The following is a 72,089-nucleotide window of genomic DNA, read 5'->3' on the forward strand; positions in this document are numbered from 1 at the left end:
TTTTCTTCCCTAAGAATATTGATATTCTAAAATTAATGATTCTAAAGGGGATGTTGGCATCCCAGGCTGCAAACAGATCGATGATCATGAATGTGAAATCTAAGCTATAGTATTTTGAACTGAACTGTGAAATAAGTGAAGTTTCAAAGATAATGAAAAGAAAAAATATATTTGGAACCACATTTTTCCTATGCTTCCTCCTTACAAAATACTTACTGGCTCTTTTGCATTATGTACTTGCTTTAGGAAAAAACTGAGATTTTGCTATCTAAAGAAATGGCCAAGATTTTTAATCAAGCTAAAATTTTGTGTAGCTCAGCATTACAGAAAGAAACTTATTTGTCAGTTGATTTTGTTAAAACACATTTTTTTTTATAGACAATAACCCTAGCTGTCAGCAGCCTTCCATCTCTGAGTTTAATTATGTATATTTTATGTAATTCTAGGAAATAATAATTTTTAAAAATAGATGCAATATTATGATTTATGTTAATAGAGTTTTAAAAGGCAAAAATACAGTAGATATTTTATTATAGTAAAAAAAAGTCCAAATATTATGGAATAAACTTAGTCCTTCCTAAAAGGACTCATTTATAAGGACTCATTTATACTTCTTTCAGTTTAGTTCACTTCAGTTGCTCAGTCGTGTCAGACTCTTTGCAACCCCATGAATCGCAGCACCCCAGGCCTCCCTGTCCATCACCAACTCCCAGAGTCTAGGCAAACCCATGTCCATTGAGTCGGTGATGCCACCCAACCATCTCATCCTCTGTAGTCCCTTTCTCCTCCTGCCCCCAATCCCTCCAAGCATCAGGGTCTTTTCCAATGAGTCAACTCTTTGCATGAGGTGGCCAAAGTACTGGAGCTTCAGCTTCAGCGTCAGTCCTTCCAATGAACATCCAGGACTGATTTCCTTTAGGATGGACTGGTTTGATCTCCTTGCAATTCAAGGGACTCTCAAGAGTCTTCTCCAACACCATAGTTCAAAAGCATCAATTTTTTGGCACTCAGCTTTCTTCACAGTCCAACTCTCACATCCATACATGACCACTGGAAAAACCACAGCCTTGACCAGATGGACCTTTGTGGCAAAGTAATGTCTCTGCTTTTTAATATGCTATCTAGGTTGATCATAACTTTCCTTCCAAGGAGTAAGCGTCTTTTAATTTCATGGCTGCAATCACCATCTGCAGTGATTTTGGAGCCCAAAAAATAAAGTCTGACAGTATTTCCACTGTCTTCCCATCTATTTCCCATGAAGTGATGAGACCAGATGCCATGATCTTAGTTTTCTGAATGTTGAGCTTTAAGCCAACTTTTTCACTCTCCTCTTTCACTTTCATCAAGAGGTTTTCTAGTTCCTCTTCACTTTCTGCCATAAGGGTGGTGTCATCTGCATATCTGAGGTTATTGATATTTCTCCCGGCAATCTTGATTCCAGCTTGTACTTCTTCCAGACCAGCGTTTCTCATGATGTACTCTGCATATAAGTTAAAATAAGCAGGGTGACAATATTCAGCCTTGATGTACTCCTTTTCCTATTTGGAACCAGTGTGTTGTTCCATGTCCAGTTCTAACTGTTGCTTCCTGACCTGCATACAGGTTTCTCAAGAGGCAGGTCAGGTGGTCTGGCATTCCCTACACTTTCAGAATTTTCCACAGTTTATTGTGATCCACACAGTCAAAGGATTTGGCTTAGTCAATAAAGCAGAAAGAGATGTTTTTCTCAAACTCTCTTGCTTTTTTGATGATCCAGCAGATGTTGGCAATTTGATCTCTAGTTCCTCTGCCTTTTACAAAACCAGCTTGAACATTTGGAAGTTCATTGCTCACGTATTGCTGAAGCCTGGCTTGGAGAATTTTGAGTATTACTTTACTAGCATGTGAGAACAGGGCATTGGGCAGTAGTTTGAGCATTCTTTGGGATTGCCTTTCTTAGGGATTGGAATGAAAACTGACCTTTTCCAGTCCTGTGACCATTGCTGGGTTTTCCAGATTTGCTGGCATACTGAGCGCAGCACTTTCACAGCATCATCTTTCAGGATTTGAAATAGCTCAACTGGAATTCCATCACCTCCAGTAGCTTTGTTTGTAGTGATGCTTTCCAAGGCCCACTTGACTTCACATTCCAGGATGTCTGGCTCTAGGTGAGTGATCACACCATTGTGATTATCTGCGTCATGAGATCTTTTTTGTACAGTTCTTCTGTATATTCTTGCCACCTCTTTTTAATATCTTCTGCTTCTGTTAGGTCCATACCGTTTCTGTCCTTTATCAAACCCATCTTTGCGTGAAATACTTCTTTATGCAGTAGGAAATGGCAACCCACTCCAGTATTCTTGCCTGGAGAACTCCTTGGACAGAGGAGCCTGGTGGGCTACAGTCCGTGGGGTGGCAAGGAGCCAGACACAACTGAGAGACTAACACACACATACACATTAGAACTGAAGTCCTTATAAAAATGAGAAATTTGGATCAATAAACACAGAGTGAAGATAATGAGAAGAGACAAATGGGAAAAGAGCATGTGAATTTGGAGACAAAAGGGAGTTGTGCTAACACAAACCAAGAGACATCAGGGCCTATCAGAAGATGGAAGACATAAAGAGAAATTCCTGATCTATAGATTTCAGAGAGAGTTGGGCCTGCCAACCCCTTAATTCCTGGTTTATAATCTCCAGAAAGTGTTGGTTGCTCAGTCATGTCCAACTCTTTGCAACTCCATGGACTGTCACCTTCTAGGCCCCTCTGTCCATGAAATTCTCCAGACAAGAATACTGGAGTGGGTAGCCATTCCCTTCCCCAGCATATCTTCCTGACTCAGAGATTGAACATGGGTCTCCTGCATTGCACACCAATTTTTTACTATCTGAACCACCAGGGATGCCCATAACCTCCAGATTTGTGAGACAAATTTCTACTGTTACACACCACTCAGTTCATGGTGCTTCTAAATGGCTGCTGCTGCTGCTGCTAAGTCACTTCAGTCATGTCTGACTCTGTGAGACCCTGTGGACAGCAGCCCACCAGGCTCCTCTGTTCACGGGATTCTCTAGGCAAGGATACTGGAGTGGGTTGCCATTTCCTTCTCTGGCTTATAAACTGAGAGTAGGATTATAATTCTGATAATTAAATTATGATTTTATGGTACAATCCAGGAAAATAATAGACACACACACAAGTCAATTCATATTTTGTCTCAGTTAAAACTCTGAATAAGTTAGTTGAGAAATATGTGTATTTTCAAAGGAACAAATACCTGGGTAATTGTCTAGGATATTTCAACCAATCTCACCCATATTTGTAAAAATTAATATAAAAATATTATTTGAAATGTTAACATTGTTAATTTTCACTTGTGTTTATATATTAAACCATTGGAAAAACTCACTAAGATTCCTAAGCATTGAACCTGAAAGACTTGGCTAGGATTGTAGTACAATCTCCCACTTAGGAAGTTTGTGGCTTAACTAATGTGTATTATTCCTACATGCAAAATTAGCACTCTGGTGAAGAAAGTATCCCTTAGTATAATTTTTTCCCCTTATTTCATATTCTAGTACTAGACCAAGAAACCTAAACTACAATTCACAATTAGTCAGAGGCTCGGCGGGGAAAAGTCTGAGTGTTAAAACAATTCAGAGAGACCCAGTCATGTGAGGAGGCTGTATGTTAGTGAGTTTTACTTACCGGAGCCCTGCCAACTTCAAGCACTGAATATTAGAGGGAAACCCTCCAATGCTTCTGGCGGTGGGAGGGGAAAAGTAACCATTTGAAGATGTCAGATTATTATGTTTTGCCTAATAAGACCAGACCACAGAAAAAAACTATTTTATGAAAGACTAACCTGTACATGCCTGGGTGCTAAATCTCTTCAGTTGCGTCCCACTCTTTTTGACCTGGGCTTCCCTGGTCACATGGTAAATAATCTGCCTGAAATTAGGGAGACCTGGGTTCAATCCCTGGGTTGGGAAGATCCTCCGGAGGAGGGCATGGTAACCCATTCCAGTATTCTTGCCTGGGAGAATCGCCATGGACAGAGACTGGTGGGCTACAATCCATGGGGTTGCAAAGAGTCAGACACGACTGGGTAACTAGAGCAGTTTTCAACCCTGTGGATTGTAGCCCGCCAGGCTCCTCTGTTCATGAGATTCTCCAGGCAAGAACACTGCAGTAGGTTGCCATGCCCTCCTCCAGGGGATCTTTCCAACTCAGGAATTGAATCTTCGTCTCTTAAGTCTCTTGCATTGACAGGTGGGTTCTTTACCATTAGCACCACCAAAGGCTAACCTGTTGGGATTTTAATATAGCTCAACTGACCCAGGGGAAGCTGCTGCTTCTGCTGCTGCTGCTAAGTCGCTTCAGTCGTGTCCAACTCTGTGCGACCCCGTGGATGGCAGCCCACCAGGCTTCCCCGTCTCTGGGATTCTCCAGGCAAGAACAGTGGAGTGGGTTGCCATTTCCTTCTCCAATGCATGAAAGTGAAAAGTGAAAGTGAGGTCGCTCAGTATTGTCGGACTCTTCGCAAGTCCATGGACTGCAGCCCACCAGGCTCCTCTGTCCATGGGATTTTCCAGACAAGAATACTGGAGTGGGTTGCCATTCTCTTCTCTGGACCCAGGGGAAGGGAAGTATCCAATTCCAGGCTCCTAGGCCACCACTTGAGGAAGAGGGAATTCTGAATTCCCACCCCTTCTATCCTTCCCACAGAGGAGCACTTACCTGTAGGAGCAGAGTCAATAGAAGATAAATTTAATCATTGAACTGTAAAACACTTTCCCCTGCCCTATACTTTGCCTCCACATTACTAAAGATCTATTTACTGAAGCTCTTTTATCATTTCAGGCTTTCACAAAAAATTAACAAGGTGTAATAAAAGATAAAAATCACAGTTTGAAAGAACAATCATCAGAACCAGATTGGGACATGACAGGAATGTTGGAACTGTCCAGTCAGTAAATTAAAACAACTATGATTAATAAATTAAGAGTGCTAATGAAGAAAAAATACGATGTGTAAAAATAGATGGGCAATTGCAAGCAGAGAGGTGGACAGGAGTGAGTGAATAGGGGGAGAGAAAGGGAAAAGTTTCAAATGATGTACATTCTATTTGGCTAGATTTTATAAGCAATTTTCTGTTTGTTGCTATTTTTTGTTTTTATATACATTATTTCATATTATTATTTTATATTCATGAGTGCTTAGTCACTCAGTCATGTATGACTCTGCCACCCATGGACTGAAGCCCACCAGGCTCCTCTGTCCTTGGAGATTCTCCTGGCAAGAATACTGTAGTGGGTTGCCATTTCCTCCTCCGGGGGATCTTCCTAACCCAGGAATCAAACTGGCATCTCCTGCATTTTCTGCATTTGCTGGCAGATCCTTTACCACTGAGCCACCTGGGAAGCACCATTGTTTTATATATAAGTATTCATAAACATTCATTAATTTGTTACTTATTCATATTATTTTATTTCTATATAGTATTTATATAGTTTATATATTATCAATATTTATTTTATATTGTACATATTTCATATTTTACATTAGCTCTGTATTTAATAACCCTTAACGTATTTTAGAAATGTGTGTGTGTTCTTAGTCACTCAGTCGTGTCCAACTCTTTGTGACCACGTGGACTGTAGCCCATGAGGCTCCTCTGTCCATGAAGATTCTCCAGGCAAGAATACTGGAGTGGGTTGCCATGCCCTCTTCCAGAGGATCTTCCCAACCCAAGGACCTGAACCCAGGTCTCCTGAATTACAGGCAGATACTTCACCATCTGAGCCACCAGGGAAGCCCTGGTGAAATAACATATTAAAAAAAAAAAAAAAGCTTTTTTGAAGTAATTCAGTATTTAATTTGGCATAAAATGTCATTTAAAGAAGGCTATTTAACTAAGAGTCTTCTGTGTGTAAAAAAGTGTTAGATATAATGATCACTGTGAGCATTTTCAGTTTTAAAATGACTTTAGCTGTGCTTTGCTTTGTATTCTTTCAACTTTTAAGAATTGTGACACAATTCTACAAAGTGTCTTCCAGTGTGGAATTTATATTCTCATTTTAGTGATGAAGAAACTGAGAACTTTCTAAGTTCATGACAGTGAATGTTTGTAGTGGGGCTCAAACCTTGCAACTTGAATATCAATAATCTGCTGTGTGATGTATAATACAATGACAAGGAACACAGAAATTTAGGTCATATAGATGTGACTCCAAACACTGCTTTTTTTTTCCCCCTAATTAGATGTGTCCTTAATCAATTTTTTTAATCTCCCTAAGTCTCAATTCCCTCATTCTTATAAGCAGACATTTGCAGAACAAACCATTGTTTTTTGCTTCCTCCCTAAATAAGTTAAAACTCAGAGTTTACTATTTGCCTAGGAATCTAGGAGGATTTATTCAGCCGCAAAATAAATAACCAGTTCTCTTTATTTTGTACCATGTGATTGGATTTTATTGGCTTCAAATCATTATGATTTCAAATGCATGAGGTTTTTTTTGCATTTAATTATTTTTAAATTGCTAGAATATGGATTTTTTTTTTCCAGTTTATGCTCAGGTTAATAATGCCATGCCCAATGTTTGTCATTTTAATGGCTTTTAATTGTCCTTTGGTCAATGTAAGCATATGTTAAATGTGACTTTCTTGTAGCTTGCCCACATGTAGCTATCGTAATTGGAACTTTCAAATATGCAGAGAAAGTTGGATAGCAAAATTATAATTAACTACTTTCTACTTGTGCTTTACTCTTGGTTAATTGTCACAGGTAACATAAGATATAGATTTCTAGAAATAAATAGTCTCATAGAGACCACTAACTCTTCATTGTGCAGAAAATGCATTAAACATTAAATTTAAGGTGTATTTATAGATTGGAGAGAAAAATATAGAATAATTCATTTGTGGGTCTGTACCAACTTCCAGCACTTCATTTATTACACATCTTGTATTTCACCAATTATATCACAGTCTACCACAAAAGGTTTTGTGAATTTAACACGTTACTTTGGTATTTTCCTACCAATGAAAAATATAGTGAATAAAAGCATAAAGTATTTTATATGTAAGACTGAGTTCTCCCAGTACTCTAAGTTTATACTTCATATTTCCTTGGAAGATACAACTGCTCTTCAGTTTTAACCCAAATTTTGTTAAAATCAACCATGTCAATCAATGCAAGATCAGAAGATTTGTCATGTTTATAAAAATTCTTTCAAAGGATTGTTGTTTTTTTATTCACTCAGTTGTGTCAGATCCTTTGTGACCCCAAGGACTCTAGCCTGCAGGATCCTCTGTCTATGGGATTTTCCCAGGCAAGAATACTGGAGTGGGTTGCCATTCCCTTCTCTAAGAGATCTTCCTAACCCAGGGATTGCATCTGAGTATTTAGTTCTAATTCCACCACTAGTGGAGTACCAGTGGTAAGCCCCCTGCATATGCAGCTAACTCTTCTTTCTTTTTCTTCTGACTGTGTGTGCTTACTTGCTCAATTGTGTCTGACTCTTTGCAACTCTCTGGACTGTAACCCACCAGGCTCCTCTTTCCCTGAGATTTTTCAGGCAAGGCTACTAGAGTGAGTTGCTGTTTCCTCCTTCAGGGGATCTTCCTGACCAGGGGACCTTCGTGATACAGGGATCGAACCAATATCTCCTGGTCTCCTGTTTTGCAGAGATTCTTTACCCGCTGAGCCATCAGAAAGCCATATGGCTAAACATAAAGATTTGACATTTAAAATTGAATTAATTATTCTACAACTTCTTCTCATAATAAGACAGTATTATAGCATATGAGGATTTACCTGAAAATCATATGCAATTAAACTTTTAATCTCCATTATAATAACATTAATGGTAAATGCTTTTATGAAATGGATAATTGGAATTGATAAGCAGTTCTTGCAGACCATCATATTTGATTTTTTTATCCCAAAACCTCACTGGGGTGAAATTTTATACAGATAGCCTCTTGCAATCTTGAAAATGCTAGCTCTTATGAAAGGTTCGCTTCACTGCCCTTGTTTTACAGTCATTTATCTCTTGTGCTGTACCTTCCTTAATTTTTAAAAAATATGATAATCAAATGAATGAATTTCCTAAAGACCTACAAAATCTGGCATTTAAAATAAGTGAGTATAGAGACATTTTGAGCTTTAAAATTACCATAATAGCTCACATTTGTATAGCGCTTTACAATTTTAAAAGTCCTTTAACATTTTATATAATTTGATTCTTAACTCAAAGCTGAAAAATGAATAAAGAACCTCTCAGTCATCTCAATTTTAAATATAAAAAAATTGGAGCACATCTTAGTAATGTTTTAAGCCCTAGTTCACAAAATATTTACATTAAATTTGTTTGACTAAATTTTTTCCCAAACCTCTCTTTCCCTCACATTGTCGAACTGCTTTAGGTCTAATATCACTTCTTAACTTTATGATTAAAATTAAATTATTTCATCTATTTTTAATATGTGAGATGAGACTTTTATGAAGGCACAAGTTAATAATAATAACTCTTGCCATGTAAGTTTTCAGCAAGAACTTTTAAGTGCTTTTTTCACATTGTCTCATTTAATATACACAACATTCCATTGAGGCTAGTATTTTTAGTGAGAAAAGTGAGTTTTGGAGAAATTAAGCATGTTACCCAAAGTCACATAAACAGAAAATTGTGTTGGAAATTGAACATGGTCAAGTGGTCTCTATATTTCTAGGTATATGTATCAACAACTGCAATAAGCTGCAAATACCATTTAACTTCATTAAAAGATCAAAATTATAAAATTCCTGACTAAAATAAATGAGGCATGGCCATTTCTCTCCCATCTGATCAAAGTTCATCATTTTTTTCCTCTAGGAAAATTTATAGGATATGAAGAGTTCTTTACCTAATAAGTATTTTAAAATAGTAACAAAAAGAAACAGTAACTTAGAGAGCTAACCATTAATCTAGAAAGAATCTTAAAATAAATTTAAGATACATTAGTAGGGAGGAGACTCCAAAACTTGAGCTGATGTCAGGAGTTAAACATTTTGATACTAGCATATGGAGCTCTTGGGTTCACCAGGTGATGCTAGTGGCAATGACCCTGACTCCCAGTGCAGGCGAGGAAAGAGAGGTGGGTTTGATCCCTGGGTTGCGAAGTTCCCTGGAGTAGGAAATGGCACTTCAATTATATTCTTGCTGGAAAATTCCATAGAGAGAGGAGACTGGTAGGTTACAGTCTATGGAATCACAAAGTCAGATCTACAAATGGAGCTCAGTCGTAAATTTCAGTGCACAGAATCAGGAATCCAAGGCACTTGACTTCCAGAGTTACATATGAACTGACATCGGAATTTTCTTTCTGTAACCTTTTTTTTTCTTTTTTCCTAGAAAGTCCATGGAAATGATCTGTTCCATTCACCTATCAATTAGATACTTCATTATCTCCAACCTGGACTGGAAACAATTGAGTTTCATTATCCTTGATTGAACACTTGGACAGTTATCATCATAGCCCTCCACCTTTGATGGTGTCATATCTTCTCATTTGATTGTGTTTTATTTTATTGTTGCAAAATTTTAGTCATATACCCATTACATTGGGCCTCAGGTCACTTTTCTACTTTGTTTTATCTCTCAAGATTTCTCAGGATGCCTTATGACTATATATATATCTATACACATTTCTTTATAATCATTGTTTCTTTCACAGTTTTTCAGGATCTTCCTTCCTAACTAACCACAAAAAACAAATTGTTAGTGAAAGACTCCCCTTTATACCCCTGACACAAATATAATCAACTGATACAGTTCTAAATAATTTTAATTGTTACATAATATTCAAAGTGTATATATATTTAGTATATATAATTTAAAATCTATGGGTGTCCCCGGATAGCTCAGTTGGTAAAGAATCTGCCTGCAATGCAGGAGACGCTGGTTCGATTCTTGGGCCTGGAAGATCCAGGGGAGAAAAATAGGCTACCCACTCAAGTTTTCTTGGGCTTCCCTTGTGACTCAGCAGGTAAAGGATTTGCCTATAATGCGGGAGACCTGGGTTTGATCCCTTGGTTGGGAAGATCCCCTGGAGAAGGAAAAGGCTACCCATTCCAGAATTCTGGCCTGGAGAATTCCATGGTCTATAAAGCCCATTACCTAAATATGAATAATTTAATATCTGTATTTTATATTATATATAAATGAAACATAACAACAACTATTTCCATATTGATAAGAATTTGTTTTGTTTCTAACATTTCACTAATTTAAAAAATGACAGTTGCTTATATGTGTATATTTATATATTACTGTCTCTATTTTTCAGTCTATACATATTTCTATCCCTATCTATCTATCCACATATACACACACATATATCTACATAAATGTGTGTATGTATTATCCTGAGGGCTGATTTTAAAAAAGGTGACTTGCTTAAACACTATATTTCTGCATTGTAAAAGGTGTACTTGTGAAAAAGCCAAATAATTCTACAAACAATTTTCTTCATAATCCTTTTCCCCAACTCTCTCTCAGCTAAATGGATTTATGGAGTACTTGTGATAGTCTACCCTCTTATTTTGGATTTTACAGGGCAAATTCTTAAATAAATTATTGAGCATTTGTTTGATTCTGAAGCTCTGCATTAGCTGAGCTGTGAAAGTAACACGCACCGAAAATGTCCTTATAATAACAGAGAATTTCAGGTTGCAAATAATTTCCTTCTGCATTATTCATTTGATTTTCACCAGAAACCTGTGCCATAAGCAAAGCAACATAATGATGTCCATTTTATAGTGGAGGACACTGAGGAGTGAAGAAATAAATTCCCTGCACAAGGTCAGAGGAATTGAGACTAGGAGTCAAACATTTTTTCTTTCTTTCTCTCTTTCTTTTTAAAATAACTTACAGCTACATATTCTACAAACACAAGGAGAACAACTTTACTAATTGTTAAAAATAGAAAATGTCTCAAGTAAAAGTTATTTTATTCACAATGAATTAGGTGCTTTATTTTTCAGCCTATAGAATATATGATTAGAAAAATATGTCTTTTGAACTATCCACAGAATATTAATTCCAACAGGGACATAAGAGATCTAGTCTCCTCCTTTAATTCTGCATATGGCAGCACAGAGACAAGTTGATTTTTTTTTCCTGTTTTTTTTTTTTTTTTAAGCCAGTCAGTATCCAACTAGCATTAGAAAAAAATCTCCTCAAATCCAATGTTTTTAAATCTACCCCCCCCCCACTGAGTTTTAGTTCTTTAAAAAGTAAGTTACTTCCATTCAGACAGGACTTACTGATTAACCTCTTCAGAAAGAGCTGTTTTCATGTCTAAAGCATAATGATGAGTTTTGATTGGTAATGTAAGGAAGAATGGACCACAATTTATTATTAATCTAATGAATTATCCTTCACTATACTAGCCAAATTTTATCATCTTTTAATGCAAATAAGTCACTGTTCAGTACTTCCGTTAAGTGTGTGTCTCATAGCATTACCCAGTTGAGTGAACCATTACATAAAAATGAATATTTCATTTTCATGATATGAAAAATATAAGCTTTTCTTTGAATGTTGGCTTCCCCTCTTCATGAAAATTGTCAATATTCTGTAAGCTATAGCTTTGATTTTTTATTTCTCTCTGTAAGAAAGATTTACAAAGAAAGACATATAGTTCTACATTATTTCTCTAAAAGGAATTGTTAAGATTACCAACCTCTTTAACCACTTATGAGAAATAGCTATCTGGCCTTCTACATAACTGATGTGCAGGCAAGCGATTCTTGGTTTTTGCCTGTCAGATGCTCTCATGGGAAGAATAAGTCTTTCCAATGCTTTTCTGACAAAAGAGACAGGAAGGGTCTATTTTTTTAGAAGCAGCAGTGACCAAGGTCTAGTGGTAACTTTTGTGATGCTGTGATTCTAGGTGTCTGTAAGAGACAATAGCATTTCACTGGGCCCCACAGGAGTCATCTAATGGTATGATTTGGTCATTATTTCTGGCTGCATGACCCCAAAGCCTATTTCTCTGTCTTTTGGGAGATTCTGTGAGCTATCAAACATTCTATATTATATTCACATTCTCAAAGAACCAGCTGTAGGGGATTTCTACTTTTTTATTTATTTATTTTTTCAACTAAGACCCCAGCTGATATGAGTAACAAGTCAATATTCAGTGGCCCTCAAAGCTGTCATCATCTACTAGATTTTCAAGCAAGTTGTGGCAACTAGGTTTGTTAATCTCATAAGCAACAATATTTTTTGGCTATGTTCTGTGTTTGATGTTAAAAAAAAAAATGAGAATTTTGAAAGACCTTAGCTTTGAAGTTGTTAATATAGAAAAGTAGACAAATATATGTTTCATTGCTATATAGCATGGTATGTTCTTTGTTAATGCAAACTTCAGTGCATTCTGGAAGCATAGAAAACACCCAAAACTCAGTCTGGATTTTGGAAAAAAAAAAAAAAGGTGTAGTATTTCTCTAGATGTAAAACCCTTAGAAAAAGCATTTTAAGAAGACAAAAGAGCATGAAGAAACTCACATAGATTGAAAGTGAATAATGCATTGACAATTCAATATATAGTTATATAATGTAAAAATCGAGGATATAACTAGTATATCAGGATATGACAGGGAAGCAGTGAAAGGCAGTTTGAGAACAGATAAAGATGATGAAGGTCCTTAAAAATTTTGATAAGCATTTTGAATATATACTATGGTAGACGTCAATGACCCCTCTCAAGATACCCACACCCTAATCCTTAGATTCTATGAATATGCTACCTAACATGGTAAAGAGAATTTTACAGATGTAATTAAATTAAGGTTCTGGAGATGAGGAGATTTCTTTTGTTAACCAGGGTATAAAATATTAATATATTAAACTACAATACTAAATATATTAAAATATATTAAATATATTAATAAAGGGATCTCTTTAAGGGGACAGCAGTATTCAGTAGCAGACATGTGATTATAGTAACAAGAGGTCAGAGTGATGCTAGGAAGAGTCCAAGAGTCAAGGAATGAGAGAAGTCTCTAGAATCTGAGAAAAATAAGGAAATGATTTTCTCTTAATGTCTCTGAAATACAGCCCTGTCATCACCTTGATTTTAGATTTCTGACTTCCAGAATTATAAAAAGAATAAATTTGGGTTGTATTAAGCTGCTAAATTTGTGAAATTTTGTTACAACAGCTGTAGGAAATTAACACATGGACCGTACAAGATAAAGGTACATTATTAACATTTGTAATTCAAGTGAGAAATATGCCAGATACTCATTTTATAAAGTTGAGTTGAATCAAGTATGAATGCTTAATTAGAGGGACATCTAGAGTTAGGAAAGATAGGTGACATTTGCCATAATTAGTTGAAATTCTCTGTAGATGATAAAAGATAGGAAGAGACAATTGCGAAAAATATTATAGTCGTAGAATTTACTGACATAAAAAATATAACAGTCCAGATAAGAAGGAGATATCCAGGATAAAAAAATAAATGTTATGTAAACTATAATGCATATTTACAGTATGGGGGGTACTTTGCTAAGAACTTTGCAAGCATTGCCATATTTGCTTCTTGTTTTGGCTCTATGAGTTTGATATTATTATCATCATTCCATTTTATAAAAAGAAAATTCTAGTGTAGCTAGACAGAGTAACTTGTCACAAATCATAGAGCACCTGAGCTGTCATGTTAATAGGAATATAGGAATTCTGATAGAAATGAAAACAGGGTGACGGGGACAATGGTGCTACTGAGGACATAAACACAGACTTGTTTACTTCAGGAAAGAAATGGAACCTCCGAATACTCGAAGGAGCAGGCTTTGCATACTGCTTCCCTTGCTAATACAGGTACCTACAAATGTATAACTTTGGGGGAAATATCAGTCTCCCGAAACAGGGCCCCAAGGGACTGCCAAGCATTTGTGAAGCCAACATTCATTCCTTATGCCTAGACAAGTTGTACAGAAAGTGTCTAGAAAGTGACATAAATACCAAAAAGTTTCCTCAGGTCCCATTATGTTACGTACTTGCTAATCCATACTTAAATTTGTCTTCAGTTACAAAATCATGCTAGGCAAGGGGCCATAAACAATGCCACATATAATTTTGCATTCAGCTTATATATTTTCTGGTGATGAAAGATATTAGAGAACAACCAAGTATTGAGGAAATCTATTCATCTCTGGAAAATCAAGGTGGTGTCAAGGTTAAAGATTTAATAGAGGAAAGGATATATATATATATATATATATTTATAAAACTTTTATTTGATAAAAATTTGTTTACTTTGATTTGATAGAAATTTGTCTAGAAATCTTCTATAGGTGTATTCTCTGAGCATAGAAAGAGACTGAAATTTTAAGTAATAAAAAACTTTGAAAGCATTTTTGAAAACTGTACAGATGTTTTTAGTAGATTTAATGTTTCAAGTGTAAGATGGTTATATTTTAAATATATTGCATTAAAACATTATGGAGAAAACCATCTTATAATTTGTGACTTAATGGAGAGTACTTATGAATAAATGTACAGAATGTTTGACCTAGAGATTTTCTTTCTGACTTCCAATCAATTCTCAAGACAAATTTGGGCCAATAAGTCTATGTGGTCACTTTCTGTTTTCACTGAAGGTTTGTTTGTGATAAAACCAGGGCATATTCTTTGGTCGTTGTATGGACATAAGTTTTAAGTGGCACAAAATATTGAAAGAAGATATTACTTTGATGAATCACCCAATAAAATCCTTAGATAATGTAATGGAAGTGTTTTCACTAAATATGTGAGTGACTTGGGAAAAAATAGTATTCTGACCAAAATGACGTGAACATTGTGGCGATTACATGTGACTATAAATTCTCCCATTGAGGGATGGAATTTTTTTCTATCTCCTTAAAAGTGGTAAAGTGATACTTTTCACCCATTGAGTTATGACTCCTTTGACCAATAGAGCAGAGTGGAAATGAAAATCTAGTTCCAGCCCATTGACCGTTTCTTTCTTGCTCATGATACCAAATGAAGCTGTGTGTGCCAAACTTTGTGAAGTCAATGAAGCAAACAATCCAAAACACTGAAGTCTGTAGTAGAGAAAGGTTTATTTCAGGGCAAAGCAAGAAGAATGGGTTACTCATGCTCATAAAACCTCAAACTTCCTGATGGTTTTTGGGAAGAAGGTTTTATAGGAAAAATTGGGGGTGAGGGCTTCCTAGTGTGTGACTTTCTTCTGATTGGTTGACCATGAAGCAAGAGGGCAGTGTTCCAGGAAGCTTGTGCTCACTCTGCATTCAGCATCCTCCACCTGGGTGGGAGCCTTACTTCCTCCAGAGAAACTCAAAGACAGATACCTATATCCCTTGTGGAAGAAGCAGGATCCTGCTTGAATCTCTGCACTACAGTTTCTTTACTTAACAACAACAACAAAAAAATTGGAGTATAGTTGATCTACAATGCTGTGTTAGGTTCTACTGTACATCAAAGTGAATCAGTTATACATACATACATATCCACTCTTTTTTTAGATTCTTTTCCCATATAGGACATTACAGAATATTGAGTAGAATTCCCTGTGCTAATACAGTAGTTCCTTATACTTATCTATTTTATATATAGTAGTGTGTATATGTCAACCCCAATCTCCCAATTTGTTCTTCCCCTCTTTCACCCCTGGAAACTGTAAGTTTGTTTATTACATCAATGACTTTATTTATGTTTTGTAAATGAATTCATTTGCATCTTTTTTTTCTTTACATTCCACAAATAAATAATATCATGTGTCTTTCTCTGACTTACTTCACTCAGTATGACAATCTCTAGATCCCAAATAGGAAAAGGAGTACGTCAAGGCTGTATATTGTCACCCTGCTTATTTAACTTACAAGCAGAGTACATCATGAGAAATGCTGGGCTGGAGGAAGCACAAACTGGAATCAAGATTGCCGGGAGAAATATCAGTGACCTCAGATATGCAGATGATACCACCTTATGGCAGAAAGTGAAGAAGAACTAAAGAGCCTCTTCATGAAAGTGAAAGGGGAGAGTGAAAAGATTGGCTTAACATTCAACATTCAGAAAACTAAGATCATGGCATTTGGTCCCATCACTTCATGGCAAATAGATGGGGAAACAGTGGAAACAGTGGCTGACTTTATTTTTCTGGGCTCCAAAATCACTGCAGATGATGATTGCAGCCATGAAATTAAAAGACGCTTACTCCTTGGAAGGAAAGTTATGACCAACCTAGACAGCATATTAAAAAGCACAGACATTACTTTGTCAACAAAGGTCCTTCTAGTCAAGGCTATGGTTTTTCCAATAGTCATGTATGGATGTGAGATTGGACTATAAAGAAAGCTGAGCACTGAAGAACTGATGCTTTTGAACTGTGGTGTTGAGAAGACTCTTGAGGGTCCCTTGGACTGCAAGGAGTTCCAACTAGTCCATCCTAAAGGAAATCAGTCCTGGGTGTTCATTGGAACTGAAGCTGAAACTCCAACTTTGGCCCCCTGATATGAAGAGCTGACTCATTTGAAAAGACCCTGATGCTGGGAAAGATTGAAAGCAGGAGGAGAAGGGGATGACAGAGGATGAGTTGGTTGGATGGCATCACTGACTCAATGGACATGAGTTTAGTTAAACTCTGGGAGTTGGTAATGGACAGGGAGGTCTGGTGTGCTGCGGTCCATGGGGTTGCAAAGAGTCAGACACAACTGAGCGACTGAACCGAACTGAGGTCCATCCATTTTGCTGCAAATAGCATTATTTCATTTTTTATTATGGTCAAAAAAATAAAAAAGAAGAACAAAGGTACGCCCTGTAGTTTCTTCATTTTTCCTCCTTTGCTTCTGAATTCCCTTACTTCGCTGACTGACAACATTTAGAATCTACTCTTTGGTATTCAGGAAGGCCTAGAAACCTTTTCTCTTCATGCACAAATGGGGACACAGAAAGGCTTTGTTGCCCAGGAGGACTCCATAAGGTGCGGCAGTTACACACTTGAAGCTCTGACCCATTGCATATGGAGCTCGAATTCCCTGATGGTGAGGCCATGAAAAAAAGATATGAGACTACAGGAAGAGAAGAGTTGCTTCTTTGACTCCAATCTTTTAGTAGTTCACTTTAGGCCCTAGACCTATTGAATGAAGGCGTCTTAAATACCCAGGCCAGAGTAGCTACCATCTAAATGCTACCTAATGCCCCTGATGATGCCACATGGAACACAAGAAATACCGTCTGATCCCTGCTGACTTTCATGATCTAAAACACTGTGAGATATAATAAAATGATAGTTGTTTTATGTCAATAATTTTTGAGATGCTTATGTACAATTTGCATAGCTTCACTGTTTCTCCCTCTCCGCTATAAAATAGACAAGAATCCTGAAAGTTTCTCATGAGGCTTGATTGAATTAGTGCAATGTAAAAGTTTAGATCATCATCTATCAATTTTTACCATAGTAACTGGCACTTAGCGATAATAACTGGCTTTGGAGCAATTCCTAGTTGCTAGGCACTGTGTGGAGCCTCTGTAGATAGCTGTCCCTCATGCAGAAAAATTACACTGCTAAATCTCTGAGGTTGAATAAGCACTTTAATTTTTCTCCACTTGTAGGAGTAAATTTACATCGACTCTTCTCAGTTCAATCATCTTGTTTTGTTAAAATGCAACCCACTTTTCAAAGCAGTTAATCATTATAGGAAAGCTCACCATCTACTTTTATGAGTGAATGTACCACTTTGACTACATAAACAAAAATACTTTAAATTTGGAAGACAGAATTTATAAATACTTTCTAAGCATGTCATATATTTTTCAACTAATAAATAAATCTTATGCAGCATACGTGAAGAATTATTCCATTTTGCAGATGAAAATCATGAGCCAGGGATAGATGTGATATGTGAAGATCAATATTAAATGTATGAGCTGAGAAAAGTTAAGACCTGTTTCAACATATTTTGCAGTATCCCCTCTTTGCTCTAGCATAACAATTTGAGCTAAACAAATTGTGTTGTGCCTTTTCAAATTATTTTCCTCATTTTTTCGACATTTGGATTATTTTCTTCTGAAAGATTCATTGTTATTGCTGGTTGGTCACTAAGTCAAGTGTGACTCTTTGCAATACCACGGACTCTAGGCTGCCAGGCTCCTTTATCCATGGGATTTTCTAGGCAAGAATACTGGAGTGAGTTACTGTTTCCTTCTCTGGGGGATCTTCCTGACCCAGGGATCAAACCCATGTTTCCTGCATTGGCAGGCAGATTCTTTACCACTGAGCCACAAGGAAAGTCCATAAAGATGCATATCAATATAAAATATGAATTTCAGAAATGCAATCTTGCATTTGTTTTAGAAATCTCTAAACAAATATTGCATTGGATACATGAATTCAAATGTGAAATTTCAAAAACAATACCCAGAGAAAAACCTGAGTAAACAATACCAACGATTTTTGGACAAGTGTGGTTCAAAATTCTTTGTTCTAAGAGGAAAAAACAATCCCACTTAAAGTGCCTTAACACGGATGCTTCATGTGAAACAAGTGTCGTTTCCAGGCAACCTCTGAGCAGGTGTTTAAAATTGTTCTGGCCCCAGAATAAGTGTTCCTGCTGTGGTATCACAGTCTCGAAAGGCTCCAGTGGAGTTTGTGGCTAGAATTATATCAGAAACATGTAGAAATGTGATTCTCAGTAATGCATGAAACTAAACAAAGTAGCCAATTTTTGAAAATAATGGTGTAAAATTTTAAATTAAAGTAACTTTCATTTTATCAAATCCTTTCTTAAGATGCACTGTGTAAATGTAAATTAATGGGGTCAAAAAGAAATATGAAATAACTAAATGACTAGAAAGAAAATTCTCAGTCTAAAAGTATTTCTTTAACACCTACAAGTTTTTATTTTTAATTGTAAAATTTATAGTAGGGGAGAATGAGGCCATGTCTATGAGCGAAAGTGAAAGTAAAGTTGCTCAGTCCTGTCCGACTCTTTGAGTGCCCACTGCCAAAATAAATTTCTTAATCTGATGACTGCATGATTCAAAAAGTATGCCAAAACTAATCAACATGTCTAAGGATTCTGTGCCCACAAAACATGATACATATTATTTAGTCCTTTGCAATTTATGAGGCATCCCTGATAGTTCAGCTGGTAAAGAATCCCCCTGCAACGCAGGAGACTCCAGTTCGATTCCTAGGTTGGGAAGATCCCCTGGAGAAGGGGTAGGCTACCTACTCATGTAATCGTGGGCTTTCCTTGGGGTTGAGCTGGTAAAGAATCCACCTGCAATGTGGGAGATCTGGGTTCAATCCCTGGCTTGGGACGATCGCCTGGAGATGAGAAAGGCTACCCACAACAGTATTCTGGCCTAGAGAATTCCACGGACTGTATAGTCCATGAGGTCGCAAAGAGTCAGACACAACTAAATGACTCACTTACAATATATTTGCAGCTCTACAAATAATAACTACCATATTTGAGCAGTTAGTTTTCTATAAAAATGAGACTCAAAATAGAGTCTACTTCAGAAGTCAATAGTAAGTATTAGGTAAAATATCCTTATAAATTTGCATCATACTGTTCAACACAAAACACAAAGTGAGCTAGTCACAAGTAGAAAGGCTGTGTAGACAAGATTGAAGAACATGGAGTTAAACAGACTGGACCAAAATCCAGGTTCAACACCTTAAGAATTTTAAGTGAAAGTGAGAAAGTGTTAGTTGGTCAGTTGTGTTCAACTCGTTTGAGACCCCATGGACCATAACCCTCCAGGCTGGTCACTGCATGGAATTCTCCAGGCAAGAATACTGGAGAACAATGTCAATTCCTTCTCCAAATAGTTATAACTACAAGTAAATCAAGTACTCTCTCTCTGATTTATTTCCTTCATTTGAGAGAAAGACAGTTTATCTCATAAGTTTGTATTAAGAATTAAGTGATGTTGGGACACATGGAAAAGTTCTTGGAGCATGGTAAAATATTAATAAGTGTAAGTAACTGTTATTTTAAGTGAAATAGCAATTTTTTTACTCCAAAGTTACCATTTAGTTCAATTTTTACATTAAATTAAGCAATTCAGAAAAATACTGCTTTTTTTAATCATGTAGAGAAAATAATTTTTTTTTTTTTTATTTTTGGACTCTGGGTGACACTTAACCCTTTGGAAGAAATCATGCACAACCTGAATTAAGTATGTATTCTGGCAATGGTGATAGAATGAACCCTGTGGTAGTGTTCAATTTTAGATTATAATGAAATACTTCATTTTGTTTTGCTTTTCGCAGACCTAGTTTGTTTCCTACCTAAGGTTGCATAGGTTCCATGTGTGCTCAGTCACTCAGCTATGTCCCACTCTTTGCCACCTGTTGGACTACAGCCTGCCAGGCACCTCCATCCAGGGGATTTTTCAGGCAAGGGTACTGGAGTGGGTTGCCACTCCCTTCTCCATGGGATCTTCCCTACCCCCTACAATCTGCATTTCCTGCCCCTCATGCATTGCAGGTGATTCTTTACTGCTGAGCCATTGGGGAAGCCTATAACATTTACTTATGACTAAAGTAATATTCACAATGGAAGTAACAAATTTAAACATTAATATTGTCATTTGTTCTGTTATTATTTTACTAAATCAAAATTACTTAATAAACACTGCTTATAAACCAGAGACCGGAATATATACTACGAATAAAATGGAGAGCAAAAAAAACAAAAAAAAAAACTTCCCTCTCCTGCTTATTAATGTTTTCCAAGGGCCCAAGTGGCACAAGCGTTCTCTCTCCCCTATGAAACGGGGAGTCAGTGTGGGCACAATACTCATTCATTTGAACTGTCCTTACTCAAAATACAAACTATAATTTTATAGTACCTGAAATTGAAACCATAGACTTCCCTGGGCTGATTAACTTTTTCCAAAAATTCATTTGTAACACTATTAGATTATGTTCTTAGAGAAGATACTATATATAGTGATATGAGCAACAGCTATGCTTATAAATGTAATACATTAATTTTTATGAGATCTCCATGTAGCCCAGGTGGCTCACCGGTAAAGAATCCACCTACAATGCAGCAGACAAAATGACGCAGGTTCAATCCTGGAGTCTGGAAGGTTCACCTAGAGGAGGACATGGAAACCCACTCCAGTATTCTTGCCTAGAAAATTCCATGGACAGAGGGGCCCCATGGTCTACAGTTCATGGGATTGCAAAGAGTTGGACACGACTGAGTTCACTCATGCACATTCCATGTAACAGAGTGCCCAGTGGATGGTAGATGCTTAAAACAATGTTGATGGAGTGGGGAAATTGATGAATGCTTCTAATAAAAGCAACAACAACCATCCTGACAATTTTCTATTTGGTGATTACACTTCACATATTTTAATCCTAAACTTTACAGCAGCCTTGATATTTAGGTATTATTAGAATTTTACATAAAATTGAAATGAAGGCCAGAAAGTTTTAGAATATGTCAAATCATTCATAATAATAAGAAACCAATTGTTTCATCTTGAAATTAAGGAAAATACACGTAGTGAGCATTCAGGATATTCTGTAAAGATACATGCTTTGAATGTACAGCTACGAACCAGATAATAGGCAAGATGAAAATAGGATGTAGGATGCTATATTACAGGTATCCCTGTACCAATGTGGAGAGATCCTCATTCCAAGACTCTAGATATCAGGAGGCTCAGAAAGCCACAGGGCTGACCTCTGCCTGACTCCCTTCTTTACTCTTGGATATAACCTCATTGATGTCAAGTTCTATTTAGGTTTCAAAGGAGCTGAATGCCTGGAAAAAGAAAAAGGCAAAAATAAGTTTTTGAGATTGAACAGATTACTCTGTCACCCAGAACTACATATCAGAAAGCCAAATCTTTTCTCGCTGAGACATTTTTTTTGTTTTGTTTTGCTTTGTTTTGTTTCTATGGCTAAACAAATATTCATCTTACAGAGAAAGCCTGTATGATTTCCTGTAACAATAAGCAACCTATATGAAATATTCACGAAAGTGCATGGAATGTTAGGTAGTAAACATGAGTGTTTTGGACAGTTCATGAAACTGATAAAATCTGATGTAAAATTGGTTATATTAATATCATTTCCTTTCAGCATTTTTAAGAAATATTCTTATATTAATCAGAAGCTCAAAAGATTTTGTAAACCAAATATGCTCTCTTGGGAGACATAAAGTGATAAATGTTTTTATGTGTGATGTGTGATAGAAGCACACATAGGTTGCCATGGAATTTGAAATTAGAGTCATCTGGTTTAGACAGAGACATCACAGAACAATTCTAGCAAAAGGTAACACTTAAAATTACCTTTAAATGATGAGTGGGAGTTAACTGGTTGCTTAAAGATGCCACGAACACTTTGTGAGAGAAAAAGCAAGTGCAAAGAGATAATTGTCGAGGAGCCTGATTCTTCCTGTAAATGGCAAGCTGTCCATTATGGTCAGAATTAAATGTGGAAAGAGAATCATTGCAAAAATAAGAGCTAATTTCTTGGTTTATCCTAATTATTTTAAGCCCCTTTAAGAAACAGAACTTCATAATCTGACAGCCTATGGCTTAAGCTATTTAAAGATCAACGATAAAATCCAGTTGGAGTGGGCAAGGAATCTAGACACTCATTTTGCTTTAGGGGAAATATATTGAGTGAGAATTTCATCATTCAAAAATAAAATAAAAAATAAATGTTCAGATATAAAATGAATCTTTGAAGCCAAAGATAGAAAATCAGGCACTCAAAATAAAGCAATATAACTACATTCAGAAAAGGTTGTGCTATCAAAAATAGAAATTAATATAGAGAGCTTTTGGTTTGTGCTCCTAAAAGAAAAAATGAAATGTATGAAACAACAACAAAAGAATATAGACAAGAAGACAAGACCAAAGATTTGATTGAAATTATAAAATTGGGGAAAAGACTAAAAATCTATAAAATAAGGAGGTGACTTAATACAAGTGAAATATAGTAAAATTAATTTTAAATGTTTTGTAACTTGCTAACAACAGAATCAATCATGTAAAAACTCAGGTGATGTAGAAAACAAATCAGCATTGTTAGTTGAGAATTCATGTTGGGAAGTTTAAAGGTTAATGATCATCTGAAGGAAGAAGATGAAACCTAGGTGAGTTAGGGTTAGCATTAGAATTAGAATAGGACTTACTTAGTTCAAGGATTAAGATAGTGTTAGCTTTGGAACTGTATCAAAATCACTAAAATTACCTGAAGAGTCAAGAATAAGTGGAGAAAATTAAAATACTCAAATTATTATAAAGAAAATATTTTCTGAGTTGAAATCAATGACTCTATGGATGAAACCATTCCTTGATTTACATGACTAATTAAATAATGGAATCAAAACCACACTGTGAATATCTTAGTGAAATGCTTGATTTTTAAGGAAACCAAAGAAAATCTAACATGCAAAAAACACATACACAGAAGAAAAAAAGTTTGTAAACATTAAAACTAAATCACTAGGCTCTGAGGTATGATTTTTCATAGAATCAGTTAATTTTCACCTAATAGAATTATTTTTAAGTGGGGGATTTGTGGAAAACATTCCAATATGTTTTCTGAAATAAGCATAGTTCCGATATCAAAAGCGGCTAACAATAAGTACTTTATAATGAACTTGACTGAATTTAGTCTCGCTTCACTATTTACTTCACTCTTTATTCACTTTTCAAACATTATTTGCTTTGTAACATTACAAATGTACTAGTCATTTCAGATTGCCATAAATATAATAAAAACTGAAAAAATAAACTGAGTGGTATAGACAACAGAGATTTATTTTCTCACAATTCTTGCACCTGGACGTCTGAGATCAGGATGGCATTACAGTGAGACTCTGGTGAGATGCCTCTTCCTCATTTGCACATGAGGCAGATAGAGAGAGCTCTGGCATCTCTTCCTCTTCTTATAACACTGATTTTATCAAAAGGGCCTCAACTTCATGGCCTCATCTAAACCCAATTATCTCCCAAAGGCCTCATTTCCAAATATCATCACTGTGGGTGCTACAGTTTCAACATATGAATTTTTCAGAGACAAATTTCAGTCCATTGCACTCACCTTCCTCATATATAAACATGAAATATTAATAGAACATCTTCTTTAGAGGGCTGTTGTGAAGAACAAATGAGGTAATAGATGCAATGGAATTAGAAGAGATTTTAACACACAGTCAACACTATATGAGTGTTGGCTGATATTGTTAATTATCTGGCATGATCACTTACATATAGATATAAACAAGATGTTTAACAAAATACAAGCAACTGAAATTTAGAAGTTATTAAAACAGATGATAAAAAGTCAACTTCTTGAATCAGAGACTTTTATCATTTATTTTGTTAAACAGTATAATTTATCTTATTACTAATTTCATATATACTATCCACATCATCATATTGGGGATAATAGAAATACAACCAAAGGGGATTTATAATATGATTTACAAGGGGGGAATATTAAAGAACTAAGTCTGATCATCATGCATTATTCTGAATGCTTTGAGGCATTCTCATAAAAAGAAGGAAAAAGATAAATATCCCATCATTAACTAGTATCATTTAATTCTCTCTCAAAAGTGTCAAGCCCTGAAGTAATGAAATGCTACTGCATTAATTCTTTTAAAGAAAAACATATCTAAGTGTATAATCATTAGTATAGTATAAGTTGAAAAATTATTAATTTAAGTAAAATGATTATTTTACTGAGAATCAAATTAATTGTTTATGATATGAACAACACATGGACAATCACTTTTCTCTGTGATTGAAGTATAGGTTATCATATCAAAAGAATGACTGAGTTAAACATTGGAATTATTTTTGTCATTTATTTTCCTCTCCATTTCCTGACTTTCAATGTTGAAAGACACAGATATTTTGTATAAAAAAACTCAATTAATTGAGTAGTAAACATACAAAATGTCATACTACCTAATCTCATTAGATTTATTCCAATAAAAGCAAGTATATAATGCAACTTTTGGTATCTGCATATCTGGCATTAAATCAAAATTGCTAATGTACTTTTAATACAGCAAAAACAACACGATATTTTAAGGTACAAAAGAGAAGATATTTTCTCAATGATGCTCATATTAACCCAACAGTTTATGAAACTGAAAAGGCAATCATATCAACACCTAAAGAACTAACTTCTGTAAAACATCAGGTAATCTGTATTTTTAAATCAAAGTATACTTGTTTCATGGATATGCTTAATAATAAAGAGAGACTAAAGAAGGCAGAGAAAGTATTTTGTAAATTAACTACATATTTCAAAAAACCTGTCTGTAATGTTTAGTATTTTTAATTAATGAAGTTAGAGAAAACACAATTCCTACTTCAGAACATTTGAATTTTTTACACATTTTTTTTTAACAATGCATGTTAGACACTTTGGCTTTTTATTTTACATTTCAAAGATATTTGTAACAATCAAAGTATAATAAAACTTTTTCTCAAATCTGATAAAATCTTTCAGTTCAGTACTAAATTTCAGAATGATGGAGAACAGCATAAAGACAGAAACACATTGCTATTCACAAATGTAACCAATATCAATCCTGGTTAAATTGTATCTCTCTAATATATCTTGAGAAGGAAACATCAACCGACTCCAGTATTCTTGCCTGGAGAATCCCATGGACAGAGGAGCTTGGTGAGCTACAGTCCACAGGCTTGCAAAGAGTTGGACATGACTGAGCAACTCACACACACACAGTATATCTATATCTTTCCAACAAACTGTATGAGGTCTTCATTACATCTCACCATCAACTCTTTTCTCCTTCCACTTCTCTCTATTCAGAATTATCCTCTTGAACTGTGTAGCCAAATTTATAATGCAAAAAAAAATTTTTTTACATTGTTTTCAACAACAAAAAGGTAATAGTAATAGTCTCACTTCTTTCCACTAAAATTCCCAGTTTTAGCTATTTTCCAAGCCAGAAGGTCACTTACTAATTGTCTTTGGGAAACCATCTATAGCTACAGACCACTCTTCGGAAGGAAAATGTGTAAGGTCCAGCCTACTTTCATATTGCTGAAGTCTTTGAGTGTCTCATTTTCTAAGCTGAAATGGCAGGACCACCTCCTCAGTGTCAAAAGGCCAGACAAGTAGAATTTTGACCTGTTTCTGGTCCCTTTCTTTTTATGTTGCTATCTAATTGCTTTGACTTATGAACTTGAGCTTTTAAATGTATTGGCATTTTTGGCAAAACAGAAGATGTATTTCACAGTAAGAAAAGCCTGGAGTTGGGTGGTAGATAAGAAAAACAGCAATTTTTCTTTTTATCAAAGCAGGCCCAGGCAGGAAAGCAAAACAGAAGATATGGCTTCTAGATGAAAAATTTTATATAGTCATACACTAGCTAAGTCATGTTGGAGTTTAGATAAAACAGAGAAATCACATAACTTGTGAAATTATCTAATTTATAGATAACTACAGGTATCTCTTCGCATGAGGTGGCCAAAAGACCCTGATGCTGGGAGGGATTGGGGGCAGGAGGAGAAGGGGATGACAGAGGATGAGATGGTTGGATGGCATCACCGACTCGATGGGCATGAGTTTGAGTAAACTCTGGGAGTTTGTGATGGACAGGGAGGCCTGGCGTGCTGCGATTCATGGGGTCGCAAAGAGTCGGACACGACTGAGCGACTGAACTGACTGAACTGACTGGTATCTCTGCTAATTGGAAAAAATTTTACTCAATAATTATATGTTGCACGCCTAATTAATTTGCATTTTTCTGTTTGCATGCTGGGTTAAAAATTTTTGTTCTTATGTGTTTGGACTCATTAAAATGCTTCATATTTATTAAAATTAAAAGAATAGTCTTTTGATTTATTCTTTAGCCATGCACATTTATTAAAGGAGAAACAAAATTTTTGTTCTCTGATCTATTATTAATTATAGTGTAATTATTGAATGATGAATAATTCTGAGAAAGGGAAAATATGAATGCCTGTAGGGGGAATGTATTTCACTGAGTAAAAACATTGTAGATTTCTTTCTTTGATAGTTACCAAATAAACTACATTCTTTTTTAGAAGATCCATAAGTATTAGTTTTAAATCTTTTATTCTAGGATGCTTATTGACACAAATAACAAAATAGCATGAATGTCACCAGTTTAGCCTATTTTTAAATTATTGCTTAATTATGCAGTGAACTTTTTATTCCTTGTGACAAAAAGTTTCAGGGGGCAATATTGGTAGCTACTCCAAACTAGCATTTGTCTTCTCCAGAGACTTGTTAAAAAGTAACACATAGAAAAGAGAAAATTTGTAAAAGAGAATTAAGGAATACTATTCACATGATAAAAATTTTATATAGTTTTAGAAAATATATATTGGTGTGATTCTCATGCATGAGAACAACATCATTTTTGTTCCAATGCTGGCCATACTATTAAGAATTCTTTAATAGTTCTAGGACTAATTCAAAGATAATCTACTATGGGATTCTATAATTAATATAAATAATATTACTGATATACCTACAATATAATAATGTATGGACTTCCCTGGTGGCTCAGATGGTAAGGAAATCTGCCTGCAATGCAAGAGACCTGGGTTTATGATACATTACAAGTATCTGAATATGCTACCTTTTAAAAAGTGTAAAAATGGTAAATTTAGCACTCATTAAAACAAATGACTACCCAATGAATTCAATGAAAAGCTAGTTTCACTCAATATAATAAGTTCCTTCATGGTTTTCTTTTCAATCTTTCAATTAGCTATTTACTAATAGGAAGTATTTGTTGTAGGATATTTTCCTCCAAATTCTTTTTTATTATCCCAAGAAATACAACCAGATTATCATCAAACTTAGAGTGTAAGCTGCTAATTTGAATTCTCATTTTCTTGAACCTCATGCTCTGAATTTTAGCAGTACCACTGAATATGTTCTTAAGTCCTCATTGACAAAATCATCTTCAGTGATATTATTAGTAAACTAGCTTTTTAAATGCTGTATATTTATTGGAAATATTTAACATAATGACTAACATAAAAAGGTAAAAATGGAACATGAATCAAGCAAAATACAACATTGCATATTCAAGATTATTTGTGTGATAAACAAACCTTGTATCTTTCTTTTTCCATCTTCAGTAATTTTCTTTTTTATTTTTCACCAATAGCAGCATTAATATAAATTATTAGTGAGCACTTATCATCAAATTTTATTATCAGAGAGACACAAATAGTAGATAAACAAGAGATGAGGGATGAATTAGGTGCTAGAGCATAAATTTATAATCCTCAGTTTCAATATGTTGACATAATATGAAAGTGATATGTTTGCCTCAAGTCATGATCTAGAAATGAAAAAGATACTGTTACCCTAATCTTAAAAATTAAAACAAACCAGATAAGATATACATTTATAGTTTTGGGGTTTTGTTTTTGCTTTTGCTTTTAATTATCAGGAGAATGAAAGATAATAGAGCTAACTTCAGAAAGCGTGTGTGTGTTTATAACTGAAATTTAAAATGGCACCATTTACAATAACATCGAAACACATGAAACATTTGGGGAAAAATCTTACAAAATATGTGCAAAGTTTGTATATTACACGCTGTAAAATTTGATTTGAAAAATCAAAGAAAATTTAAATAAATGGTAAGATATACTTCATTCATGGATTATAAAGAGTATTTATAATATTCTCTTCAAACTGATGTACAGTCAGTGTAGTTACAATCAAAAAACACTAGCAAGTTTTTTTTTAATTGCCAAAACATTTCTAAAATTTATATAGTGAAACAAAGGATTTAGATTAGCCAAAAAATAATTGTGAAAATGAGATATGAAGTTGTAGTACTCACACTACTTGATTTCAAGATTTTCTTTAAAAGCACATTATTGCAATATCATGACATGGTGGAAACAGAGATCAATGAATGGAATACAGAATTGAGAAATAGAACCACATATTTGTGGTCAGTTAATAGCTAATAATACATAGAAATATCAATAACCTCAGATATGCAGAAGGCACGACCCTTATGGCAGAAAGTGAAGAGGAACTAAAGAGCCTCTTGATGAAAGTGAAAGAGGAGAGTGAGAAAGTTGGCTTAAAGCTCCACATTCAGAAAACTAAGATCATGGCATCTGGTCCCATCACTTCATGGCAAATAGATGGGGAGACAGTGGAAACAGTGTCAGACTTTATTTTTTGGGCTCCAAAATGACTGCAGATGGTGACTGCAGCCATGAAATTAAAAGATGCTTACTCCTTGGAAGAAAAGTTATGACCAACCTAGATAGCATATTAAAAAGCAGAGACATTACTTTGCCAACAAAGGTCCATCTGGTCAAGGCTATGGTTTTTCCAGTGGTCATGTATGGATGTGAGAGGTGGACTGTGAAGAAAGCTGAGCGCCGAAAAATTGATGCTTTTGAGCTGGGGTGTTGGAGAAGACTCTTGAGAGTCCCTTGGACTGCAAGGAGATCCAACCAGTCCATCCTGAAAGAGATCAGTCCTGGGTGTTCATTGGAAGGACTGATGCTGAAGCTGAAACTCCAATACTTCGGCCACCTGATGCGAAGAGTTGACTCATTGGAAAAGACCCTGATGCTGGGACAGATTGGAGGCAGGAGGAGAAGGGGACGACAGAGAATGAGATGGCTGGATGGCATCACTGACTCGATGGGCATGAGTTTGAGTAAACTCCGGGAGTTGGTGATGGACAGGGAGGCCTGGCGTGCTGCGATTCATGGGGTCGCAAAGAGTCGGACACGACTGAGCGACTGAACTGAACTGAACTGAACAGTTAATAAAGAAAGGAGAATTCTCAACTTATGAGGCTGATGCATTCAGGCAACAGCATGACAAAAACAAAAAGCCTTGAAGCGAATTACAGGTTAAAAAAAAAACACATAAAAATCTTCTGGAAAACAAACAAAAAATCTTAGTGATCTTGGGTTAGGCAAATATTTCCTAGGAGAGAAAAAGCACTAATAATTTTTTTTTTAAATTCCATAAGTGGACTTCAGTAAAAATTTGTCTCCCGTTCAGAAGACACTGTTAAGAGAATAAAAAATATTCAAAACATATTTCTGATAAAATAATTGTGCCCAGAATATATAATGAATATCAAAGTTTTAATAAAAGTCTAATTTCTTTTGAGAATTTTAGAAATTTTAATAGAGTTCAAATCAGTGTGTGTGGTTTATTTCAGTTTGTTCACTGCCAAACCTGGAGGCAGGGACTGTTTCAACTTCTGCACTTTCTCTTTGTCTGTGATGAACAAATAGGTGTAAAGGTATATGTTGCATCCACCTTTAAACTCCACATTATCTTTGTTCTTCTTGATTTTGACAGACAGCATCCTTTTTCCTGACTGTAATCAGATTTCCTCAATTTTGAGAGGCATAGCAATGAAGTACAGAGAGCACAGCTGGAACAAGGAGTGGCAAGAAACAAGAAGGGAAAAGTACAAAAGCCTACCTTTAAAATGGATAAGAGATCTGAGCAGACAGTTCACTAAAGATAGAATACACCATATATTCATGAGGGCAACTGGTTTAATGAACAGACATTTGACATGATTGGTTGTTAAGGAAACACAAATTATTTTTTGCAATAATTAATGAAAATACATACAGAGCATATAAGACATATGTGGTCTTATACATATGTATAAGACATATGTATATATGTTTGCACATCTTATAAGACACATGTTGCATATAAGACACAGTTAATGGATAGATAAATTCCTCATTCATTTGTAATGAAGTACCATTGCATATGGACCAGAAAGGCAAAACACAAAACAAAACAAAAGTACTAACATTGGCGTGGACACTACCAATGTGTTGACAATGATGTGGAACAACTTGGAATTTTTGACATTTCGTATGGAAATGTAAAAGGAAATAACCACTTAGAAAATGAAGGTGGTAGTTTATTATAAAATTGAACATATATAATTACCATGTCACCCAATAAACCTACCCCTACGTATTGCCTAAGAGAAAACTCATGTCTCCCAAAGACCTGTACATAAATGTCTATAACAGCTTTACTTATATTCTCCAAAAATTCAAAAAGAATCTAAATATCTGTCATGAGTGACAAGAAACTATACTACATTTATAAAATTCAATACTACTAAGCAATAAAAAGGACCAAACTGCTAATAAATGCATAAACATAACTTTCAAAAGCATCATACTTGATGGAAACAAAAGAGACACAAGTTTCTACATATTATTAATATCTGATCAACTTATTTGAAATTCTGTAAAAGCAAAACTATTGGGGGAAAAAATATCTCTAAAGTAGCCTCATACATCTATTAAATAATGAAAGGGAAGACGGCACATCAACAAAAATAAATCATCTATTCTTAAAAAAAAACACACACACACAAATTATTCCCTCAGTTTTAGAATAAATAGCTTACAATAATATTTAATAATGCAAAAGAACTCTAACAGTAATGGTGGTGGTGGTTTAGTCTCAAAGTCGTGTCTGACTCTTGGGACCCCATGGAAAGAGGAGTCTGGCAGGCTAGAGTCCATGGGATTCTCCAGGCAAGAATACTGCAGGGATCTTCCCAATGCACAAATCAAACCCTGGTTTCATGCACTGTAGGTGGATTCTTTACCAAATGAGCTACAAGAGAAGCCCCAACAGTTACAGTTAAAGAAAATAATTGAATTTAGCCTTAGATTTTGCTGAGGACTCCCTGGTTAGAATCAGTACTTTTAATATTTCTTAAACTTTTTATTTTTATTTGTAATTCTGTCTGACAACTATGCTAAACTGACATTAGATTGGTAGTTATAAAATATTCAAAAATTAGTTGATTACTTAAACAATGATGCTAAATTTGTAATTAATTTTAAAATATATTAAAAGGAATTGGCATTGATATTATAAACAAAGTCATTTGTAATAAGGGATTACATAATATTATAAGAGAAAATACTCTGGCCTGTGGTTGGTTTTATTGAGTTATTTGAAGTGTGCTGCCAAGTTTTTATTTATGCCTTATTGCCAATAAGGGCTTCCCAGGTAGAACTAGTGGTAAAGTCTTCTGCATGCCAATGCATGCAGGTTCCTTCTCTGAGTCAGGAAGATCCCCTGAAGGAGGGCCTGAGAACCCATGCCTGCAAAATCTCATGGACAGAGGAACCTGGCAGACTACGGTCCACAGGGCTGCAAAAGTTAGACACTACTGGAGCAACTTAGCATGCATGTATTGCCAGTATAAATATTTTTACATTTTAAAACAGGTATTTTCATTAAAAATGTATTTGCATATTACTGTATGGTTTATGCATTCACATCCTCTCAAAAATAAGTTCTGCCTATTTTATTGTTTCTTTTTAATTTTATGCAAAAAATATAGTTTGAAAAAAACCATGAACTTACTTACTGATTGAATAGATTAAACATAATTCTTAGCATCCTTTTAAACAAGACTTTACATTTACTGGACCACTGTATTCTATCACAGAAATCAATGGTGTGCTGAAACCAGCCCACCCTGCCTCAAAAAAACTGATCATTCATTTTTCAGGAAATTTGCTTGCTAATTGCTATATACAGACTTTAGTAAAGGTGGTTTGTTGTTGTTGTTTATTTTCTTTTTCATTTATTTTTATTAGTTGGAGGCTATTTACGTTACAATAGTGTAGTGGTTTTTGTCATACACTGACATGAATCAGCCATGGATTTATATGTGTTCCCCTTCCTGATCCCCCCTCCCGCCTCCCTCCCCATCCCATCCCTCTGGGTCTTCCCAGTGCACCAGCCCTGAGCACTTGTCTCATGCATCCAACCTGGGCTGGTGGTCTGTTTCACCCTAGATAGTATACTTGTTTCAATGCTATTCTCTCGAACATCCCACCCTCGCCTTCTCCCACAGAGTCCAAAAGTCTGTTCTGTATATCTGTGTCTCTTTTTCTGTTTTGCATATAGGGTTATCATTACCATCTTTTTAAATTCCATATATATGTGTTAGTATACTGTATTGGTCTTTATCTTTCTGGCTTACTTCACTCTGTATAACCGGCTCCAGTTTCATCCATCTCATTAGAACTGATTCAAATGCATTCTTTTTAATGGCTGAGTAATATTCCATGGTGTATATGTACCACAGCTTCCTTATCCATTCATCTGCTGATGGGCATCTAGGTTGCTTCCGTGTCCTGGCAATTATAAACAGAGCTGCGATGAACATTGGGGTGCACGTGTCTCTTTCAGTTCTGGTTTCCTCGGTGTGTATGCCCAGAAGTGGGATTGCTGGGTCATATGGCAGTTCTATTTCCAGTTTTTTTAAGGAACCTCCACACTGTTCTCCATAGTGGCTGTACTAGTTTTCATTCCCACCAACAGTGTAAGAGGGTTCCCTTTTCTCCACACCCTCTCCAGCATTTATTGCTTGTAGACTTTTGGATAGCAGCCATCCTGACTGGCATGTAATGGTACCTCATTGTGGTTTTGATTTGCATTTCTCTGATAATGATGTTGTTGTTTAGTCACTAAGTCATGTTCAACTCTGCAACCCTATGGAGTGCAGTACGCTAGGCTTCCCTCTCTTTCACCATTTCCCAAAGTTGGTTCAAACTCATGTCTACTGAACCAAATTAGTTATGCTATCTAATCATCTCATCCTCTACTACCCCCTATTCCTCTTGCCCTCAGTCTTTCCCAGAATCAGGGCCTTTTCCAATGAATCTGTCCTTTGTATCAGGTGGCCAAAGTATTGGAAATTTAGTTTCAGCACCAGTCTTTCCAATGAATATTCAGGACTGGTTTCCTTTAGGACTGACTGGTTTAATCTCCTTGCTCTCCATGAGACTCTCAAAGGTCTTCTCAAACACTGCAATTCAAAAGCATCAATTCTTCGGCACTAGGCCTTCTTTAAAGTTCAACTTTCACATCCTTGCATTTACATAATTAATTAGAGATTGATTATATAAATTTACTCTTAAATAACATTAAGAAATAAAATAATATCTCAAAACTTATCATTTCCTAATTGTTTTTCTTGCATTAACTTATGTCCATGGTTATTCACACATAATTCATGTATATAGTAAAATAACATATACTAATGTGTCATTGTGGAACTTTCTCAATTCCACTTTCAGCAATGTCACATAGGTAGCTAGAATTTGGCTATTGTAGGAATATTTACATCATAAAGAAGAAAAAGATAACATGAAAATATGGGGAAAAATAAAGAAAAAAAATGGGTGGAGTAACCCTAAAATTGAACATTAAAATACAAAAAGATTTAAATATTTGCAATGCTAATCGTAACCCTAGGTTAATTCCAAGGTCAGTCTAGCGTAGTATTCAGTTTCCAACAGATTGGGTGTTGACTATCATCCCTGGAGCTAAATTTTAGTGCTAGAGGCAATATTAATATATTTTTTTTAAATTTATGAAGTACATAGTTCACATGCATGCCTGTATGCTCAGTCACTCAGCTGTGTCCGACTCTGCTATCCCATGAACTGTAGCCCACCAGGGGATTCTCTGTCCATGGGATTCTCCAGGCAAGAATACTAGAGATGTTGCCATTTCCTCCTTCAAGGGATCTTTTGGACCCAGAAATCGAACCTGGGTCTCCTGAGTCTTCTTAATTGGCAGGTGGATTCTTTTACTACTGAACAACCTGGGAAGCCCATACATAGTTCAAAATTATGAGGTATTACAATTAGCAGTTGAAGGGGATTCCTCCTCAGACTAATCATGCTTACTAAGTGGCTGCTAAACTTGTTTTTAAACCACTGAAGAAGTGAATATGTAATATGTTAGCATGTAGATATAATTAAATATGAAAATGACACAATCTCTTAAATTATTATTGAAAGACTGTATACTGTTTAAATTTTGGCTCACTTGGTCCATGTAACCACAACTTAGTTAAGGCTCTCTTTAAAGGCTAGGGATGGACTTCCTAGGTGGCTTAGTGGTAAAGAATCCACCTGTCAATGAAGAAGATGCAGGAGACCCAGGTTTGATTTCTGGGTCCAAAAGATCCCTTGAAGGAGGACGTGGCAACGTCTCTAGTATTCTTGCCTGGAGAATCCCATGGACAGAGAATCCCCTGGTGGGCTACAGTTTGATTCCTGGGTTCAGAAGATCCCGTGAAGGAGGATATGGCAACCCACTCCAGTATTCTTGCCTGGAGAATTCGATGGACAGACGAGTCTAGTGGGCTACAGTTCATGGGGTCGCAAAGAGTCAGACTAGACAGCCATTAAGCACCAGCACGAAGATTAGAGATATCCCAGCTCTGACTATAATCCAAACTAACTCTGTCATTTCTCAAGATATCTAATTATTTTACATATTTAATTTTATTTCCTGTGTGCCACCACTTGTAAAAATATGCTTAACTAGTTACAAGTCTGGATACATTTATTTGTACATAACTGTATTGATCCTAACTGTCAATTCCTGCATGATTTGCAGTGTTCTCCTTGCTTTGATATTTTGAAGTTTGATATTAAAAGAACTAAGTCATTTGTATCATTGCATTAGTTTTTTATTATGCCCTGAGGAATCCAATTCTCATTGACATACTCATATGTCAATGACTCTGTGGCCCTGTGGACTATAGCCTGCCAGGCTCCTCTGTCCATGGAATTATCCAGGCAACAATACTGGGTTGGGTTGCCACTTCCTTCTCCAGGGGATCTTCCCAACCCAGGGGTCAAAACTGCGTTTCTTGTGTCTCTTGCATTGGAAGGTGGGTTCTTTACCACTAGCACCACCAGGAAAGGCCCCGCATACTCTTATAAGAACTAAGCATATAATACTAATCATGTTCAGTATTATAAACTTTACTGAATGGTTCTCAAAGTTAAATTTACACAAAAATACTTCCTTTATTTTGGAGCTTAATAAAATCTTTTCTCAAAATTGAAGCCACATTTTAAACATTGTATTATCACTAGTAATAATAGGGAAAAACATGCTGATCTTTTTGACCAAAATGAGCCTAGTCCAAAAATAAAAATGAGTAACTGACTCTGACAGAGAGCTTCAGATTGAACAGAACAGAAATACTACTGGAGAGATGACTCATTCAGGAGCCACATAAAAATATAAGGCAACTCTAGGTATCTTAACTAGGAAAACAATTAGATACATATAGCACCACTGAAAAGGCTAGGTAAAAAGGTTTAAAAGTCAATGGAAGTTTTTTGTTTGCCTGCAATATGACAGTGGGTTATCCAAAGGATCACTTCAAGGCAAATCAGTCTGACAGTCAGTTCAGTCACTCAATTGTGTCCGACTCTTTGTGACCCCATGGACTGCAGCACACCAGCCTTCCCTGTCTATCACCAACTCCCGGAGCTTACTCAAACTCATGTCCATCAAGTCAGTGATGCCATCCAACCATTTCATCTTCTGTCATCCACTTCTCCCCCCCACCTTCAATCTTTCCCAGCAACAGGGTCTTTTCAAATGAGTCAGTCTTCGCATGAGGTGGCCAAAGTATTGGAGGTTCAACTTCAGCATCAGTCCTTCCAATGAATATTCAGGACTTATTTCCTTTAGGATGGACTGGTTGGATCTCTTTGCTGTCCAAGGGGACTCTCAAGAGTCTTCTCCAACACCACAGTTCAAAAGCATCAATTCTTCAGTGCTCAGCTTTCTTTATAGTCCAACTCTCACATCCAAACATGATTATTGGAAAAACCATAGCTTTGACTAGATGGACATTTGTTAGCAAAGTAATGTCTCTGCTGTTTAATATGCTGTCTAGGTTGGTCAGTTGGTTAAGAATCCACTTGCAATGCAGGAGACCTAGGTTTTATTCCTGGGTTGGGAATATCTGCTGGAGAAGGGAAAAAGCTACCCACTCCAGTATTCAGGCCTGGAGAACTAGCCCATGGGGTTGCAAAGAGTCAGACAGGACTGAATGACTTTCACTTTCATATTTAGGGGTTTCCCTGATAGCTCAAGGCAAATAGATCCACATCAAATAGATCCATGTCATCACTTCATGGTAAATGGATGGGGAAGCAATGGAAAGAGTGAGAGACTTTATTTTGGGGGGCTCTAAAATCACTGCAGATGATGACTGCAGGCATGAAATTTAAAAGACGGTTGTTCCTTGGAAGAAAAGCTATGCCCAACGTAGATAGCATATTAAAAAGCAGAGACATTACTTTGCCAACAAAGGTCCATCTAGTCAAAGCTATGATTTTTCCAGTAGTCATGTATGGATGTGAGATCTGGATTATAAAGAAAGTTAAACGCCGAAGAATTGATACTTTTGAACCGTGGTGTTGGAGAAGACTCTTGAGAATCCCTTGGACTGCAAGGAGTTCCAACCAGTCCATCCTAAAGGAGATGAGTCCTGGGTGTTCATGGGAAGGACTGATGCTGAAGCTGAACCGCCAATACTTTGGCGAAGAAGTGACTCATTTGAAAAGACCCTGTTGGTGGGACAGATTGAAGGTGGGAGGAGAAGGGGATGACAGAGGATGAGATAGTTAGATGGCATCACTGACTCAATGGACATGAGTTTGAGTAAACTCAGGGAGTTGGTGATGGACAGGGAAGCTTGGCATGCTGCAGTTCGTGGGTACCGTGTCGGACATGACTAAGCAACTGAACTGAACTGATCCACAGGAAGACGCACCTTCCTGGCAAAACCTAACTGTGGGAAAACCTAACACTGACTTCTTTGTAGACCATGTACCTGTTGCAACTTGAGTTTGAGAATAATAATTTGTCTTTTAATTCTGAGTTTCCAATCTCACAATAATGTCTCTCAATGACTTATAATAAGAATTTGCCTGCAAGATGGTTTCAGGGTTTTACCCCTCAATGTACAGACAATAATATGCAGTATTTCCATAGATATTTTAATATGAACTGAGATATGGTTTCTGTTTAATCTTTTGTTTTATCTTGATCAAGATAGGATTGTTATAGAATAAACACAGCAATGACATAGTTCATAGGTCATATCACTAATTGTTTACACTTGTAAAAGTTCTATAGTATTTTTATATTATATAATTTTTTTCTTCTCTGGTAAGCAGGAGGACAATGTGTAATATCCATCTTTATACAACTGTTTCCGTGAAAACACTTATTTCTCGATTCTTAGGTTCTCTCTTAATTTATTTCTTTGCTGGTATTTTTCTATATCAGTTTCTATTTGCTAATATTATTGTTTTAGTTTTATTTTATATAGGTATCATTTTATTACTGGTGATTCAATATAGTTATTGTTATTCTTTATAGAACTATTATTGAAAATTGTGTGTAATATTTAAAATAAAATATAGAAACTATCATTTTAAAATATCATTTCATTTAACTTTCATAGTAAGTTATTTAATTTTTAAAGTATTTTAGAAATCTAATTATTAAAAGCTATAAGATAATATCAATAATCTCCAGTGGCTCCAGACCAGATATTTTTTCAGTTAAAGCATGACGATCATTTTCAGATTAGAAAATGTAACTTATGCTGTTATTTAAAAAAATATATAAAAACATTAAATCATATTAGCTACTATTTAAATTTACCCCATATCATTCATAGGCACTTTTGTGTATTAATTTAGGAAGCTAAAATTCATTTATCATTTTTTTGTGGAAAATGGATTATAACCTTAAATTAATTTGGGGACATAGCCTCTTTATAACTTCTATTCATAACTTTAAAATTGCTGGAATTGTAATAACTAGAAATGAATACTTTATATTTTCCCAAATATATTGAAATCTTGATGGATTGAAGCTTCTATGATTATCCCAAGGCAATAATAAAGAAGTCCCTTATTAAGAGAATTTTTTCAAAATTAAATGATGGCTGAATAAAACTCACATTCATGTCCATGACTTTACAGGAGAGTGATGCAAATAAATGCATGTTTTATGTATGTCTGAGGGATTTATGCAAAATTAATGCAACTGATATTCACTCATTCATTCTCTCTCCCTCTCTCTTAAATGTAGGTTCTACAGGGTCTATATCTATGAACCATCCACAATGGAAGAATTAAGGTTGTGATAGGCCTATTTACAAAATATTCACTGATGTCATTTTCTAAATGCACATTAAATAATTGTACATGAGTAAGTGTGTTTTTCTTTATAAGTGCAAAAATATAATGACAGTTTTATTGTCTTCTCCTTTCATTACATAAGCACAATTTGATGGCACTTTTGCAAATCATCATGTAACTGCAAGACTTCTAACATTATTTTCAGCTGCTGTAGACACTTTTTAGCTCTTATGTAATTTCTCAGTAGAATTTAATCTTGAAAATCTGTCTACACCACATTTTCCTCTTAACTTCCATATGGTCACCTTATCCTTTTCTATCACCTGACTTGTCATTCCTCCTCTTGCTGGTTCTTTGTTATCATCTTGCTCTGCTACCCTCTTTAAATGATGATATTTTCTATAAAATATAATAATTGATGCACTCCTGTTTCCTCTAAAATGCATCACTAAGTTCTTTCTAAAATTTGCATCTTGATTCATCTTCACTTCTCCATTAAGATACACAGCACCCCTCTTTGTGTAGTTTCTCTAGTAGGAGGATGGGAATGTGGACATCCTTGTCTCCTTGTTTTTCATGTCTGAGGTCTACTGAATCATAATTTTACATTTATTTCATTTCACTTTCTTTTCTGTATTTATCTAGACCCTGTTTCAGGCCTACATCTGGTCTGTCTTGGATAAAATAACTTAACTGATCTCTCTGAATTTATTCTTACCCTATTCCAACTTTATCACTGATGCAGAGTGCCTTTGCATAAGTGTTTATCTGTCACGTGTCTGCCTTAAAATTCTTTCTTGATTTCCAATAGCTTTCAGGAAAAAAATAATAAAAACTTTCCAAACATCATTACAACCAAAAAATATCAAATTCCTAAACTCTCTTCAATGCCACTAAATCAGAACACATTAGCCCTCCTATAAATATCCTCAGAATTTTCATTTTTGTACCTTTCTTGACCTTATCCTTTTGCTTGACATACCCTCTTTTTTCTCCTCTTTGAAAACATCTACTTTTTTACTGAGAAATAGCTGCAACAACACTCTCTTTGGAATATGTGCTCATTTCCACAAAATGCTCTTCCAATGTCTCTCATCTCTAACCTTTTGTCAATATCATCATAATACACCAAGGTTCATAATAATTTTTGGCTTTCTTTGTACTCCTTATACAAGACTGTAATTTCCTAAAAGTAAAGATCTTTATTCATTTCCAAATGCTATTCATTTAAAAAAGTGCTTGATTTAAAAGAACGTCTTCCCATGTTTATGGATCTAAAATTCATAACAATATGGTTCCCAAAAGAGATATTCTCATTGCTAAGATTATTCAATTAGCACTTAGAATTCTTACATAGTATTATAAGATCAAACAATATGTTGTAGAATTTAAGTTCAATTTTTGTATTCTATATCAGTTTGGCAAATTTGTCATTTTTGTCATTCTTTTTCTCTGAAAATTTTAATTTTTTGAGTGGTTTATTTCTTTTTATTTTCTTTTTCTGTGTACATGTTATTATTTACACTAAAGGTGGTCCTTTAAATAAATTTTACTCCACGCTGATATGAAAAAGCCAAGTTATCTAAAAATCTAATGTTTTTCTTTGAATTGGAGAATTTAGTCACTTGTATATAAGAGAAGACTCTACACATGGACATTACCAGATGGCCAACACTGAAATCAGATTGATTATATTCTTTGCAGCCAAAGATGGAAAAGCTCCCTACAATCAGCAAAAACAAGACCGGGAGCTGACTGTGGCTCAAATCATAAACTCCTTATTGTCAAATTCAGACTTAAAGAAAGTGGGGAAAACCACTAGACCATTGAGGTGTGACCTAAATCAAATCCCTTACAATTATACAGTGGAAGTGAGAAATAGATTTAAGGGACTAGATCTGATAGACAGAGTGCCTGATGAACTATGGATAGAAGTTCATGACATTGTACAAGAGACAGGGAGCAAAACCATCCCCAAGAAAAAGAAATGCAAAAAAGCAAAATGGCTGTCTGAGGAGGCCTTACAATTAACTGTGAAAAAAGAGAAGTGAAAAGGAAAAGGAGAAAAAGAAAGATATACCCATTTGAACGCAGAACTCCAAAGAATAGCAAGGAGAGATAAGAAAGCCTTCTGCAGTGAACAGTGCAAAGAAATAGAGGAAGACAATAGAATGGGAAAGCCTAGTGATCTCCTCAAAAAAATTAGAGATACCAATGGAACATTTCATGCAAAGATAGACTCAATAAAGGACAGACATTGTATGGACCTAACAGAAGCAGAAGATATTAAGAAGAGGTGGCAAGAATACACAGAAGAAGTGTACAAAAAAGGTCTTCATGACCCAGACAATCACAGTGGTGTGATCACTCACCTAGAGCAAGACATCCTGGAATGTGAAGTTAAGTGGACCTTAAAAAGCATCACTATGAACAAAGCTAGTGGAGGTGATGGAATTCCAGTTGAGCTATTTCAAATCCTAAAAGATAATGCTCTGAAAGTGCTGCACTCAATATGTCAGCTAATTTGTAAAACTCAGCAGTGGCCACAGGACTGGAAAATGTCAGTTTTCATTCCAATCCCAAAGAAAGGCAATGCCAAATAATGCTCAAACTACTGCCCAATTGCCTCTTCTCACATGCTAGCAAAGTAATGCTCAAAATTCTCCAAGCCAGGTTTCAGCAATATGTGAACCGTGAACTTCCAGATGTTCAAGCTAGTTTTAGAAAAGGCAGAAGAACTAGAGACCAAATTGCCAAAATCCACTGGATCATCGAAAAAGCAAGAGAGTTCCAGAAAAGCATCTGTTTCTGCTTTATTGACTATTCCAAAGCCTTTGACTTTGTGGATCACAATAAACTGTGGAAAATCCTGAAAGAGATGAGAATACCAGACCACTTGACCTGTTTTTTGAGAAATCTGTATACAGGTCAGGAAGCAACAGTTAGAACTGGACATGGAACAGCAGCCTGCTTTAAAAAGGAAAAGGAGTACATCAAGGCTGTATATTGTCACCCCGCTTATTTAACTTATATGCAGAGTACATCATGAGAAACGCTGGGCTGGAGGAAGCATAAACTGGAATCAATAATGCCGGGAGAAATATCAATAACTTCAGATGTGCAGATGATACCACCCTATGGCAGAAAAGGAAGAAGAACTAAAGAGCCTCTTGAAGAAAGTGAAAGAGGAGAGTGAGAAAGTTGGCTTAAAGCTCAACATTCAGAAAACGAAGATCATGGCATCTGGTCCCATCACTTCATCGCAAATAAATGGGGAAACAGTGGAAACAGTGGCAGACTTTTTTGGGGGGGGCTCCAAAGTTACTGCAGATGTTGACTGCAGCCATGAAACTAAAAGACACTCCTTGGAAGGAAAGTTATGACCAACCTAGACAGCATATTAAAAAGCAGAGACATTACTTTGCCAACAAAGGTCCATCTAGTCATAGCTATGACTTTCCCTATAGTCATGTGTGGATGTGAGAGTTGGACTGTAAAGAAAGCTGAGTGCTGAAGAATTGATGCTTTTGAACTGTAGTGTTGGAGAAGACTCTGAGAGTCCCTTGGACTACAAGGAGATTCAACCAGTCCATCCTAAAGGAGATCAGTCCTGGGTGTTCATTGGAAGGACTGATGTTGAAGCTGAAGCTCCAATACTTTGGCCACCTGATGTGAAGAGATGACTCATTTGAAAAGACCCTGATGCTGAGAAAGATTGAGGGCAGGAGGAGAAGGGGAAGGCAGAGGATGAGATGGTTGGATAACATCACTGACTCAATGATCATGAGTTGGGTTAAATTTCGGGAGTTGGTGATGGACAGTGAGGCCTGGTGTCCTGCGGTTCATGTTGCCACAAAGAGTCTGACACGACTGAGAGACTGATCTGAACTGAACTGATATATTCTATTTAATACTAAGGAGGAGTTTGGTTACCAATTAAACTTTTTTTTGAAAATTTGAGGATAAGATTTCATGCAAATTATCAAGTCAGTCTTAGGTACCAAAATGTGAAATTTTCTAACTATATCTTATCATTTCACTATAGAAAGTATCAATCTGATTCAGTCCCCCTACAAAGCCAGAAGATAAATCTATCATTTCAAAGCACTTTCCATTCTTCAAAGAATAGGCTGACAAAGTTATTTTCACTGCATGCAGAATTTATTGACAATGAAACCCAGTAGAAATAAATATAAAATTATTAATGGAAACTTCTTTTTTTAACCCTACAAGTTTCATTTTGATGATGTTTAATCCATTGGTAAAATCTACCTATGTAAACCTTGTCTATATAAACTATAGCAAGGGGAAATTTTGACAGCTTTAATCATCATCATAAAGTAACAAATGATTTCTTTGTGTGGTTTTGAAATATATTCAAGATTTAAAACTTAAAAGAAAAATATAATGTCAAATGCATAATAGCTACAATATTAAAATCAAAGTACATCCTCCCATAGTGGCAACATTTTTAAGGAAAACAACCACTTACACACGTTTCTTTATAAAAATGTTACCTTGTTATACACACACACACACACACACACACACATATATATATATATCTGTTCTTCATATACAATAAACTTTATTTTATTCTAAGCATTTGGATATAACCTGTTGCAGAAATCAGTTAATTTTTCTCAGAAATATATATTTTTTTTCCTTTGTGAACATAGATAAACTACATACCCCATTTTCCTTAATAGGAGAGAACAGATAACTGTGTCCTGTCACGTGTTACAGGTGCAGACCTCTAGCACAATGATCTTTGCTTATGCTTCCCCTACCCTGCAGGGTGGAGAAGGAAGTAGCACCCCACTCCAGTATTCTTGCCTGGGAAAGCCCATGAACAGAGTGGTCTTGTGGGCTACCTCCCATGGATTCACAAAAGCTGGACGTGACTTAGTGACTAAACTACCACCATCACCTCTCTGCAGAGACGCAGGGGAGGACTTTAAGTCCAAAGGAAAGGTTTCATCACATCAACTCTTAAATCTCTTAATCCTTGACTACAAAACAACTGATTTGGAGGACTGTCCATATATCCCAGACCAGAAGCAAGATAGTATTGTGCTTAGCCATTGACAGTATGGAATTATTTGTTGTATTATTTAACATACTTTTATTAACACAGAAAGAGGCTACTAATGTGACCTACAATTAAGTAAAAATATACAGTAAACCACAAAGTTCAAGTCACCCTTAATAATATGAATGTCAGACCATGTGTTCACTGAAGCTCTAGGGGCAGATGATAAGCACAGTTTAGAAACTGTATTGGGTGTTTGTAAGGCATGTATCACACAGTACAATTAGACAGAGATGAGTTCACATAGCAACTTGCCAGCTGAAAAACATAATTGAAACTGAGTAGAGAATGACCAGAAATTCCCTGAGGGACTGCAAAAGCTGACTGCTTAGACTTTAAGACCTAACAAATAAGGCTGAGAATGGTTTTGAGTGAGGAAGAACTTAAGATTTCACTTTGGATCAAAGATCAGATTAAAGATGGGCCCACCCAAGCCTATTTTAGATAACCTCCAGATAGCTTCCAAATATATGAAATAACTTCAAAATATCTTCTTTAAGTCATGGAAGATCAGTGAGATAGGTGTTAATAAGCAAAGCAATAAGCAAGGCAATAAATCAGTTTAAAAGACTTGAAAGGAAGGAAAAAAAAAAACTTTCTGACAACCGGTGCATTGAACTGATTAAAAACAATTAATCCCAGCAAATATCTTTTTTTTTCAGTTAATTGCGGTCTAAAGAACTACAAGGCTGTGCCTATAAAACTTTTGTTTACCTGAAAAGCAGTTGTAGTGGCCATGACTTTGCTCCAGCGGTAAGTTCTCTGTCAATGCAGTGTAGTAAAATCAGAAGGTTTACAAAGCTTGCTTCTGAAGGAGCCAAACAGAATAGTACATACAGGCAGAGCCAGAGATCATGCAGAGTACGGAACAGAGTGCCTAGCAGAGAGTAGTATCAGTTTCTCATCAAGTTGAGAAGGCTTTCACCTTCTAAGCCTTGCAGGATTCTAGCATTGCTGTGAATCAGTATACTCCTGTGTGTTCCCTATGTTTCCTCCTTTTAAAGGAGTTTGAATTCATTCATGTTGAATGCATGGTTGGGAATTGGGTGGAGAGTTGAAGATGATTTGTCTTTTTAGTCTTTCTGATGCCAAACCACAAAGAGCAATGTGTGATTTATCCCCATAAGACCTTAGACTTTGAAATGGCTGCAAAGACTCAATGGGATTATTTTCTTTTAATTTATTTTTTCCTGTGCCAACTATTATATGTTGATCACATTGCAGACTTCCATGCTCTTTTTACTTTGTCTCTGTGCAGTAGAGACAAAACACTTGGAATCCATACTTCTCAAACTCCATTACTAGTGAGTTCTGGTTTAGATTCCAAGAGACACTTTCAAGAGTAAGATGTGTTGGAAGAGAGCAGGCGTGACTTTTGAGAAGCTTCTGATTTAGCACATAGAAACTACAGGTGCTATGATCAACTGCAATTGTGAAAGGGTTACTTCAGATCAGAAGCTTTCTGATTTTACTGAACTCAGCTGCAATTATTTCTGACATTTGTCCTCCAGTTCTTAAAAAAAGAAATTGGCCAATATTGCCCTATATTCAATCATTTCTTCTCTTGTAAATTCTGGAGAGGTTTCAATTTCCTGATCATCCCAGATTGATAATATCTCTTGGATAAAGGATGTCTACTGTATGAGTGAGAGACATGGGGAAGAGACATTTTATATCAAGAAAGGTGGGATGTGGCAGACTCTGCTCACCAAAGCATTCTCCTCTTTGTCCTAAGCACTGAGCTAACCTACATTTCCCAGCCATCCTTGTAATCATGTGACTGCTTTCCAGCTGATGTGGTATCCTGGCCAAAGATCCAAGGATGCTGGGAAAAACTGAAGGCAGGAGGATAAGGGGATGACAGAGGATGAGATGGTTGGATGGCATCACCGATGCAATGGACATAAGTTTGGGTAGGCTCCGGGAGTTGGTGTTGGACAGGGAGGCCTGGCGTGCTGCAGCTCATGGGGTCATAAAGAGTCGGACACGACTGAGCGACTGAACTGAACTGAACTGAACTGAACTCACTCTGTGTCTTACCACCATCAGCAAATCCTTAATTAGTAAGGATTTCCAGTTTTCATTTACTGTTCTGTGAAATAGGGCTGATAGTGTACATTTAGAGTGTTTTCAAAGGAGTTAACATCTGTCTAAAATAATCAGATCATATAAATAACTTGAGGAATAGTATTTTGTTCTGTTTTCATTTATAACCTGAATCTATCACTCTTTCTTTAATTATGATGCAGGTTAGCAAGTGGACATAGATTGTGTTACATTTTAATTATCAGCTTATCATTACCAGTATGATACATTGGATAAATAACCTCAGATATGCTAATGTTAATGATAGATTCTTCAAACATAAAACAAGAATAATAATTCTTACCTTGTAGAATAATTGTGAAAATTAAAGCTAAATAGATAATAAAATATCAATTTATAATTTTATTGTTTAAAACTTTTGAAAGAAGTAATATATTGTTGTATTTGTAATGCCTAGCACAGTGCAAAATAAATAATATATGATTGAACTGATGTAAATTGACTGATTCTAAACAAACTTGCTTTGCTAAGACTTTGGCTTATTTTTCTATTCCTGTGTTCATGTATTTTTGACATTTATCTTCCTTCAAGTCATACTTTTCAAGCTTTGAACACAATTTTTTTAATTTCTCAACCCTGCATTGTTTCAGAATGTGTTGCACAAATGACAGTTTCATAAAAGATGATCTATGAAAAAACTAAGTCTAGGCTCAATTAAGTTTAGTGTACACTACCTGGGCTATTTTACCCTTGGAGACTGATGATGCTCAGGAAAATTATGAAGGGCTCTGTAAATTACAGCAACTAAGAATATTTTTTTCTTAACTCAAAGCTTCTCAAACATGTCAGACAAATAAAATAGTCCCATCTTCATTATCATCATGTGTTTCCACACTTCCCATCACAATCATAAAGTGCTTATTAACCAATTCCCAGAGCTAATATAATATGAAGACACAGCCCTGGACTAAGCCTAGGAGAATCTCCTACCTGAGGGATTGCTTTTTTAAGTAATGTCACAATTTTTAAAATGACCTGCACATCTACCTATGTTGTATTCACTAGCCATGATCACTTGTGTATCATTTCCTGACAATAGAGAGTAATATGTTGCTCTTATCTTTTCATACCAATATAATAAGGTACACTTTGAGTAATACTTAACAGAGTATCTAACCACTTGAAAAATACTTTCTTACATATTTACTGAGCATACACATATTTATAAAACAGTGGCATATAAAGTGAAGTTCACTGTCATGTCCGACTCTTTGCGACCCCATGGACTATATTGTCCATGCAATTCTTCAGGCCAGAATACTGGAGTGGGTAGCCTTTCCCTTCTCCAGGATATCTTCCCAACCCAGGGATCAAACTCGGGTCTCCCACATTGCAGGTGGATTCTTTACCAGCTGAGCCACAAAGGAAGCCTGCTTCGTATAAACACTTGATCAATTATCACTTTTAGTTAGTATTATAGAATGTTGCCCAGAGGCTTCTTCTACCTTCCTAATTTTCCATAAATCTTTAACAATTTAAAAATTACCCAAAAACTTACATCATGACATTTAAATAGCAAAAATCAGTATGTAATACATATTAAGCAGAAATAAATGTAGTGTGAGCATTCCAGGCAAAGAGATGCTAATATAGTCATCAAACATGTTTAGATAACTCAAAAACGTGTTTTTACCCATATGCAAACACAAAAGTTTGCACATTGTTTGTGATTCAAACTTCTCTTGTCCATTGTTCACTGATGAAACAAATATACAAAATGATGACTGCATACCAGGCATCATGCCAACAATTGGGACTATGGTCATAAATAAGGACCTTTCCTATGATTAATCTTATAAATTAAGCTTTTACTTAGCTAAATATTAGTGAAGAATACACCCAAGCAACGAGGTAATGATGTCATGGAGGATGCAGTCTGATACAAATAGGAAGGACAAAGGATAAGGGAGAGGTCAAAGATAAAATGATGACAAAGCTGAGTTACTACGTTGAGATCTTAAATTTATACAGGAGCATATGTGCAAGAGATGATGAAGCTTAAATGCTATATTTGAATAGCATGAGGCATGTGTGTGCTCTGTTGTATCCGACTCTTTGTGACTCCATGGACTATAGCCTAACAGGTTCATTGTCCACGGGATTATCTCAGCAAGAATACTGGAATGGGTTGCCATTTTCTACTCCAGGGGATTTTCCTGACCCAGGGATCGAACCCACGTCTCCTGGGTCTCCTGTATTGGCAAGTGGATTCATTTACCACTGTGCCACTTGGGAAGTATTTGAAGCAGTAGAAGCAGCAACTCTGGTGGTGAAAAAATAAAAATATTTTGGAATTGCAAGCTCATGTAATTAAACTTTTTAAGAAGTCTGATTGAAAGATAGAGAAAGTGCAAAATTACTAGACAGGCAAACAGAGCACAAAATGCAAACTATCTAATTTGGACTCCATGGCAGAGAAGATGGGGAGTAACTTAAGAGTTCAAAAGCATCAATTCTTCAGCCTTCAGCCTTCTTTATGGTCCAACTCTCATTTCTGTACATGACTACTGGAAAAACTTATAGTATAGCATGTTGGTGAACCTGACCCATGTACGCTTAGAGTTCTGTATCATATTTTATGTGTATAATTCATTTTTTGTTTATCCTTTCTCACACTGGTAGAAAACTGGATTATTTCCATACTTTTTCCAAGAATATTCTTGTCCATATATCCTTCTTTATATGTTTAAATTGGAATATAATTTATGTGCCCCGTTTTATATGAGGTTTAACTTTATGGGATGCTGTCCGTTTTTCAAAATATTTGCAACACTTCTGCTCCAATATATAAGAGATCTTATGACTGACATTCTCTCCAATACCTATTATTATCATAATTTTTATTTTTCCCAATTGATTGTATGGAATATAGTCTTAGTTTTTATTTCCCATGTCATTAATAATACTGAACAACTTTTCATATTTCTTGACTACAGATATTAATCAACAAATAAGACAACATTATCAATCAAACCCTTATGCTCAAGAAGTTTCTCTTTACCTGGATGATACAAAAAAAAAAAAAAAAAAAGATAGGCGGCTTTATGCACTATGCAGAAGGCAAAGAGCGTTGATGAGCTGTTTTGCTTTAGATTTTGGGTCTTGGACTAGGCCTTCCTAAAACCGTAATGTTTAAGCAGAAAATTGAATGATGAGAAGGGATACTCTCCAGGCAAGAATACTAGAGTGGATTGCCATTTCCTTCTCCATAGGATCTTACTGACCCAGAGATCAAATCTGGGCCTCCTTCATTGCAGGTGAATTCTTTACCATCTGAGCTATAATGGAGCTCCATTATATATAGAGGAAGGCTAATTCAGGCTCATGTAATAAAAAATATAAAAGTCCTGAGATGGAGATGAGTTAGATGTGTTTTAGGAAGAGCAGAAAACTAGTATAGCTTGATTGCAAGGAAGAAATTATGTTTGACTCAGGTAGCATCAAATCAAAAGTGGTTAGAAACTGGTTAGGAGCCTTATACCAACGGAATCTAGAAGAAAATTTCTCCAGAGCAGAGAAGGAAGCAAAGCCAGGAAGTTATTTGATTGTGTCCAACTGTTTGCAACTCCATGGATTGTAGCCCAGCAGGCGCCTCCTTCGGCCCATGGGATTTTCCAGGCAAGAGTACTGGAGTAATAGAAGATGAGTTCAAAAAGGATACCTGCAGTATTCATCCAACAGAAGTTTATTTAATGCTTATCATCTATCAGTCATTGTTTACACAGAAAAAAGCCAGACCCATATCCTACTCTCAAAAAAATGTTAAAGAACAAGCAAAAATGCAAAGAATAACTTCTTTTTCTTGTGGGTTTATATAGTTCTTGCTCCAATAACTATCTTTCTGCATAGATTTATGTGATCTCCATTAATGTTGATGAAATAAAACATATATTATTATTCCCATAAAAGAGAAAACAGGAATAAACTGATTAGTAAATTTGATTATGCCACATAATTATCAATGCAAAGGAATTGAAAATAAAATTCAAGTCTGCTCCAAGGCTAATAGGACTTGAAAGACTTTCTTTGGTAAAAATATCATCACGAAGGAGAAATTTGCAGAATGATCAACTTTGTAGGCTACAAATTTTCCAGGGAGCAAAGTGTTTACACTGAACATGGCATTCGATGTATAGGCAGAAAGGAGGACCGGACTGATTTATGATTTTATTTTTTCCTTTTCCTATAGTCACTTTACTCCTACCTTCACTTATTCTTAGTTGAGACTTTGGAGATGGACAACAGATGACTTGAAGTTGAATTTTTCTTTCTTTTGTAAAGATCTGAAGAATTATTCTACTTTTGCCAAATAAGCTGTTTTTTTTTTTTTTTTAATGGCCATGAAAATGGGGGTGGGAGCATAAACATAATAACTTGAAAGGGACTCATTAAAATTTTTGAGGTTAATAATTCATATATTTATACTTAAAACAATGGAAATTCCATGCAGCTTTTATTACCTGGGATGATCAAGTCACAGGGGAAGGCAGAATGCTAGCTCACTGCATTCTTGTGATAAATGTGAGAAAACAAATTTGTTTTGTATATCAAATCTTGTAGTTGAAAATAAAATACAATTCCAACTTTCTGCATAAGAAAGAGTCTACTTAGAATGGCTGAAATTTTTTCTTAATTTTTCAGCATTTCAGTTATGCTTCCTAATGGTCTCTTGGGACATCATTTATCATTTAGAACAGTGCACCCTTAGAAATAATACAAATTTGGGTATATGCAGTTTGAATGTAGAATGTAACTTATATATGGAGATTTTTTATTTTTTCCAGTAATTTATATGATCTCAATTCCTTAAATTTTGTTCACAATGTCAAAAGAAATGTCTATAAAATCACTATGATAAAATAAAATCATGGAAACTATAAAATCATGGAAACTTTGTGCTCTGTGACAAATTCTAGGTCAATTCCTTACTCCTAGTATACCTAAAAAGTGGTCACATTGAAAAAGGGGAAACCTTTTTTTTCCCTCATATAATCTTTATTTTTAACATTAGTTAATCTGTTGGTCTACTATACTTATAAAACATAGACACACTGATTGCTGTGATCATATTCATTGAATATATGTTAGATAATTGTCACAATACATGATTTCCTTTAATGTTGACAGCATTGCAATTTTAGTTTTATTGCATTATATATTTGGTAGCAGAACCCAGAAGAAACCAGGCCCATTTGACTCAAGATGCTTTTTCCATATTATTCTGGTACATAATAAATATGGTGATTTTGATGATCATCAGCATAAGCATGAAAATAAAAGAGAAGGGAAAGAAGCAAGAGAAATGGGTTGGATCCCTGAGTCAGGAAGATCCCCTGGAGGTAACCCACTCCAGTATTCTTGACTGGAGAATCTCATGGACAGAGAAGCCTGGAGGGCTACAATCCAAAGGGTCACAAAAGGTCAGATATGACAGAAGTGACTGAGCATGCATGCCCCAGATGGAGCTTATAGGAGAAAAATAGGATTTTGCTTGTAGCTGTTGTCCTATTCTAAATGTCCATTCATGAAATCTGTTGCTAATGGTGAGTCATTATGCAAAGGAAATAAGTTTAATCACATAGTTAACTTTATATAAATCTTATGTGTACAATACTAAAAAATAATATTTTGTAAGCAAAATACAAACTTAAATGCCAATTTTTGCACATAATTCTGTGTATGCCATTAGCCTCACTAGTACAATCAAATACATTATTTGAATACTATCCAGTAAAGTTTACTGGAATTTTATAGTGTTTAAAAATTTGCTCTAGGCTATACTTCTTTGTAAATGTTTTTAACAGAAGAAATGCAAAGTGAAGAAGCTGTGAATGTTCTTGTGGAATCCTCTTTCACACACAAAATAAAAAAATTGATCAAAGTTCTGAATTAACAAAAGCAGTATTAATTTCAAAGGTAGAACCAAATGCAGTATAAGCATACAAATATTTTTATCATAAAAATAGAAAGCATGTATGAAGCAACATGCATGCTAATAATGAACATGAATATGCTTTAATATACACACTTAAAAATTCAGTCAACAGAAGATGGAAAAAAAAGTCCATCTCTGAAATATTTGCTTTAAATGCAAATAATTAGAAAGATCTGTTAATATTTTGCATGCTTAAGATTGTTTTGAAGACTAAAAAATGTTAATTTTAAGTATTTAATGTTATAGCTTCATCTTCTGATTTTTAAACGATTTTAATTTGGTATTTCAAAAACTGCCATTTTTATGTGCTAATCGTCCCTCTTCTGGGGCTTCCCTCATAGCTCAGTCGGTAAAGGATCTGCCTGCAATGCAAGAGATCCAGGTTCAATTCCTGGGTCGGGAAGATTCCCTGGAGAAGGAAATGGCAACCCACTCCAGTATACTTGCCTGGAAAATCCCGTGGATAGAGGAGCCTGGCGGGCTAGTCCATGAGGTAGCAAGAGTCAAACACGACTTAGAGACTAAACCACCACCACCGTTCCCTTTTCTAATGTTTCTACTGACAAATATCTACAGCATATATAGGGGCCTCCCTTGTGGCTCAGATGGTAAAAAACTTCTCTGCAGTGCATGAGACCTGGGTTCAGTCCCTGAGTTGGGAAGACACCCTGGAGAATGAAATGGCTACACACTCCAGTATTTTTGCCTGAAGTGAAGTGGCTCGACCCCATGGGCTGTAGCCCACCATGCTCCTCTGTCCATGGAATTTTCCAGGTGAGAATACTGGAGTGGGTTGCCATTTCCTCCTCCAGGGGATCTTCCCAATCCTGGGATCAAACCCAGGTTTCCCGCATTTCAGGCAGATGCTTTACTGTCTGAGCCAAGTCAGAGACTCCTGGCAGGCTACAGTCCACGGGATCACAGAGTCAGACACGACTGAGCAACTAACCCACCACCTATAGCATATATGAATAATTTTCATTTTATTGAAATAGATATCCTTATCACAAAATATATCCCATATTTATAATGATAAGGTATCTATCTATCTAATTTAAAAAACAAGACAATAAGCCCTAAATGGAGTTGCTTATGCTTGGCTCTATGTCACTAAACTGGGACTTAACCTAATTTTTACCTCATGGTCCTGATAGACCCCTGTCATTATCTAAAGGAAAATAACTTTGCAATAATAAAATCCTTGTTTGCCTAATGTGACACTATTGTTTTTATTCCCTTCTGACTATAAATGTCTTTCATTTTGTTTCCTAAATGAACTTTCTATCCTCTAGAATGGATGCCTGATTCAAATCAATTTTTGGTCAAATAAACTCTTAAAATTTTAATAAGCCTCAGCTTATCTTTTAAATATGAGTATACACACACATATATATATAGTCTCAAATTTTAATACAACCCTATCACCCTCTACTGTAGACTGACTTGTCATTTGTTATTATGATCATTCATTATTATATAAAACATGTAAATAAAATGATGAGAAAGCCCAGAAAATCAATGATTTAGGATTCCTGAGAATTCCCAGAAATCCCAATTTACTATTGCTAAATCCCAAAGATTAATAACTGTCAAAAAATTTGGAAAATTTTTAAACGGTAAAGTCATAAGTTGATGCCATTTTATTTCACATTCTACATGCACTATAACTTTGACCAAATCTATAAAATAAGCATCTTTATTATCCTTATTATACTTATGAGGAAACTTACTTAAAAGAAGGTAGAAAATGAAAGTGTTAGTCACTCAGTCATGTCTGACTCTTCACAGTCCCATGGACTGTAGCCTGCCAGGCTCCTCTGTCCATGGAATTCTCCAGGCAAGAATACTGGAGTGGGTAATAATTTTCTTCTCCAGGGATCAAACCCACGTCTCCCACATTGCAGGCAGAGTCTTTACCATCTGAAGCATCAGGGAAGTCCTTAAAGAAGGTAAGTCACTTGCTTAGAACTACTCCCCTGGTAAGGCCAGAATTTAAGCCAGGTGTGCCAGACTCCAACACCTTAACAAGTAACTGTTGGCAAACAGTGACATTAAACATGTAACTTCAAGGTCTAAGGCTGAACTCTGCTAACTGGACAAGTTTTTGTCTTTCTAAAGAATGCTTTCTAGCATTTGAATATCTTCTTATTCTTTAATCAAGCTACCCACTTTCTTTAATTCCTTTATCCAAACAGGGGTGCCTCTATCAACCCTGACACCTGCATCACATATATTGGAAAGCTTCTAGATTTTGATCTCCCCCTCAATTTTCAGTAATTCCTTAAGTTTTAAGAATTTGACACCTCAAATAAGATATTTCTTTATTCTCCATTGCAAAGATACTTTCAGATTCTCTTACCATAGACATAACAGCAAACTCTTAATCTCCAATCCATGCTCTCTGAGCTCCAAAATGATTTTGAGATAGTACATGTATGATTTATTATATCAGCCTTTCTTAAAGTGTAAATATCCTTGTGTTTCTGTGATAGATTGCATTATTACTACTTACCAGATATTGACAGTTCCCTTGTCATGACACCCTTTTCTTTTGAAATCACTAATGGTCACATAACTTGCCAATTAAATATGAGTAGAAGGGACATGTGTCATTTATGGCTAAAAGGGTTAAGATCAGTGCCGCCGTGAACACTAGTATTGAGCCAGACAAGTGTTTCTTGGTAGCCTGAGCCCAAGTGAAGACAACATGGCCCTGTGTGGTGAACTGAATATCTTGGTGTGGGGAAAATATTTTGTGGTCTTAGTATGAAAAATAGAGTACCTTTCTGTGACAGTATCACCTAATCTATCATGTTTGCTACAGTTTTTGTTTAAGTTTTTGTTTAAGTTGTTTGAGTTTTTGTCTAACTCTGAGACCTCATGGACTGTAGCCCACCAGGCTCCTCTGTCCTTGGGATTTCCCAGGCAGGTATACTGGATTGAATTGCCATTTCCTCCTCCAGAGGATTTTTCTGATTCAGGGATTGAATCCATGTCTCCTACACTGCAGGTGGATACTTCACCAAAAAGCCAGCAGAGAAACCCACTGTCTGCAACAGTACTCTTCACTTATAAAATCAATAATACTCCTACAGTTTGGCATGCAGATCTTTAATCATATGACTCCTGTTAATATTTCTAATTTTATATCTAACATTCTTTCCCCACATTCCTGCACTCTCAATGACATTTCAGACCCTTACGTTTTTTACACTTCCATGATTTGCTCATATTTTAACATATCCTTGTACTACCCATATTTCACAATATATTTTCCTCTGTGAAATCTTTCCCAAAATATTTAATCCAGACCATCACCAATCCTGTGATCCCAATATGACCCACATTTGCCCCAAATACTTTATTAAAATTATACTATTGTAATATGATTGATGTGTTTAGAGCCTTAACTAGAGAGAGTGCAGCTTGTTGAAGACAGAGATTGTTTAATTCACTTTTGCATTACCACTGCCCAGCATGGTGCTGTATACTGTGCAGCTATTCAATAAAATATTATTGAACATGTAAATGATCAATAAACAATAAATGTTGAGATTAAACATGAATTCTTATTAGTAAGCAACATTCAAATATATACTAATGCTGTAGTAGGCATGGGTTTTGTGCTTTTCTGGTGGCTGGGCAGTAGAAAATCTGCCTTCACATGCAGGAGACGCAGTTTCGATCCCTGGGTTGGAAAGACCACCTGGAGAAGGAAATGGCAATCCATTCCAGTATTCTTGCTAGAGAATTCCGTAGACAGATGAGGTTGGCAGACCTCAGTCCATGGGGTCACAAAAAATCAAGCATGACTTAGCGACTAACCAACAAAAATAAGGCATGATTTTTACTACAGAAAACATTATGATATTTTTAATCACCTACCCCACTTTAAAGACAACAACATAAGCCAACAACTTTCCTTTAAAGACCTTCACAGCATATTAAATGAGCTGACATGCCATAATTTCAGCTTTATCCAGCAAAGACCATTCATTGACAAAAGCAAAAATCTTTTCAAAAGTTAGGAATTTTATCACTGAACAGGAGGAGTTTTTAGAACTATTTATCTTTACTGTACTGTCACAGAATTGGTGAGCTCCTTGACAGCCTTATAGTTAATGAACTGGAATCCCTTTTTCTGTGTTCTAGAATTTTGTCTTTCTGTCCTACCCTTCCAGCATTTTTTTTTCCTGGTGTTACAGTACAAATCTATACAGTTGTCTGCATTTAATCTCCATATCTCATCTTCCCAATTCGTCTTGTTGGAAAGAAGTCAACATCCTATAATTTTACCCTCCATTGAACTAGAATAATTTCTACATTTAGATTATTCAGATCCATTAACAGAACTTTGTTTCCACTAGCATTTAAATCTACTATAATCCACTGTCAAATGCATTAAATAACAGCATCTCACACCCCTCAGTGGCAAAGACAAACTGGTGAGGAACAGTAAGTGTTTAGAAATACGTTTCTGAACCACTATAATAATCATGTCATTATTATTGAGCCGTCATATGTACATTCAAGTTTATGTGAAATCAAAGTCAGTTGCTCAAATAATAGCCTTTGCTATACTACACAATGCTAGTTGCAGCCTTACATGAAAGAAAGACTAGACAAGATTGCTAACTCTTCACAATAAGTATTTCGTCCTCAGTATATGATGATCAGAAACTCAGAAAATCTAGGGTCCAAGAGATAGTTGTATTCTTCTTTGGAAGTAAGAAACTTCCAAAGAGGACATACATCATTTTTTTTTTTTTTAAACCAACGACTTTTTAAGAACAGTTGTATATTCACGGCAAAGTTGAAAAGTACAGAGACTTCCCGTAGGCTCTGCCCTAACACATACATAGCTTTCCCCATTATTAACATCTCTCACCATGGAGTGGGGCTTCCCAGGTGGCACTAGTGGTGAAGAACTCTCCTGCCAACGCAAGAGATATAAAAGACGCTGGTTCAATCCCTGGGTTGGGAAGATGCCCTGGTGGAGGCCATGGAAACCCACTCCACTATTCTTGCCTGGGAAGTCTCATGGACAGAGGAGCCTGGCTGGCTACCATCCATGGGGTTGCAAAGAGTTGGACATAAACTGAAGCAACTTAGCATGCACACACACATGGTATATGAATGACACCTTTTTTACAGCCTGTTTTATCCTCCTGCCTTGGATATGAATATTTATATCTTGACTTATGATAATAAATGCCACACCCTGGGTGGCTGGTCAGTGAAGAAAGAACACTGTGCTTCAAAGGTCTTTTTGGAACAAAATTAACCTCTGAGCCTGGACTACTAACTTTGCAGTCTTGTCCCTTTTCTTTATGTTTTCTTCCTATCATCACAATCAATACCCAGGAACACAATCAGTTGTCCAACTCTTCTATTTCGACACTTATATCTCTCAAAACCTCAAAACTTCTCTTTTCCATGTCTGCGGGGACTATTAGAATCCTGAGACTGTTGTTTGCTTGTTTTAATGTGAATGCTCCATTCTCTCCAGCCCTTCCACATGCCAGTCTTTTCTGTCCAATGCCAGTAAATCTATATACCTTCAGCATTGTTAGTTATGTCACACTCATTCTCTTCAAAGATGGCTTCTTAATGATGATAGGATAAAACTCCAACATTTTTAGCATGCAATTAAAGATGCTTTCCTTGTGGCTCAGACAATAAAGAAGCTTCCTGCAATGCAGGAGACCCCAGTTTGATCCCTGAGTTGAGAAGGTTCCCTGAAGAAGAAGAAAAAAAAGGCTACCCACTCTAATTTTCTTGCCTGGAAAGTCCTATGGTTAGCGGACCCAGTGGGCTACAGTCCATGGGCTCACAGAGAGTCAGACATGATTGAGCAACTAACACTTTCACTTTTCAAAGATGCTTCGTTGTTCTACCAGAGTCCTCCTTCATTAAATCTTTCTTGCCAACCTTTTGCTATTCCATTCACTCAAGATCCTTTGTTATTTCTAGAATACGTTGATCTTTTTCTAATCCTGGATATATAATGATATTCATATTTCTTTGCTAAATTGTACTATCTGTATAGAAACCAGTCTGATCCTTTTCAAGTGTAAATCTGTTATGTCCCTGCTTAAAAACCAGTCATTTCTCTTTATACTTACATTTTCAAATGCCTTAGCATGGTTCTGTGACCTTAATCCTACTTGCGTTTTTGGTCTCTTCTTATATGTACTCACATGTACTCTCATCCTATAGCCATATTCAGCTTATAGAATAGGTCCTCCTCTTTCCTGCCTCAGTCTGCAACATAAAGTGTTCTCTCAGTGCTGGAATATTCTTCTCTTCTCTATTTTTCTAATCAATGTGTACTAATTTCTCTAGTCTAAATTTCTATTTAATCAGAGAAGCATTCCTTGGTTATCACGTCTTCCAACTTAGTCCTAACCTCTGTTGTAAGACTTATAGTAGTTTTAGTTTATCTCAGGTCTCAAAGCATCTTTTCTGTAAAGAACCAGGGAATAAAATATTGGGCTTTGTAGGCTATAACACCTCTGCCACAGCTGCTCCACTGAGGCATGAAAGCACAAACTAAGCCATAAAAGATAGATGAGTGGATGGACATGATTGTGTGATGCACATCATCAATCTCTGCATATTGGGCTTTTAAATCTGGAAAATTCTTTGTTGTGGAAACTGTCCTGTGGGGACTGTTCTGTGTATTGCAGAATGTTTAGCAGCCTTCGTATTATACTCACTGGGTGCCAGTAACATCCTCAAGTTGTGATAATCCAAAATGTGTCCAGATATTGTGTATTTTGAGAAGTTCTCTGGTGGGGGAAGGGGAAGGGGAGGGCATGGGGGAACAAAACTGCCCTCATTTGAGAACCAAGAAAATAAAACTTCATTTACAATAACAGTTTAGTTTTGGCCTGGGACATGGAGTTAGTCGACACTTGGTTTATAGTGCTGTGGTCACAGAAAGATGTTTAGTGTTTATCCCTTGTTCCTGGCATAGAGCTCCTGAATCCCTTGCAGTGTCCCAAATGATGGGGGTGATAGGAACATATTTAGTTCTAATGAAGGAACTTTTGAATAGCCTCTACATAATCTCAGGATTAGCCTGGACACCAAATACACAAAGTGGTTAAAGGATTTGCAACTTCATTCCCACTTCTGACCCCTGGGGAGAAAGGGAGGGATAGCCATTGAGCTCTACAAAAATTCTTAAAGGGCAAGTTTCAGAGAGCGCCTGGGTTGGTGAATACATTGAGATGCTGAGGCGATATTCCCAGAGGGGTCATGGAAGCTTTGCGTGCATACACACACCCATGCGTGTGCACTCATACCTTGCCCAATGCATCTCTTCTGTTTGGCTATCCCTGACATGTATCCTTTAGAGTAAACAGTAAACTTAAGTAAATTATTTCTCTGAGTTCTCTGAGCTGTTCTACTAAGTTTTTGACACTGAGGAGGAAAAGTAGTGAAAGTGAAAGTCACTCAGTCATGACTGACTCTGCAACACCATGGAGTAATACGGTCCATGGAATTCTCCAGGCCAGAATACTGGAGTGGGTAGCCCCTAACTAGGGGATTTTCCCAACCCAGGGATCAAACCCAGGTCTCCCTCATTGTAGGTGGGTTCTTTACCAGCTGAGCCACAAGGAAAGCCCAAGAATACTAGGGTGTGTAGCCTATGCCTTCTCCAGTGAATCTTTTTGATCCAGGAATTGAAATGGGGATCTCCTGAATAGCAGGTGGACTCTTTACCAACTGAGCTATCAGGGAAGATGCTGAGGAGGGGTTCACAGCATTCAGCCAGTCTGGTCAGAAGAGCAGGTGGCAGGGCTGGAGATTAGGATGTGAGGTGGGGACAGCTTTATCGGATTGAACAGTTTAAATTGTGAGATCTGATATGAGCTCCGGGTAGATAATGTCAGAATTAAATTGAATTCTTGGATACCAGTTTGTCAGGGAGTTGAAACAATGTTGAAAAAGCCTTCAAATTTTTGATGTCGAGAGGAAAAAACTGTGTCATTTGGTCTCAGAAATGTGAGTTAGAATAGATGAAGTACTAACTGCAATTTTCACTTACATATTTTTGAAGGGAAATATAGGAGCATGTGCTATATCTGATTCACTACGACATAGCCCTTAATTATCAAAAAAGCAGGCTGTTTCTAGTGTTCAATAGGTATTTGATAAAATAATTAATGAGATCACTAATAACCTTTTCAGGAGAGCTGCAAGGTCAAATGACAGAACTTCAGGAGCTAAAAGATAGATAATACAGCATTTAGGGAATTAAGATAGAGTAAACCGTATGTTCAAGGAGTTCAGGAGTCAAGAAAAAAAAAGGGAAAAAAAAAACATTACCAGAGGTAGACAAGATCTAAGAGGTAAAGGGTTATTTTAAGACAGGAGAGGTATAAAAAAGGTAACTCCAATAAGAAGGGGAGAAAAAGAAAGAAATCTAATAAGTTGCTAGCAGAAAGGAGTGGTATAGGGGCATGCAGTGAAAAAAAAAAAAAAACTGTTCTCAAGATGAGGGCTTCTCAGAGACAGAGACAAAGTCGGTACACTTTTAATATGAATTTCAGGCTGTGTTTTCTTTTCAAAATTTTTAGTCTATTGACTATGAAAAGGCAAAATTGCCTTCAGGCTAGAGAGGCCTATTAACACTCCCATCAGGGACAGTCTGCAGCTCACTAGGCAAACCAGAGAGGGAGAAGAAATCCGTATCTGAAGAGAATACATTTATCATAGTAAAGGCCCCTTAGGCCCAGACCATTTTCCTGACAATTCTCACAGAAAGAGCAGGGTCACCTTGCATGCTTGGGAATATGGGAGGCAATGGTGAGCCTCTGTTCACCTCAAGCTTAAGTGCTGCGTGAGCCACAGACTTGCGTTCATCGCATCCACCTACATAAATGAATTACATTTGACTCTCTCTATTCAATCATTATTATATCTGGTAAAAAGAATTTATTTCAAAACAGCTAAATTGCATGCCTGCTTGTACACAGGTATTTTTCTCGATGCTATTTTATGAGTGACTATTATTATTGAAATGAAAGTGACTAGTGATGAACCAGGCGTAAGTACTCACAAGCATCGGTGAATGTTTTTTTCAGGATCCACATCGCTATCTCAGCCTATTGCTGTAATAAAGGCATCATCCTCTTTATTTTACTTCATTCCTTTCCCTTATATGTTGCTTTATATTTCTTTTCTTTTTTTGTCTTAGAAAATATATCAGGAAAAACTCATGATGAGAAAAAAAAAATTGGGGGAACAGCAGACAATGATTCAAGCAGTAATTATATTTCTAAGGTTTCTAGATCCTGTAAGTTTCAGCTGTGTGTGTGCTAAGTCACTTCAGTCATGTCCGACTCTGCGACCCTATGGACTGTAGCCTGCCAGGAATCCGCCAGGCTCCTCAGTCTGTAGGATTCTCAAGGTAAAAATACTGGAACTGGAGCCCATTATACAGAGTGAAGTAAGTCAGAAAGATAAAGAACATTACAGCATACTAACACATATATATGGAATTTAGAAAGATGGTAACGACAACTCTATATGCAAAACAGAAAAAGAGACACAGAAGTACAGAACAGACTGTTGAACTCTGTGGGAGAAGGTGAGGGTGGGGTGTTTTGAAAGAACAGCATGTATATTATCCATGGTGAAACAGATCACCAGCCCAGGTGGGATGCATGAGACAAGTGCTCGGGCCTGGTGCACTGGGAAGACCCAGAGGAATCGGGTGGAGAGGGAGGTGGGAGAGGGGATCGGGATGGGAAATACGTGTAAATCTATGGCTGATTCATATCAGTGTATGACAAAACCCACTGAAAAAATAAATAAATAAAGGAAAGAAAAAAAAAAAATAAAATCCAACTAGTCCAAAAAAAAAAAAAAAATACTGGAGTAGGTTGCCATTTCCTCTTCCAGGGGATTTTCCCAACCCAGGAATTGAAATTGTGTCTCTTCTATCTCCTGCATTGGTAGAAGGGTTCTTTACCACTAGTCCACCTGGGAAGCCCTAAGCTCAGTTACTTTGTTTTAACAAATGGGGGTAATATCATTATTCCCCACACTGTTTTATTTGTCAAATATTCCAGTTCATCCTCCCATCAATATTCATAGTAGGGCTGCATGGCTTGAGACTCTTGTCTGGGGCCATGTACCTGTTCTAGTCAATGAATTTTTAACACAAGTGATACATCTCACTTTCAGGCTAAAAATGCAATGATTATGTGAGACCAACCAACGCTCTATTTACTTCCTCCTCTGGAAAAGGAAGGAACTTTTCTATCATATGCAACTCTGAGAGAATCATTTCATATTCTCCTGTTCCTGCAGTCTGAGTACCCTAGCTAACTTTCCAATATTTCCGTAGGAAAACAAACCAGTGAATCAATCAACCAAGAAACACAAAACTTTTCTTACTATAATTTACTGTGTTTTTTTAAGTTGCTATTAAAACCTAATCCCGCTTATCCTGATACATGCACAGATTAGTACAGGGAATGGGGCATAAAAGTAATAATTTACCTAAAACATATTTTATTGTCTTGAGAGTCAGGTGGTAGACCTGTTAGTGAAGGCTGGAACAATGCTTGCCTGTTTCATGGGACTATTTGGTCAAACAGCTTGCAGGGAGAGATAGCATCTGATGCTATCGAGAGATAGCATCTAATGAACTTGAAATTTTACAGAAAGAATTTGGAAAACATAGAATGTTAATAGCAGTTATACTTTCCCATTATTTTGCATTTTACAAGGTAGTCCAAGAAAGAGATGCTCGCAAAAAAAAAAAAAAAATTAAAAATAGGCCAGTTCACAAATATGATTAAAGGCAAACAAAGAGAGTCCAGAAATTTGGTTCTTACTGAACAAGAAGAGGCAACTTTTGTCTCACTACTAGTCATAAAAGAAAACTTTAGGAAATAGTTTGAGTCACAAGGACTCATTAAAGTCAAATCTCCTGGCAATAAATGGGTTCAGATGATGCACAGTGAATACTTCCAAGTGAAAAGTTGCTCAGGGGAAAACACTGAGAATGTGACTTTTCCTTGTAAGACTAATAGACTCAGAGCAACTTACAGTTGATTCCAGGGATAGTGGCATAGATGAAACAGAACAGAAAAATAGCAATAAGACTATTGCATGGAGTTAATTGGGACCAAGCTGATAATTAGCCAACTATATTTTTGCCAGAGTGTAACCAACCTGGACTGTAAGAGATGGCAATGATGTGAAATTTAAAATAATCTTTTTTTTTTCTTCTAAGTTTAGTAGAGCTGTAGCAGTAAAGTACAACAAACTGAGTACTCACATAGCAGAAATGTATTGTCTCACAGTTCTGGAGGCTAGAAGTCCAAGATCAAGGTGCTGGAAATACTGATTCTTTCTGGTGAATGTGAAGGAAGGATCTACTCCAGGACACACGTTGTCTTGTAAACGGCTATCTTCTCCCTGTGTCTCTTCACATCTTCCCTCTATGTGCATTTGTCTCCAGATTTTCTCTTTTACAAGGATAATAGTCATATTGGATCAGGGGCAGACCACAGATTAGTTATGGTTTTCCCAAGAAATTATATGTATATATGTATGCATGTTGTTGTTCAGTGGCTATATCATATCCGACTCCTTGGGACTACATGGACTGCAACACTCCAGGCTTCCCTGTCCTACACTATTTCTCAGAGTTTGCTCAAACTCATGTCCATAGAGTCAATGGTTCCATCCAATCATCTCATCCTCTGCTGTCTCCTTCTCCTCCTGCCCTCAATCTTTCCCAACATCAGGGCCTTTTCTGATGAGTCGGCTCTTCGCAACAGGTGACCAAAGTATTGGAGCTCCAGCTTTGGCATCGGCCCTTCCGATGAATATTCAGAGTTGATTTTCTTTAGGATTGACTGGTTTGATCTACTTGCTGTCCAAGGGACTCTCAAGAGTCTTCTCCAGAACCACAATTTGAAAGCATCAGTTCTTCAGTGCTCAGCCTTCCTTATGGTCCAACTCTCACATCCATACCTGACTACTGGAAAAACCATAGTTTGATTATATAGACCTTTGTCAGCAAAGTGATGTCTCTGCTTTTTAATAAGCTGTCTAGGTTTTTGATAGCTTTACTTCCAAGGAAATATATATAGTTATGTAGTGAGTCGCTCAGATGTGTCTGACTCTTTGTGACCCCATGGACTGTAGCCTGTCAGGCTACTCTGTCCATGAAATTCTCCAGGCAAGAATACTGGAGTCTGTTACCATTTCCTTCTCCAATATACACACCCACACACACCCACCCACCCCCATATATATGTATATATATATAAAATGCAATTATGGAGGCCAAGATGATCTGTCTGCAAGTTGGAAACCCTGGAAAGTCTGTGGTATAGCACAAATTCCTGAGAACCAAAACCCAATGGTAAAAATTCTATTCTAATTGAGAAGTCCTCAGAACCAGAAGTACCAAGATTCCTCTTTTCTTCTGCTTTTATGTCCAGTTCAGGTTCTCAGTGAATTGGATAACACCTGCACACACTGGAGAAGACAATGTCCTTTACTCAGTCTACTAATTCCAGTGTAAGTCTCTTTCAGAAGGAGCCTCATGAATCTATGGTGAGTCTCTCTGAGTGCTTCATTTGTCACTGCTACCCTTGGTATGCAGTTTTGAATTTTTTGTTTGAAAGATATCATACATGTCCTTCAAAAGAAATGGACATTTTCAGTTCAATGAGTGTTTCTATACCTTGCACACCACTGAATTTTCTCAATCTAATCCTTGCTGCAAATCTGTTATATATTGCATTGTTTTGTTTTGTTTTGTTTTTTGCTAGCTCTTCAATCAAGACATGTTCTTCTTTTCAAATGGACTGACTAGTATAATTCTTAGCTAAGCTACTTCTCCATTGAAGAAGGTGTTGACATTAAACTTCAGACATCTTCAGTTTTCCAAAACTGAAAAAGAAAAATATAAGTATTATAACAGTTACAGCTCAAAATAAAATTCCTCTTGTATTTCCTGCCCTTGAAAATAAAGGGTGTTTTATAACATATTTGACTTTTTGTCAGTTCAGAGTCTGTCTGATGGTTGGGTTGTACATCTTTAAAGTTTTCCTCCAGTTTTTATAGAAACATAGATTGATGTATAAATATTTTATGTGGATATGAACATTTAAAAGAATTACCTTTTCAAGCTATTTCTAAAATATTTTCCACTTGAAAACAACTAAAGTAATTCACATACCTTTGAAATTTGTGATTATGATTTTAAAATATATGTCTTTCCTATGTAATTTATAATAAAAAATCATCTCCCTAAAATATAAAATATTAATTTTACTTTTTTTATTAAAATTATATTTGTAGCTGTCATGTTATAAAATATATAGTCATGATTTAAGTGGGAATTAAAGAGTTTCAATGAGTTTTTAAAAATATATAGAAACTATAAGTTTGAATTACAGAAAATCTAAGAGCCAGTTGTTAAGACAAATGTCTATATTATACTAAGGACATCAGTTCAGTTCAGTTCAGTCGCTCAGTCGTGTCTGACTCTTTGCTACCCCCTGAATCACAGCATGCCAGGCCTCCCTGTCCATCACCAACTCCCGGAGTTTACTCAAACTCACGTCCATCGACGACTCCAAATCTTGGTGAGTTATATAGCAAAGTCTTATGTAGCCTAAATGAAATATGTCTGTCATGAATTTGGCTTCATTGTCACTAAACAGTCAACGTCTCTAATAGTTACTGATGACCATCGCCTTAATGGTTACCAAGCATGGTGCTAGATAGGAAAAAGAGCTCCTACATGAGCAATTAAATAAGCATAATTGCACTGCTTATTGGCCAGAATCAGACAGGTAGTCCCATCCAGCCCTAATGGAGTTTGGGAAGTCCCTCCTTTCACCTGCTCGGAAGGTGAGGAGGGCAGAACAAATTATTTACACAATGGAAAATGAATTTGGAACTAGAAGTCCTACCTTTCAATTCCATCATCACCAATTGCTATATAATTTACATTAATAAAATTACCATATATTTGCTACTTCTTGCTCTTCTGTAAAATGATCATCTTATTCAAACTCATGGCATTAATTGCCATCAATGCATGGCTGACTTTCAAATATGTATGTCTACACAGACCTCTCCCTAGACCTTCACAAAACAAAACTCAAAAGCCAGCTTGACATTTACACTTGGTCATATAATTAGCATCTCAAACTTATAATTTTCATAACTGACCTCTTGATATGCTCCTCCTCCCCATTATCATGTACCTTCCACTGCATTCTTTATCTCAATTAATTGAAATCCTATTTTTCTAATTGTGCCAGATCAGAAACTTGGGGGTTAAACTTGACTCCGTCTTTTCTCTTTCCACACTGTATCTGGTTTCTCAGCAAATATTTAGAATAACCCTTCAGAACATATTCAGAATTTCACCACCTCTCACCAGCCCTTCAAACACACATAGATCCAATTCTTTACCAAATCACATTTGAATTATTTCCATATACTCCTAACTAGTTTCCCAATTTATACCTTTTCTCATATTCTCAGGGCTTCCCTTGTAGCTCAGTTGGTAAAGAATCCGCCTGCAATGCAGGAGACTCTGGTTCAATTCCTGGGTCAGGAAGATCCACTGGAGAAGGGATAGGCTACCCACTCCAGTATTCTGGCCTGGAGAATTCCATGGATTGTATAGTCTGCTGCTGCCAAGTCGCTTCAGTCGTGTCCGACTCTGTGCGACCCCATAGAGGGCAGCCCAGCAGGCTCTGCCGTCCCTGGGATTCTCCAGGCAAGAACACTGGAGTGGGTTGCCATTTCCCTCTCCAATGCATGAAAGTGAAAAGTGAAAGTGAAGTTGCTCAGTCATATCCGACTCATAGCGACCCCATGGACTGCAGCCTACCAGACTCCGTCCATGGGATTTTCCAGGCTAAAGTACCGGAGTGGGGTGCCATTGCCTTCTCCGACTGTATAGTCTATGGGGTCACAAAGAGTCGGACACAACTGAGAGACTTTCACTTTCGCTTTTTCAAATTCTCAACACAGTAGTCAGAGAGATTACATTCATGTGTGAATTAAATCAAGCCAGCTTTATGCTAAGATCCCTCTAATGGCTTTTTATCCACTTGGATTAAAAGTCACAATTGTCTTAGTACATTCAGACTGCTCTTAAAAAAAAAAAGAAAAGAAAACTACCACAAACTGGGTAGCCTAAAAACAATATAAATTTATTTCTCACAGTTCTAGAGGCTAGGAAGTCCAAGATCAAAGTACCAGCAGATTCAGTGTCTGGTGAGAGCCCACTTCTTCATGACCATCTTCTTGTTCCATCCACATATGGCACAAGGGGCAAGTGATCTCTCTGGGTTCTTTTTCATAGCATTTCTTCTCTGGTTCATGAGGGCTCCACCCTTATGACCTAATTACTCCCAGAGGCCCACTTCAAAATATTATCATATTGGGGATTAGGATATAAGCACATGAATTTGGAAGGACTAAAACATCAGGCCATGGAAAATATCTCTGATCTATAAGGCCTTACCAAATATGGTTTCTATAAACTCTGATTCCAATTCTATGACTCTCATCCCAGTTGTCTCTGTGAAGCTACAAGGGTCTCCTTAAGTTTCTCAAATATGCGTAGGCCTCTTTGTCAGACTTTTTCCCCCTGTTTTTTCCTTTTCTTGAAAGGGTCTTATCATGGATAGCACCATGAGTTCCTCTACCATGAGGTCAGGTCTGTTGTCAAAATTACTCTTCAGTAAGTCACTTTGGGCTACCCTATTTAAAATATACTTCCTAATCCCTCAATAAACTAGTTTTTTTTTTTTTTTTTTCATCATTACCTTATACATTCTATCCAGTACTTATTACTCTATAACATACCACATAATTTCTTTTTTTCCAGTTTTTGTCTAGCATCAATACAATTATATACATAAAAGAAAAAGGATTTAGTCTGATTTCTTCACTGAAGAATTCCACAAATGTGAAATGGTGCTCAATCACTAAGTCATGTCTGACTCTTTGCCAACCCATGAACTATAGCCCACCAGGCTCCTATATCCATCAGATTCTCCAGGCAAGAATACTGGAGTGGGTTGCCATTTACTCCTCCAGGGGATCTTCCTGATCCAAAGATCAAATCTGCATCTCCTACATTTCCTGCATTGGTGGGCAGATGCTTTACCACTGAGTCACCTGGGAATTCCAAATATTGTCTACAGCTAACCATCTCCTTTAGAGATCTTTCCCAAATCCTTACAAATGGCTCTCATCCAGGTTTTACAAAGCACAGCATATTTGTATTTTTGAATCTATCTATATAAAACTTGGGTAGATACATTTTCTTTTGTAAAAGCTTTGTTTAGTTTTAATATCACAGTTAAGCCAACTTCCTTGACTTATAAAGACTATACTTTTCTTTGAATAGATTTTCCACCAAAGCTAGGACAAAAGTCCCCCTAGACGTACTGAAATCAATCAAGATAGATTATCTTTTTTAAGTCAGAAGTGAATGATTTAATTTGAAAAAAAAACTGTGTGCTCGTTAGCAGAAGGGGGTACTTAATTGAAAGTTATAGTCACCTTACAGAAGTAAAAGCATTTTTGGCCTCTTCATGTGAATGACTCTGTATGTTTCTAACTCACTGTAACTCACTAAATATTTGATTAAATAAATAAATTGCTGCTGTTCATAGATCTTGCCAAGCACTGAGCCAGAATATAGTGATTTACCCAGACACTATTTCCCTCAGTTGCAAAAGTGATCCTTCTTCCAGATACCATGTAAAGATTTTTTGTCATATGTACCATGAATAGAAAAAAATTGGAAAGCACTAATCTAGGTTATTTTCTTTGGATTTGTAAAGCAAATAGTCTTAGTTGCAAATTCCTCTCAAATAATTTAATAAATACCAGGGAAATGAGTGAAACAGAATGTAGTAATACAAACCAAAATTTAAATATTAATTGAACCTATATGAGTTTCACCTTTAAGGGTTGATAGTTTATAAATGAAAATGCAATTATGATAATTGCCATACACACAAAGAACATTGACTGAAAATATTTATAATTCATTCCTAGCTAATGTCAGACTATTTGAAGGTCTTAAAGGGAAGTATCTGTGTGCCTACCAGATATTTGTGTCACTAATGAATTAAATACAACCAGAAATGAAAATAGTTTTATCTTTTGTAGATAACTATGGATAGCAATAGTCATGGTAATGCTGGGCTTCATTAATTAACAAGCTCATGAACACACCGCTGGGCTTGTGTATATTCGGTCACTTGTTTTCATGCCCCAAACTGATCACTATGATCACAATTCTCATACTTATGTTACTGCCTGTTGTACTCGACCACCCCTCTGACATGTACCCTCAAACCATACTATCATTTGTAATATTCAGTGTGGTCTTCAGAACACATAATCATTCTACCAATACATTTCTTATATGCAGAGCTGGAGGAAGCACAAGCTGGAATCAAGATTTCCAGGAGAAATATCAATAACCTCAGATATGCAGATGACACCACCCTTATGGCAGAAAGTGAAGAAAAACTAAAGAGCCTGTTGATGAAAATGAAAGAGGAGAGTGAAAAAGTTGACTTAAAGCTCAACATTCAGAAGACTAAGATCATGGCATCCAGTCCCACCACTTCATGGCAAATAAATGGGGAAACAGTAGAAACAGTGGCTGACTTTATTTTTCTGGGCTCCAAAATCACTGCAGATAATGACTGCAGCCATGAAATTAACAGACGCTTACTCCTTGGAAGGAAAGTTATGACCAACCTAGACAGCATATTAAAAAGCAGCGACATTACTTTGTCAGTAAGGGTCCATCTAATCAAGGCTATGGTTTTTCCATTGGTCATGTATGAATGTGAAAGTTGGACTGTGAAGAAAGCTGAGTGCTGAAGAATTGATGCTTTTGAACTGTGGTGTTGGAGAAGACTCTTAAGAGTCCCTTGGACTGCAAGGAGATGAGTCCAACCAGTCCATCCTAAAGGAGATGAGTCCTGGTGTTCATTGGAAGGACTGATGTTGAGCTGAAACTCCAATATTTTGGCCACCTGATGCAAAAAGCTGACTCATTTGAAAAGACCCTGATGCTGGGAAAGATTGAGGGCTGGAGGAGAAGGGGATGACAGAGGATGAGAAGGTTGGATGGCATCACCAACTCAATGGACATGGGTTTGGGTGGACTTCCAGAGTTGGTGATGGACAGGGAGGCCTGGCGTGCTGCAGTTCATGGGGTTGGAAAGAGTCAGACATGACTGAGGGACTGAACTAATTAACTAAGTGCATTTCTAGTATATTAACAGGTAAGAATTGCTTAGTTATAATTCAAGAGGCTCTGAGATTTATAGCCGCAGAATATTTGAGCAAAGTGCTTTTCCAGTATTATTTCTCATTTGATGCCCATCAGAACCAAAAATGTTAGGAAAAACTAAATATTACCATTCAAGTTTCACAGCTGAGAATAGTAAGGAAAGTCTTCTCTTCTCCTTACCATTAATCTTACCATGTACAAGAGATGATTACGAATAAGGTTTGGATGTACTGATTCTGGAATTTGGGTCCCGTTGCTTAAAATTCACAAGTCTATGCTTCCTTGTCTGCCAACTATGATTTAGAAAGAAAATTTTACTCATAGGGCTATTGTGAACATCACATAAGGTGATTTTCATAAAGTCCTTACAATAGGACCTGGAACAAGTTATGCAATGTGTAAGTGTGAGTGGACTTTATTGACATTAACAGAATTTCCCACATATAACCTCCAATTTCAATGATCTATACTTATACAACTGGGCAAATCATTTACTTGATTGCCTTCCTTCTCATTAAATCTCTTTTAATTATGTCATTTTCATTTAAATGTGTTAAAAATCAAAGGTTTACTCCCTTCCAGCAGTTAATCTCTCATAAACAGAGGAATTTGCATGTCACTAATCTTAAACATTATTAGACTGTTTCTTTTTCAAGGCAATCTCATTTCCAGGTTTTTGAGCCTTAAGTTCCCCTTGATTTATGCTATCCTAACCTACCTACACATCATTTATTGCTCAAAAGAGGGAAAAATAATATTTGGATTTAAAGTGAGATTTGAAAGAAAGGTTGGAGGTTAGAGTAGAGTAATTCACATTGGGCTATAATGAGTCCATTTTTGACAGACTGTGGGATCATTGGATGTAAGAGAAGCACTAATTCAGCTAGGTGTTGAGATTTAGATGTCTCTGATTCATGTCGTACCGTGTATCAGTTTGACAGTCAGACAAGCCATATCCAAACAGAATCCAGTTTCAGAGCCTTAAGAGATTTACACATTCCTAATTAGTGGAAATGTAGGAAAATATCATATCTGTACTGCCCTCAGGAAAAAGAAGAAATGCAGTTTGGTAATTGTCAACTGCCAGAATGTGCCCTTTACTTGTCAGTCATCCTAAGAAGGAAAGCTGTGGTTACTAACTTGGTCCTTTAGTAAAATAGAAGAAAGTCAGTGAGTAAAGCTATTTTCACAAGTGAATGATATAATTCAACAGATATCAGAAACAATTACCATTAATTCACTCATATGATGTCACATTGAATATTCACATCTGGATAAGTGATTACAAAGATTTCATTTGTGACCTTGAATAGTTTTACCAAAGATGTTAATGCAATGAGAGCTTACCAATGTGGGGAGGTTGTCCTCAGCATGACTAACTTATGATTACCCACACTAAGTCTGTACTTCACAGGGCTATGAAGAAACTTAAATGAAAACAGTCTAATTGTGCAACTAAGGAAGATATGTTCTGATGCAAAGTAGTTTCTTTTTTAATATTAGAGAAGAAACAAATTCTTGAATTCTACTAAACTGAGGGAAGATTCTGTTCGCCTGTTCAAAATGCTTTCAGAAAATGCTAAA

General features: G+C 36.3%; 1 pseudogene; it reads right to left on the reverse strand.

Annotated features, from left to right (window-relative positions):
* Nucleotides 1-30,208: 30,208 nt before the first annotated feature.
* LOC122422189 lies at nucleotides 30,209-30,412 on the reverse strand (annotated as a pseudogene).
* Nucleotides 30,413-72,089: the final 41,677 nt, after the last annotated feature.

This window comes from Cervus canadensis, chromosome 19 (assembly GCF_019320065.1).
Source record: "Cervus canadensis isolate Bull #8, Minnesota chromosome 19, ASM1932006v1, whole genome shotgun sequence".
NCBI classification, from domain to species: Eukaryota; Metazoa; Chordata; class Mammalia; order Artiodactyla; family Cervidae; genus Cervus; species Cervus canadensis.